This window comes from Tyto alba, unplaced genomic scaffold, assembly GCF_018691265.1.
Source record: "Tyto alba isolate M040663 unplaced genomic scaffold, T.alba_DEE_v4.0 Super-Scaffold_40, whole genome shotgun sequence".
NCBI lineage: Eukaryota > Metazoa > Chordata > Aves > Strigiformes > Tytonidae > Tyto > Tyto alba.
The window spans coordinates 37930766-38002854 of record NW_024881316.1 but is presented as its reverse complement, the minus strand read 5'-3'; the positions used below and the strand labels follow the sequence as shown (position 1 = coordinate 38002854).

General features: G+C 37.1%; 1 protein-coding gene across 5 annotated transcripts; it reads left to right on the top strand.

Annotated features, from left to right (window-relative positions):
• The first annotated feature begins 12267 nt into the window (after window positions 1-12267).
• On the top strand, window positions 12268-70200 carry CYRIA (CYFIP related Rac1 interactor A). 5 transcript variants are annotated; one of them, XM_033004532.2, is made up of 14 exons: window positions 12268-12412; window positions 29647-29697; window positions 31491-31559; window positions 34381-34471; window positions 49608-49687; window positions 58957-59078; window positions 60017-60122; window positions 61172-61308; window positions 61396-61473; window positions 61743-61859; window positions 61955-62034; window positions 63892-64018; window positions 66673-66743; window positions 68010-70200. In XM_033004532.2, the coding sequence occupies exons 5-14, from the start codon at window positions 49618-49620 to the stop codon at window positions 68071-68073; spliced, it is 972 nt and encodes a 323-aa protein (XP_032860423.1). In that variant the 5' UTR covers window positions 12268-12412; window positions 29647-29697; window positions 31491-31559; window positions 34381-34471; window positions 49608-49617; the 3' UTR covers window positions 68074-70200. The 5 variants fall into 5 exon arrangements, with proteins under 5 accessions (XP_032860423.1, XP_032860421.1, XP_032860422.1 ...); XM_033004530.2 differs by lacking the exons at window positions 34381-34471; window positions 49608-49687 and adding an exon at window positions 49876-49955; XM_033004531.2 differs by lacking the exon at window positions 34381-34471.
• Window positions 70201-72089: the final 1889 nt, after the last annotated feature.

Genomic DNA, 72089 nt, shown 5'->3' with positions numbered 1-72089 from the left:
CAAAGTTAATTAAAACTCCATCTGTGCAATGTTTTTCTGTGCAAGGTATATAAAGTCTCCCTTGAGAACAACTGTCTGTAAAGTAATGGGGTTTTGTTGCACTGTAAAATAGTCCTAATATTTCTGTACATACACGAACACAGGTTACTGTATGCATGCAAGTACTTCGCAAGCAGTTTGAGCTATATCAATTTATGCTAACATAAACTGGCTCTTGACAGCTATAGGACTATATAGCTACAGTATTATAAACCTTGTAAGACTTCAAAGATGAATACCCATTATTAGAGGTTTTTCAGTTCTATTATATGCACAAGAAAAGGCTTCAACCTTAAGGAAAGAAAATCAGAATGCTCAGGTTTATTTAAGAAAATGTAATCAATATCACTGTTCATTTTCAGCTCTTACTTTACAAATTCATAGCTCATGTTTTCTATATAAAACTCCTCTTGGTATGTTTGTGACTTTTCAAAAACGTTGCAATCTAGAAGTTCAGTGCCAGCTAACTTTGCCTTCTATCATTTTTTTCAATGACAGCAACGTGCGCACATGTGTTTCCTGCTTGAGGTGAGGTTCATATTTACAGGATATGGAAAGTTAGCATGACAAAAGTAATGACTGTGGAGAAGGAAATTCACTTTCGTTAACAGGCATCCTATTTACTCTACTGTCACCTCTCATGATATGCTGCATCCCATTTCAGACACCAAAGTTCTCTCAGTGAAAACTTCCTGCACAGAAGATGGAAACTTTGACAAAAAACAACAATAACAAAAAAATATGGCTGAGTTTACCCTGGAAAAAATATATCAGTTAGATCCTTTCCTCAGATACATGCATCCACCTCCCATTAAGTCCACTGGTCATATATGAAATTGATTCCAGAAGATGATATTGAATTATTTGATTTCATAAAAAATTCTTGAAAAAAAAAAAAATTTTTTTTACCCCCTACATTCCACTCACTGAGAGGCCTGTCTGCCTTCAAAACTGTCTTCTAAATCATTTTGAGTGAAGCTTCATTCTTCTGGCAGTAGCTGAGGAAGGACTCCCAGTCAGCAGAAAAACATCTGGAGAGATTGGACAATGATCTTTAGCAGCTAGGATTACTGTGGGATGAAGAAATAAAGGACTAAGTTTTCATTAATAAATCCTCAAAAAATGGACCCAGAGACCCACTCACTGAGTTAGAAATACCACATTCAAGCTGGTGGCTGGGTTTGACATGATGGAGGAATTGCAGGGCTGACTGATACTCTGACTAAATGACTGATACTCTGTCTAAGGTGGGCACCACAAGAACAAGCCATTTAAATGAAATAATTTTCCATTCACTTAACACTACTGCAAGCCCTCTGCACTTAAAAAACAGGCTCCACATGACTGTAACTCAAGGCACTGAAATTAGTATAAAAACAGGAGAAATTCCCATGATTTGTTGTAAAGTTGCTTTTTTTAAAAAAAGGTTTTTTTCAGGGCTTCTATAATGATAATGGAAAAAAAAAAAAAAAAAAAAAGTTTATTTGAGTGTTGCCAGAAGTGGCATGCTTTGCATTTTTGTTTTAAAAATTAAACATTTTGGGTGCAGATTTCACTCAAGATTATAATCACCTGCAACAGTTCTTTTGCAAAGTCTGTAACACTGAAATTTAAAAGGACTGCATTTACCCACATGAGAAATTATATTCTATGAAGCAAGATTTGACCATAAGTCAGTTCATATGAATGACTGAATTGAGAGTCATGGAATAATATTCTCCTCTGCTCTGTGATGCATGAATTTAATTTTGCACAGTGATATGGATCACTGAATATGACCACTTCCAGAGTTATGGGAGAGCTTGATGCTGAGTAGAAATCATAGAGTGCAATTGAATTTAGGTACAAAAAGGCTGAGAATCAGTTTAAAGATCTGAAGTTTTAGCTTTTGAGAAAAAATGTGTGAATGGTTCACTAGTTACTAAAACAGACTCAGTGTTACAACAGCAAGAGCATGTAGACATTACTTGTGTAATAAAAATATGGGTGGCAACAAATTATATTGCTGTGAACAGCAGATGAGGAGACGCCTACTGAAACCTGATGCTGCCTTTGAACTTTAAAATTTTGACTTAATAAGCTCTGCACTGGTGCTGCTTAGCAAAGAGCTGTCACGAAGGGCAGATTTGTTTCACAGCAGAGTTGCTTTATTAAAGATCCTCAGCATTTCTATGAAGTCCTGATTCAGAAACAGAAGGAGGAGTTACACTGAACTTGACTGCTGACCTGACAGTGAGAATGAAGCTATTGTACCCAGGATTGAATATGCATATCTGTGCTTCTTCTCGCTGAGCTTCACACAGCAGTTACCCTCGGAGAGAGGAGCCCTTTAGAGATCTGAAAGTTGCTGACTGCCAGACACTGAAACCCTGAACCAGGCCCTGAAGTCAATAGGTTTCATAGCTGTTAAGGGGTTAAAATACAACTTTTAACCTTCTCCCTTTTTTCTGCATTTGCTGTAGGGTGATCAATGGACTGCGAGCCATGTGCAGCAGCGTGGCTCATGTCGTCATCTTTGTGCTATTCAGCAAACTGCAAACTAGATGTGCTCAATTAATAGTACAGATTGTCAGGGAAACAGAGCTGGAAATGCTTATTTGGTACTGCACAAATTGAACCTGCCTGCTTGAATAGAACACTAACTACCTTACTGACTTTTGCATTAAGCCTCCTCTTTATACTATGGTTTACTTGGTGGGAAGGAGTCAGTACAGTTCAGTACAAAATGTGACACAAACTAATCCTTGAGAAGGAAAAAATAATGGCACTTTATGTGTTGTTCATTGCCTAACTTTCCCTATTACTGCTGAACTTTCAGGATAAAGAATATATCAACTGTAATCATTGGTTGCACAAATAAAACACACAGAAAGGAAATTCATTCCCTCATCTCAAACCTCAACAAAGAGCATAGTTCCTTTCTGCTCTGCATGCAGTACTAGGAAGACCAGCATCCATCTAAGCCACACTTGTTTTTTCAGATTTTAACTGAATCTCAAACTCTGTGATGAAGATAGATCTGCTCATGATTTGCTCTAGTAAAGATAGTAAGAAAAGTTATTTTAGTTGTTTTCTCCTCTGCCATCTTTGAGACATAGAGGCTGTCATACCAGGAAATTTTGTAATGCTTTTTCAATCTTAATCTATGGTTTTCTTCTGTCTTTATTCTGACGGAAGCTGTGGCGCAGTTAGACTTTTTCTTGTTAAGGCTGCACTGAGACACAGCTCTCAGTTCAGTCCTACAGCTCCTTTTAAAAGTGATACCCATAGCGTAAGCAAAGAAATGTAGAAAATACACTGAAAGACTTAAAGCAGAGAATACCCTTCACTCCTGTTACAAGATCTATAAGGAGTCAACAAAAAGCTTTTTATGAGTTTCATTTGTTTTATGCAAAATTAATTGCTCTACAAGTCAGTGCTCAGTTGTTCCTTTTAACAACTGAATGAACATAATTTTTGTCAATGGAGAAATAGCTTTCTGTTGCCACCTATTAATCAGATAGAAAAGACTGTTTGCATATGATGTTGTCAGAGACATACTTTGTTTTGCACCACAGTGACAAAGCTGAAATAATTGTACAAGTAGAACTGCAGGATGTCTAACAAGAACTGTTGCAAGAAGCAATGCCAATGCAACAAGAAACTCTTTCTGACTCCTAGAAACTTCTTGTCACTACTTTTAAGTGAGGAGCTCTTCTCCCTAGAATAAAAGCGCAAGGCAACATCATGATGGAAGCTGGCTTTGTGGGCTCTGCAGTGAATGAATCCCAAAAGACATAACAGGGAGGGGGACAGGGAGAGGTGAGAGGTGTCATTATTGGGTAAAGAGAAGAAAGTGAGATGGAATAAGATATTTATTTCCTATTCATAGCAACAGATGGGAAAAATGAGACATAGATTTACTGTCTATTGTATATTGCTATTAGGGGTGGAACTAACAGCAGCTTTCTAGTGCCCATGACAAGGTTATAAAGAAGACAGGTCCAGGCTCTTCAGAGTGATGTATGGCAGGAGAAGGAGATAGAATGCATGTACATTGGAAAAAAGGGAAGTTCGGACTGGATGGAAGGAAAAGGCTTTTCAACATGACAGTCAGCAGTAGAATAGCTTGTCCAGAGGGGCTGTGTGGTTTCCATTCCTGGGGGGTTTCAAGGCCTTACTGGATAAACACTGGAGTAATATGGTCTGATATCACAGCTGAACCTGCTTTGAGCAAGAGGTTGAACTAGAAACTGCCTGAGGCCCCTTACAACATGAATTATTTTATGATCCTGTGACTGTTCAATTTATTGTGGAAACAGGTCTTTTTTCACTTATATAAATGAACTTTCCATTTATCCTCATAATTGACTCTGCATTAATTACTGTTTGTTATAAACATCTGCTTGACTGCTGACTTTTCATAATTACTGCTGTATTTATCTTTCAGATTAGTAATATTTCATTTACACATAGACTCAATGCTCGTATGAAGAGATACAAGGTTATTTAGAGAACTCAGGAGAATGTGTTTAGATTTCCTAGTTTAGATGCCAAAAAAGGCCCAGATAGTTTACTACTACTAAGTATATGTACCTTTTATTTAAGTAGTTTTAACGTCATCTAGCAAGAGGATGATTCTAGCTGATTAGACAGAACTGATAAGACAGAAAAAGAATAATGTGCTTTTGGTAAGTGAAGAAAGCATTATCTCAATGTTCCTAACACTTCTATTGGTGTGCTGTTTGTATTACTAACTAGGCAAATGGTAGTTTAAGCTTGGAATGCCTAGATTGTAGAGGACTTAAATTCTTTTCATGATGGCACTATCTCAAATGGAGTCTTTAACAGTGCTGTTACACTTAAATTTTCTTTGAACTTTTGACTAAAAGAGAGAAGCACTCATTTTTAAAGAGGTACCCTTCTTGATTTTTCAGATTTTAGGTGAAAAATAAAAAAAAAAAAAAAAAAAAAAGAAATGTGAGGTTTTTTTGTCAGATGACTAAAACATGTAAGACAATTTTAAACTTATTTATTTTCCTTGTTCTCAAATAAAAATGGAAAAGAAAACAGATAATCCAGTCTTCTACTTCCTTGCATGTAGTGTAGGTCCTCTACAATTTGTAAAACATGGGTAAAGAGAAAAAGAACCCTGCAGGAAAAAATAATTAGAAATACACTTCATGATTTTCATATATCCTAACACTTGTTTTGACACAGCAAACAACTTATAAATCTGAGTGACTTTAATAAAATTTATACCATGTACTTTAAGGTTTTTTTCTGTATCAGAAGACCCAAATAATTTCAGAAGAGAGAACCCAGTTTTGAATTCTTAAATTTGCTGGGTGCTAAGCAGATGCACATGCCAGGAGTAACCTGCCCATCTCTCTCCATGTTGTGCTGGAAGTTGTCACATTTACTCGTGTCCTCTTGCAGAGTTGACTGGGTGATCATATTGTAATATGGTTCAGTCAAAACAAGGTGACCCTGCTACTTGAACTGTTCAATCTAACCTGTTTCATTTTGACTATATTAACAAATCATCCTAGCAAATCTTTGGAGACAATAAGCAGAAGCAAGAAGTTGACAAACAGCTGGAAGTGGTAATGTCCTTTACCAATACAGTGGAACTGAAAAGATAACATCCACTCACAACTGAATGCTCCTACAAAGGAGAGCCTGGATCCTGCAAATCCTTTCCAAATAGTCTGTGCAACACAGTGTATTAGATCTTATTTGGTTTGATGTATTCCTTAAATAATTGTGCTACACACATAAAGTAAAGCATGTGCTAAATACAGTATTTAAAGCTGCAAACTTAAGATTTCAAGAACTGGGAAATATCAGAATCAAGATTTTAATATATCTTTCCTGTAGTCCAGTTGGGCACCTACCCTGCTTTCTGGATGAGTCATAGACTATGTGTGTTGGTTTATAAACATCAGGCATTCATGCATATGGAGTCTGCAAAAGTATCTTAATGTATATGTATTGGGATCCACACTGAAATTGTATGGGAACTTCAAACCCTGGCTTTTCTTATTATGAAAGCTAAGAATCTAATTTAGCAATGCAACCATTACTTTAACAAACTTGTGTAATTTCCTCTAACAACTGCTCATCAGTTCATACATCATCAAAGTGGACCTTCTAACTCTCTAACAAAGTTTTCAGTCAGACTTAAGTTCACTGACTGTCATGTAGCAATTGGGCAAAATCAGATGGCTGAAATTTCCATTTTCATCAGCTATAACCTCCTCTCCTTTCACAGAGCCTGTTATACTTAAGGAAGGCTCTCCTGGTTAGCTCATGAAGCACATTCTGAGTATTGTGTTGGTAAGTATCATGTGTGAAGGTAGATTGAAAAAGGGGCCCTAGGCCACCTGAAAACTTCAGTGGCTCAGGAGTTGCTTCAGAAACTGTTCAACCACTCTTGCTATGTACATTTAACTCTGATACAAGGGTAGGAAAAGTGACTGAAGACCATTTCATTTGTCCAAGTTGATTTTATTCGGGGTATAACTGAGTCCTACTGGTCAGCAATAGAAGATTACTGTCTCAGAGCAGAACAACAATAGCTATCACGTTCACTGAGGGCTAGCTGGTAGGGTTCCAGCTCAGTCTACCAGCTATGCTGCTATAGAAAACTTCAATTATTGATGCTTTAGAAGAAACTACATAGGCCTGTCTGTTAGAGTATTCAGGTTCAGCGATTTTGTTCCAGGCCGAAAGCTTTTGAAGAACACAAGTTAAAAAAATGAATGAATTCTTTTGATAGGCATTCTGCGCTTATGAGGGTATCATATGCAGTATCTTTCTATAAACAGAGCTTTGTCCCAGCTGAACTCCTTAGATCTTCTCAAAACAAACAAAAAAGGTTTTGATAATAATAGGATATACTGAAGATACACAGGTTTCTGTAAACCTTCCTTCTATAGCAAATGCAAACAAATCTTTCACACATACCCACCTAAACCAAAAGACAGCTTTCTGAAAGATGTTCTTTCAATGACATTCGCACACAGTATGATAGAAACCCCATATATATCACTTAAACATAGTGTTTGCTGTAGATACTGTGTTAGCTTATCAAGTTATCAAGTCAGCATGCAGTCCATGTTTGGAGCCTCTGCTCTTCCTCTTCCCTCCATAAATTCAATGTGAGTTAATAAAGCAGAAGCAGAGCTGTGGTGTGGGATAATCATTACTTCACAGGACATGGTTTGGTTTGCTCCATTTTGGAGTAAAAGTATGTGATCATGTCAGATAAACATTTTAGCTGGGTAAATATGTTGAAGGAAATGTTTAATAGATTATTATTAAAAAAAAAAAAAAAAGACTCACATAAATTCCTTGTCATCTATCTATAGCTCTGAACGATGGAAGTTATCCATTTTGAATTCTCATGATTCTTGCAGTATTGGTTACTTCATTTGCATAAAATGAATAGAATAAATTGTTACGAATCCAAAAATATACGGTTGCCAGGATACATCTTGCTAGATGCAAATGAAAATGGGTTTGTGCCGACCAGCTTAAAATAGTTTGGTACTTAGGCATTTTCTTATTAACATTAATAGTGATAAATGAAACATAACATATCCAGTGAACTATTGAAATTATTACTATTTGTTTTGCAATAGGACTATTATTTCAAGCAAATCTGAACTAATATTTGTACAACGTAATTCCATTAAAATATCTTGCAGTTTCATTGTAGAAGCAGCATACATAATGAATAAATATTTAATTTTTGCTTCTTGATAAACTTTTGGATTCAAAATGTATATTTTCTATTAATTGTTTTTATGATTTTCAGTGCTACAGCATTAACAATAAACATCTATCAGTGTATAGGAGCACTATTATTAAGCTTTGTCCATGTAAATGTGGATAAGGTAGTTACAGTTGACAACCACACCCAAAGAAAGTCTTAGAGTCTAACCATATTCCTACAAAATTACATATCCAAAGTCCCATTATTTAATGTATATTATTCTGACTTGCTAAAAAACTACAAAAATATAATTTATTTTTTATTTTAAGCAATATGTAAATCTAGACTATTTTTAAGCTGTATGCATACGTATTGATATCTTTAAAAGCCTATACCAGAAGCTTAATCATATAACTCCTGAGTAAAGATGTTTAATTTGTGTAAATTTGACAATGTAAATTATTCTGCATTGAATGCCTAATGAAGATAATTAAGGTATAAAATAAATACATTTTTATTGTGTGCCATTCAAGGTGTGTACCTGTATTTATTTTAAGGGGATTATATTTCCTATATATTGACTTCCAAACAGGTAGATAAACACAGGTCACATTTCCAGCTGTATTCAGTTGAGACTCCTGTATTTTTGATGAGTGGAGTTGCTGTTCCAATCTGCCATGGCTGGTCTCTTGTCAGCAAGGGGCTGGCTGCCCATGCTTCTTCCAACATCGTGGATCAGCTGATACAAGAAATAAACTGACGGTTTACTGCAATAAAGGTTCAATGTATGCTGAGAAGGAAAGCTCTTCAAGCTGAAGGTATCTACAAAAATTGATATGCAGAAGTTTTCTCTGCCCCCCCTTACTAACGGTTGGTTCTTTGAGAGGAGAGAAAAATACTGACAAAACACCAGCAGCACAATTTTCTCATAAGTAAACAATTTCAGACACAATTCAGAGCTGTAAAATGATATATTAACTCCCTCCTCTCCTCTTCTGGCTTGTTATGTCTCAAAAGTTACTGGCTTTACTCCTAATTTTCAGTGGCATAACTGAGAAGAAAATTATGTCCCTAAATTCTGAAATAGCACTGAGGTTCTTCTTCACAAATGATGAACAGCTACAATTCAAAATAATATCAGTGGTACCATGAATTATGTAAGTGATGACAGGATCGTATTGAATATTCATATAATTTACCTCGTAGAATATATTAGCATTATCCTTTTTTTCCATGTTATCCACAAAAATAAAGTACTTCCAGACTGAGGAGATGATTAAGGGGCTGCTTTAATGGCCACTGATATTGTAGACACTTTCCTTTGAATCTGGTAATCTCTGAACTGAGCTCTAAACCTTTATTTTCCTGAGAATTCTCTTTGCAGTAACCTTCTTCACTTCAGTCTGCACAGAGATAAAATGAGCATCAAGATGTTCTTTTATTCCACAAATCAACTCCTACATGTAATACTTGAGAAAACTGCTGGATAAATACATTAGTTCTGCTGAGCCAGCTAAACATCAAAAGCTGAAAACTCATGTTCCCATCTGTTCTGAGACCACTGGGTGCATCCAGATGAATGTTAGTGCAATTCTGCATAAAGCCATGAGTTTCAAGACTTGCAAGGCACCTTACTTTACAAAAGATTAGACAACACTGTTCCAGGTAGATAAAATTCAAGTATTTGTCAACTCTGTAGATGACTTCATGAATCATTCCTATTAAAAAGAAAATCTCCATGTCACCATCCAAATTACAGCAGATGTTATAAGGCCAGCATCTAAAAAAATTGGGAGATTGCTGCTATGTTGCTATGTTCCAGCTGAGGCATGGCAACTGGTTGTATATACACTGTCATAACTGTAAAATAAAATGTGTTAAATTCCCCTGAGATTTGAGAATGAAAATTGATTTGGATGGGATCCAGTGTGAGATTCAAACTCCTAAATTTTAGATGTCTGTATGCAGGTATCTAAGTTTCCACTGCAGTGAAGGCAGATTCACTTGTCTAGCAATGGGCATTCTGAGCTACCTGAGCCACCTCTATGGGTCACAGGACCTACAGGGGATCTGATACTTCTGAAGAGCAGTAGAAAACAAGGAATGATACACAAGGGCACCTTAAAAAGCCCTGAATATTTCCGCTTATCCCACCCATGGATCAGGACCTGGATGAACAGAGCCTGGGTAGCTTTGAGCTGTGATAACACAGCCTCATAGTGGCTGGTCCATTGTGCTGCTTCTTGTGATGTGTGAGACAATCATATGAAAGCACCAGACCTGGACCCTACTACTGATTGTAACGGGAGATCAGACATCTAATTAACGTCTAAGAACATGCAGGTGTCTGTATACCTAAATTTAGAGGCACAATTCACCTGTGTAAATAAATGCAAGCACATCCTTTCATCTAAGAAAGTTTAGGGTGTTTGAGGTACTGGGATGGGGCTGGTAGGGATGAGACAGAACTTAATGGGAATCCTGCACCTCTTCAAAGCAAAACTGGGCACAGTGTGAGATCCCTCACGGAATCCAAGTGATATAAGATGACATTACTGAGGAATCTGAACCCTACCAATGTGCCTCAAACTGTATTTTTCTCACTCTGGCACTAGGATAACAATTTTGCACAGACAGTTACTGTGGCTTGGCGCAAACAGCCAGTTAAACAATTATTTGCTGGTCTCTAACGTCATTGTCCAAAGCTGAGAATCTGAAATCTATCACTCGTCTGTCATTCCCCCTACAGGCTGTTCAACTTCAGTCTTATGGCAGTACATGACATTAAAGCTGTGTAGATAGATGTTCTACAGTTCATTTCATCAATATATAATGGTCCCTTTGTTTTGGCAGGATTTAAAAGTTGGACTTTTCTAACTTCTAAATACTATCCATATCCAGAATCAAAATATTCTTCTGGCTTCATCGCTGCTGCATTCAATGCAGACAACCTGGGAACATGCATAACCTGCACTAACAGAGTCAGAATATTTCCAAATGATGGGTGACAGCTGCCTTTTCTTTTGTAAAAGCATCCAGTTAAAGACACGTCCATTACACAGCAGACAGAAGGCATGCCCCAGAAAAATAAGTAAAAGGGGAGATTAAGCTGCTAGCTGGGAATCTGAGGTTCGGTTCTCTTTCCTGCTTCAAGTTTTCTATGTGACTGTTCTTCCCACTTGAAAGTGAAGCAATGCTATTTATTTCTTTTAAAAGGTACTTTGAGACTTGTGGGTAAAAAATGCAAGCCAGCAGCTTAGTGTTCTACTAAGCTGGGTGCTGTAAGGGTAGCTATATTAAATATGTGCCACAGCAACAGACACCAAGCCTTTTAATAGACTAAGTATGTCACTCGAATGATTTTGTAACTAGAAAATTTGGAATTTTCAGATCAAAGAAGAGCAAGTCAAGGACATGTGGATACGTCCTGGGTAAAGGCAAGAAGTTAAAGCATTTTAGGTGATGCTGCTCTGGGACGCTTGCTCAGAGGGAGTGACAGGCCAGAGGGTCAAGTCAGCAGCAGACTCTACTTGCTCGCAGCTCTAGCAAACTGCTCGGCTTCACAGCGCTTCAAAACTTGTCTTATTCATGAGAATCACACCTCTTGTTGGTTTGCACAGGCCCTTTCTTCCAGGCTCTGCCTGAGGCAGAATGCAGCTGTGAATTCTCAGGTTCACTGGCACAGTGCTGTCATGGCTTTGTGGTCAGCATCATGGCTTCTCACATTTAAAGAGCTCAGCAAGCAAAACCCTGGTAGGAAAAAATAATCAGATATTTTTATGCTGGACTTCCAACATTGTAACTTGTAGGCTTTTTTTTTTTTTTTTTTCTCTTTCTTTCTTCCTGTAAATGACTCATAGACTGGCTTTTGGGGAAGGGGGAAACGAAGCTCCCTATAGCTACTCTTGCAACTTTAACCTTATTTAACCCTCAAAACAGCAAGAGGAAGTTGCAGAGTATTTTCACGAGCTGTGAATGGGCTCAGATCTGGTTTTGACGTCTTGAGGAAGTGCTGTCTTCTGCACAGCCAGAAACGCGATTAAAAAAAAAAAAAAAAAAAAAAAAAAAAAGTATTTGCAGTCTCGACGAACACAGCCTCGTCCGTCACCCCCACCAAAAAAAAAAAAAAAAAAAAGAGCTGGGCGGCGAGGGGGACGTGATCTCGGCGAATCGGGGTGGATTTGGGTCAGCGCCGCTGTCCCCGGGCGGGGGCACAGCACGTTTCCCGGCCCTTATTTCCGAGCAGACACCCCAGACCCCCCCGCCCGCCGGGCCGGGGAGCCGGAGGGTCCCCGCGGAGATTCTCCCCACCGCCTCGTCTCCCCGCTCCCCTCGTTCAGTGCCGCCCCGCTCCCCCCGCCCCCGCCCCGGTCCCCCCCTCGGCCCCCCCGCCCCGGTCCCCCCCTCGGCCCCCCCGCCCCGGTCCCCCCCTCGGCCCCCCCGCCCCGGTCCCCTCCCAACGCGCAGCCCGCGGCGGCGGGAGGAGGGTCTGAGGCGGGTCTGAGGCGGCCGCGCCCGCCCGCCCGGGGCCGGCCGCCGGCGGGAGCCGCACGCAGCCGCGGCGGGGCGGGCCTGGGAGCGTCGCGCTGGGCCGCGCCGCGCAGCGCAGCGCAGCGCCGGCGGCTGTTCCGGAGGAGCGGGGGATGGACGAGGGTCCCTGCAGCGGCGGCTCAGGTAAAAGCGGTGGGGCGGGGAGGCACGGCGGGGCCGGGTGCCGCCGCCGCCCGCCCCGGGGGCTGAGCCGACTCTACCGCTGGTTCCCGCAGCTCGTTCCGGCAGCGGGGCGGGGACGGGGCTCTGCAGCCCCCGGGGCTTTCTCCACCCGCGGGGCTCCCCGCGCCCGTTGTGCCCGCTCCCCGGCCCAGGGTCACCCCTCCCCGGGCGGCGCGGCTGCCCCGGCCCCCTCACATCGCCGCGGCGGGGAGGGGGGAACGCGGCCAACTGTTGCCTGGGGAAGCGCCGGCCCCAGAGCGTTGCCGGCTGCCGCAGCGGCGGGGCGGGGAGCGCTGGGAGCTCTCGCTTCGCCTCGGCTACCGGCGGCGTCTGGGGGGGGCGTCGGTCGCGGTGCGGGCCCCCGCGGAGGTTCCCCGGTTGGCCTCGCCCCAGGCGGGGGGGAGAGGCTTCCCCCGGGCGCAGGCCCCTCCGGGGGGGGACAATCCCCGCTTGTCCGTGGCCGGCCGGGGAAGGCCGGGGCCGGCGCGGCCGCAGGGGAGAGCGGCGCCGTGCGGGGACCCGCCTCTGCCCGCGCCCGGGCCCCGAGGAGCCCCCCTGAACTCTTAAGGCTGGCCGAGGGTATCGCCTCAAAACCCCGTCGCGGTGCCTTGCTGCAGTAAGAACGTCGGTGCTGGGGGGGGGGGGGGGGGGATTAAATTGACAATTTGGATTATACCGAAAACTTCAAATTCCAGCTGCTGGTGGTGGTTGGGTGCAGGGTTCTGTAAACGCGGTGGTTCCAGAGGGGTGTACCTGGGCGTGAGATGGAAACAAGGTCTGTCAGGCTGTGTTCACCTCCGTGTTTGAATCTCTGTTCGGGCTGAGACGCGTTACAGTGAACAGATACCACGCTTGCACATATTCTTCCTATTATTATTTTTCCCCTAATTTAATTTCAAGACCGTTTAGCTTTAATTTTATTTATCTGGGGTTTGTTAAGATCTTGCTAATACATGATGCCACTGTGTATAAGCGAACGCTCCATAATTCGCTGGCAGCACGGCAAGACTCTTTAACTTCACAGGCTTTCAGCAGTGGTACTAACTCGCCAAGGGTGGTGATGTGTGGTGGTTTCCAGCCTGTTCTTGGTAGTCTTTGACTGCCATGCAGCCCGTCTTCGTGCTCTCTGGTTTTGTTTAGTAGCTCCTAAAAGCAGTTTAATATGCCTATGGGGAAGGAGTAAGTTAAGGGGGACAGGGATGTTTTTGCTTTGCTCCTCCTGTTCTCACCATCTGCAAGGTCAGAAAAAAGGGCAAATGACTTTGGCTGTGAACTCTTAGGTGGGGACATCTGGAATGAAATGCTGTCGTGACATGAGGTTGCCTTGTGGGCAGAGAATTTCATGTGCTCAGCACTGCTCAGCAAAAATACCCCAACTCATATTACACAGGGAAGAACCAAACATACTTCCCTTTTCTCTGTTATGCTAACTTTTGTATTTTCATAAATTGTAAGGAAGACTTATATATCAGCAATGTACTTGTTTATTTTTTTAAGGAATAAACTTTGTAATTTCTTGTGTTTGAGTCTCCTTTTTACTTTCCCATAATACCCCTATATGCCACCTCACCAGGCCCGAATTAAAAATAAACGATAAAGCCCTACTACTCATGAATTCGGCTTTCCTAGGGTAGACCTGAAAAAAATGTTTTAATAAAATGAAATTACAGATTATGGGAATAGCACAAAGGGTTTGACATAAATTCATAAAAAGCATCAAGTAGCAACTAAAAAGAAAATTATTCAAGTTCAGTTTGAACTGCTATAGTATAGTCTATCTGGTCTTTAAGGTTTCACTTAAATGCAAAGTATGGCAAGTATAAGTGAAGTTGTCTGGGTTCTTTATATGGTTTCTTAATGACTGCCCAGTATTTTATTGTGTCTTGCTCTATACTTTTTCACTACTCTCCTGTGCTGTTTTTGCAGTGATGCTTTGTTTTTTCCCATGAACTTCTGTTCTTTATTAAAACCAGAAAATAAGCAAACAGCAAGTGATTAAAAAAACAATGTATGCCAGTAATTAGAATAAAAAATAGATGGTTAATTCACCAAGGAAAAATGGTGATCATCTTGGATACTACTGCATAGTTTCTGTCAGCAGATGTCATTTTGCAATAATAGTGAGTCTATTAGTGAATTTTACAGTGCTGGGAAGGTAATTCATTGTTAGTGTGTTTAGATTGTCTTCATGACATCATTTTTCGACACTGTTTTGTCAGGCTGAAATATCTTGTCCTCAGCAGTATGGTAGTCTCACAAAGACATTGAGGATTTGTATGTTCAGTATGTTGCAAATTTCCATGTTACGTGTTACACAAAATGAAGAGCTTAAAATGTGTGTCAAAAATTCTAGATGTTATTTAGGTGAATAACAATTCCCATAATTTAACAGGGGAAATATTTTACTGGTGTACAGATACTAAATAAGACCTCATTAATCAATCATATTTATACATATTTCCAAATACCCTTTTAATTAGATTTTTTAGATAAACTATAAAAGAGTTTTGTAGAATCACTGGCATTCTTTAGCACTAGGTGCATATTGCATGCAGTAGCATGTGAACTTGATCATTCAGTTCACATTTTATACAAAACAGAGAAATATTCTTCTGTATCCAAAAACTATGCAATCCAGACATCGCTTGATCTCCTGTTAAATCCCTGGAGACAAACTAAGTATGTCAGTGTGACCTTGTAACATCAGTGGACAGGGGAATATGCATACTAATACTGTATGTTGATTTGAAGGAGCCAAAGCCTTTCAGTGTTTCCTCTGTGCTGAATTCAGTATGTATTTGGATCTGTTTCAGTATTATCAATCATTCTTTTAGCAGTGCTTTCTACTCATGTTGTCTAGGAATGCAAAACAGTAACATTAAATCAGAGAAAACAGTTTGAGAGGCATGAATTAAAATATTTAATACATGGGGCAGCTTGAGAGTTGCAAAAAACACAGTCATAAATTTGAATATTGTTGTTTAAATTAAAATTTGAATAGAAGCTGCTATGCACTCATGTGTGAATGATAACGAGAGCAATGTGAATGATGTGAGATGTACAGGTCCTAATTCTTATGAAGTACTGAATTTGCCATTCTTTTACTTTCACAGAATTCCAATTCACACTTCCAATTAAAATGAAAAATGCGTCGTCTTTTCTATCTTTATGCTGCTTGATACAAGTTCTTGATTTAAACTGGTAGCAGTGGTTGCTTCTACAGGAAAAATAACAGTAATAGCTATAGGACAAATACCTTTTAGGACACATATGACGCAGTGCTGCACTGACACAGAGGTGCTTGAAATATTTTTATTTATTATTGTGGATTTTAAATGTTTAGAAATAATCTTATGGTTGGTATCTTCATGTTGACATTAAGTTAAATATCAGTCAGTCTTACCTTAGTTGAGGGATGGTTACTTTTGCATACTAACCGATGAAATATTCTTGTCTAATTTATGAACTTGTCAAGAGACTACAGAACCAGTGCTCTATGGGACCTCTTTGTGTGTTTTATCCTTTTTTTTTTTTTTCCTGCCCATGATAATACTTCTGTAGGGGTGTTCATATTGATGATGGACAGGTTGACTTTTAGCATCATGGTTTGGATGATCAGCAGTGCAAAAGGTGAAGCTAATGCTTAAGTCTGATGCTTATTTTTGAGTAAATCTATGTAAGGAATTTGTGAAGTTTGCAAAATGTGAAAAGTTCTTTTTGAAGGTGCCATAGCAGTGCAACTTGTGGTGCTGTGTGTGCCTATCACAAGTGCTAGTCTGGTTTGGTTAAAGTCTTAATAAATGTGGTTCATGAATGTGTGTTCCTCAGACCTGTTGAAGAGCAATGATATGTCATGGGAGTTGTCATGTCTGGAATATGGCATGGAGCATAGTGGCTTCTGGAGTCTGGTCCCCTGCTTGTCTGTGGTGAGCTCTGGATGACTGAGTCATATCTGGGCACTGGAGTTTGCACAATTTAATAACACTGTGGAGGTGGTTCGGTGTTTTTAAGGGGATGTGTAGGCTTACACTGACATTTTAGATAAAAGCCATCATTCTGTACTCTCCTATAGCTCTCTGATACACATAGGTTTAACTTAAAATCTAAGTAGTTGTCAGAAGCTTTTTTGATATATAATTTATGGGATTGGGGTTAGGGGGAGGGAGGGAAATCCTTCTCCCTGTTGTATTGCAGCCTGAATTCATAAATTATTTGAATAGCCTATTTTACAATTAGATGCCTCAAAGCTAAGGTCGATGTTCTTAAAACTCATGTCTGAAAGCACACTGTTGTCTGTATTTTTTACTGTGAAGAAAATCAGATGCACTGAGCTTCATTTCTCCATCCATCCAGAGCTGTTACCACTGTGACTGTTCTGGAGAGTGGCATCTCTCTCCTGTCTAACTGCCTTTGGCATCCTGAGTTGGGAATGTTCCCGCAGGATTTGAAAAGCTCATTTTGCTAAGAAATAAGTAAATGTAAGCTATTTACTCAAACACGAGGAAGAAGCGTTTGCAGTGATGTTTATATCTCCCTCTTCTTATATTTGATGGTGCATTAGTTACATCCCTTACTCATGAAATGTGAAGCCTGATTCTCAGTTCCCTTTTCAGCTTGCTCACATCTCCCTCTTCTCAGCAGAGTGCAACAAGCAGCATGCCATAAGCTGTCCTTTATTTCACCTGCAACTGTGTTACTTTGAAAAACATAATTAGGCCAGAGGGAGAGTGACTCCTGCCCTGTGATTAAGGCATTCAGGTGAGGGAAATCTGGTTTCTATGGGTGTTTAATTCTTTCGTCCAGTAAATATTTTTCCATTTCATAGCTTCAGCGGGAGTAGTCTAGGACAGACTATAGTCTTTGGGTTAGGGCACAACGCCGGCATGCAGAGCTGTGGTTGTGAGCCAGCCTCTCAACCTGGAAAGAGCCTACCACCCACTTTTACTTCCTTTGTGGTTGCTTTCCTGATGCTTTTAAATTGCTCAGTGGTGCTTGGAGACATGCTCCTACTTTCTCATCCAAAACTTCAAAATTACATGACTCCTTTCCTCATCAGCCTGTGAAAGGGATGACTTTGTGTCTTGCTTCTGGGGAGGTCTGAGGGTTTTACAACCTTTTTTAATAACATAGGTACCACTTGAGCTTCCAGGATAGGTGACATTTAAGGTACAGCCTTCACAACTATGTTTCCTATTAGGTTAGATGGCTTCCTGCTTACTATCCCAGTTATCTTAATTGCCATTATATAACCAAATTTATTGTAGCCATGCTCAAAATTCTCTTGTGAGTCCATTTTGTGCTTCTGGTCTCATATGGACAGGTAAATCTAAGAAAAGTGTAGATTTTGGGGGGATGAAGGCCAGATTTTGGCAAGACTGAGGTTCCCTTCAGGAAAAAGTCTTTGTTTTGGGATTAGAACACAATTTGAACCTAGTCTGATTCAGTTGTCCAGCATAGGCATCTTGTCCTTACTGAGATGCTTTAAGATATCCACTGCATCTATGCTTGGCTAGCAGATGCAAGACAGCCAGAAAACACAAGTCCTAATTGAACTAGTACCTGCTAGGAAGGTGGAATATTTTAAGACTGCTTGGTACTATTTGCCTCTGCAACTGAATTGAGCCCAGTAGTGTCCCAAGACTATTGTTGCTTAGGCTGAATGTCGTTAGACTGAGAAGTGGGAGGAAGGCGTTGTTTTCTTGCTTTTCAAAGTCATTTCAAAGAAAACCTTCTTTCTGTTTTCTTTACTGTGAGTCTATTTGGTACCTAGCCCAATCATTATAATTTTCATTTTGTAGCTGCCCCAGATCAAGTCTGGAAGGTTAGCTTGAGTTAATGGCTTTCTGGGAAGATAGAGAGAAAGTTCATCTTCTGATATTTCTCATGCATATTAATAGTGGTGTGGAGCTGTGGGGCAAAAATTCATTACTGTTGGTTGTTAGCTGGTATGGAAATGCTGCATAATGGTGCCATTTACAGAGCTGAATTGGTTTTGGAGAAGAAGGAAAATTCTCTCTGGTAACTGATCCATATGATCCTATCTCCAGTAAATTGATTCCAGAATTGTGTTTAAATAGCCTCCGTGAGCGATGTGCAGTGGTATTTATTTGGTACAGATGATTTGCTGGTCCTGATTTTTTGGAGGGGGGTTTGTTTAATGCTGTGGAAATTGGGGGAGGGAGGCAACAGTGAGGGGAAAATTTTATAATATTCCTTAGAGTTGTTCAAACCTGTTTAGATTTTGGAAGGCTAGATTGTTAAATTTGTTGTGTTTTATTTCTAGAAACAGCCTAATTTTGTCTGTTATACTTTCTCCCACCCACATATACACAGTCTGACTCCTTGTACTGTATTGCTTTGTAATTGCACAGTGTTTTGCTTCAAGGATCATCTGTAGACTGTTGTTGACTCCTTCAGATAAAGATTTCATGATCGACGTTGGCATCTTTAGAAGCTTCTGGAAATAAGTCTGTCATCATCTCCCTAATAATTGATGGCGGCAGTGGAAATGGGAGCTGATTTTCTGTGACCATTTTTCCTATGTTTTTATTATTAAAGCAGGAATGCCTTGTAAGACTGGGGCACCTCCCTCACCCTCTCCCAAGGCTGTGCTGCAGCAATGCTCTGTAATACCAATTACTGCGGGGACAGTTTGCTGTTCCAAATGAGATCATGATGGGGATGCTGGAAAATGAGTCTCTCTCAAAATGTGTTTCATGCTCTGAATACTTGAGAGATTTTGTTAGAGTGTGATACTTGGGTCTAGGGGGTTTATGTTTTTAATTAGAGAAGGTGTTAAAAAATCTGCATACTATTTTGCATCAACATCTCTTGTATTCTAGAGGAAAGCACAAAATATTTCCTGATCTTGAAGTATTCTGGGAATATGTTGCCTGTAAAACTGATTCATATTTCTGCAACTGGATAATCTTACTACTTTTACTTTATTTTTTCCCCCAAAGACAGGGAGAGTGCACACAGAGTCTTTAGATGTATAGATAATCTGCTTGTCTGTTTTTATATTGCGAGACAAAAAATGATTTGGGTCTGACTACTTACGCCTTTGTTTTATTGAGATTTTGATTTATTATGGCATAGACAATATCATGTTGTCCTTTACTGAACTAAAAGTAAATCTGCCAAAAAAAATCCCCTTTTGTTCTGCTGCTGAGGAACACTGTGGGCTGCCAAATCCTGGCAGTCTGAGTCACCACAATTGTAATAAAGTGTTTGTACTTTTGCGGTTGCTGTTATTCAGTGTCTTCTAATTTATTCATAAGGCAAAGGGACATCTACAGGTTAAAATACTACTTTTTAAAGAAATATTCCATGTTTATACTGAAATTACATTTGTCAAAAGAGAAATAAATACACACTGGTAACACTTCAAAGCTTCCAAGGAGCAAATGGTAATCTTTAACAATAAGGAATACATATATGCATATATTTAACAAACTTCATTTTCTGTGTAAGAGCAATGTTAGACTTCAGAAAATGATAGGATTATTTTAAACTCCTTACTGAACTCTGCTGTTTTGTTCATCTGATCTGACCTGATAATGATCTGATAAGCAGGGAAACTGTTTCCTTCCTTAAGGAAAAAAAAAAAAAAAAAGGAATAGTTTTAAGGACAGAGACTCAGACCCTGGAAATGCTTATCTGTATTTTAACTCTGATGCATGGTCTGTGACCCAGCAAGCATAACTCATGTAATTGAATTCAAGATCACTCCCAAACAAAGCAGTCAGATATTAAGTTGTGATATTCAAGTAAAATGGAATGACTGCACATAAACAGCTGAGGGAAAGCAAAGTGGTTCTGAATCAAGAATGGGTACTGGAAAGGCTGACAAATAGGTTCCTTGACTCCGCAGCAGATGTGTGTGGTGTCCTGCACCTGGCTGTGGGTACCCTGTGGTGGTCTGGCTGATGCATCCCATCGCCTGGGCTGGGGCAGGAGATGGGACTTCCTACAGATTCTTGATCCCATCACCTGTGCATGAAGAGGAGATAGGTTTCCTTATAATTTCTCAATTCTTTAGCTGTTTATAGGTAGGAATCCTCATGATTTAGGCTTTTAACTCTAATATTGGTTATTAAGGCAGAAACAATGATTTCTTTCTTTCTATTGATAAAAGAACAATAATGCTTTTATTCCTTTCTTGCTTGATACATAAGAAATTCTGTATGTCATTTACCTTTCCCTAGTGCTGAGATAATGAAATTTCCACAGTTCTCAAAAAAAGTCAACTTCAGTAAGTCAGAACATTAGTATCTTTCCCTGACTCTGTCTGGTAGAGCTGCTGAAGAAAAGGAAGGTGGACTGAGCAGCGTTTGGGTGGTGGGCACTGGGGTGGTGTGGGACACATATGGAAATTCATGTGGCAGAACGTACTATAATTTTAACAGATGCTTTGAATCATACCATGACTACAGCTGTTTCACGTGCTACTGACAGGACATTCACACAAAGAAAGGAGGTGGTAGATAAGCAAATGCAAATATATTACATGCCCTCTATCTTGTAGGTTTTAATACATACATTCTCTAATGACGAGTTCAGCGTGAAACACTTGGTGACATGTAATTATATATACATAACGTAAATAGCAGTTGATTCATGCTATCCCTCTCGGGGAATATATTCTTAATACACTGAGGTAGGGATGAGTGAATAGTAGTACAGCTCTGAGCTTCTTAATTCATGTGGCAATTCAGTCTCGCTCGGGGTGCTGACTTCCTTTCTCCTTTTTTTTTGCCCATAAAAGGAGAAAAGCGTTACCATATGACTCGCTTTAGAGAGAATCACAAGATGAGGATGGGGGGTGGGGGGAGTTATTCAGGTAACTTTTTCTTGTACACGATATAAGACATTCTGCTTTCTGTGTTTAAGGTGGTATTACTAGCAGAGTATGTGATAGTATCTCATTCAACTTACATTGAAGTAAACCATTAAATTCTTCTAATAACTTTTTTTTTTCTTTTTTCCTGTATGGATGAGAGATTTGGACAGGATCTTGGATATAAATGAGTTTGGAAAGAAGATGAAAATCCTATTCTCAGGGATTAGGCTGTCCTCCAAACCTGCAGACACTTTCCTGCTGGTGGTTAAAGAATCACTGCGTGTGGTATTCTCCCATCTTGTGCCAGTGACTGTAGATAGGTATGCCTAAGTTTATTGCTTAATTTTGCACTGTTAAAAAGTTTAATCTCTAGTTTTCCAGAAAAAAAAGATTGTTCAGGTGATTCTCTGAGGACTTGACAAGAAATCAAATCTGGACATTGCAGTGCCTTTCTGTGACTGGAGAAGCCCTTGAAGCCCACTTGCCTCTGCAGTCTTTCAGTGTACAGTCAGTTGCCTGACTTCGACATATTCTGACAAAAAGCATAGCCCTCCCACTGATGAAGGTCATTTTCTCTATAGAACAAAGGCATTAACAGCTGTAAGTAAGTTCCACCCAGCTTCTGTTGTGGGCTACGAGGTGGTCTTTGATGGGCTCCTGATTCAGCATCAGAGTGTGCAGCCAGCACCAGGATGGTCTCGAACTGGGCAGCTTCAACCCTGCTGCCTGCTGATGTCCTGCATGTTCATTCAAAGCCATCTCTGTGTCAGTGATTCACAGTATTGATCACAGTATTGATCAGGTTGGGTTTAGTCAACCTTGTACGTTCCCTTTATTTACGGGTGCTGTGAAACAGTTTGACATGGGGGCATGTAAATCAGCTGCCTCTTCTTGCTCAGTCCAACACAAGGTAGTTTAGAAATTACAGCAGAATGGATTTACCTGTGGAAACCAGACTCTTTTCTTTGACAACTGTGGAAAGTGGAGATCTTTGACACAAACATTTACTTTCATATGAAATAAAGCATTTTGTCCAGGAATCCAAAGGGAGCTGGAGAAAAATAAGATCTTAGTAATGAGCAGTCATTTCCTGGCATCATCCTTTTCTAGTGTCACTGTAGGTATCCTGGGAACAGAGCAAAAAGACCATACTAATTCTGGATCTAAAGTAACTTTTTCTTTTAAGCTGGTTTATTATTTTTTTTCCACATCAGAACTAGGATGTAGGCCAAGATCTGTGAGAAACAGATGTCTGTCTCATACCAGCAGTGCTATCATCACTGGGATTTAATACATTTGTTACTTCACTTATGTGGGAGGGTTTCTTGTTGTGTTGTAGGTTTTTGGTTGTTTTTCTCGGAAGATCTGATAGTGTGTTTTCTGGTTAATTGGAGTGATGGTCTTTAGTCGAGTGTTGATGTCACTGTTGGGGTAGATGTGTCATCTTTTCATCTTTTTGAAAGACAAGTTGTACCTGTGGTTCAAGGCACTACAATTAGAGTAAATCAGGGTGTGCAAGCTCATCATCTGGGACCATTAGGTTGGAGAAGATGGTTATTAAGTGGACTCATGAGACCAGATTGGCAGCCAGTACTCCAGCAGTTATAAATGGTTCGTCAAGGTTTTACAGAATAATATGTAGTTTTGTAAATACTGAGATGGGTTAACTGTGACTGGATGCCAGGTGCCCAACAAAGCTGCTGTATCACTCCACCTTCTCAACTGGGAAGGGTGGAGAAAACATAATGAAAGGCTTGTGCATCAAGACAAGGACAGAGAGATCACTAAGCAATTAACATCATGGGCAACACAGACTCGACTTGGGGAACTTAATTTAATTTTTTGCCAATCAAATCAGAGTAGGATAATGAGAAAAGGAACAAATCTTCAAATACCTTCCCTCCACCCCTCCCTTCTTCCCAGGCTCAACTTTGCTCCTGATTTTTTCTACCTCCTCCCCAGCAGTAGCACAGGGGGATGAGGAATGGGGGCTTGTGGTCAGTTCATCACCCGTTGTCTCTGTCACTCCTTCTTCCTCAGCAGGAGGACTCCTCTCACTCTTCCCCTGCTCCAGCATGGGGTCCCTCCCACAAAAGACATTATTCCACAAACTCCTCCAACACGAGTCCTTCCCACAGGCTGCAGGTCTTCACAAACTGCTCCAGTGTGGGTCCCTCCCACGGGGTCACAAATCCTGCCAGCAAACCTGCTTCAGCACGGGCTCCTCTCTCCATGAGGCCACAGGCCCTGCCAGGAGCCTGCTCCAGCACAGGCTTCCCATGGGGTCACAGCCTCCTTTGGGCATCTTCCTGCTTCTGCTTGGAGTCCTCCATGGGCTGCAGGTGGGTGTCTGCTCCACCATGGACCTCCATGGGCTGCAGGGGCGCAGCCTGCCTCACCATGGTCTTCATCGTGGGCTGCAGGGGAATCTCTGCTCTGGTGCCTGGAGCACCTCCTCCCCCTCCTGCTTCCCTGACCTTGGTGTCCACAGAGTTGTTGCTCTCACATATTTTCATTCCTCTCTCCGGCTGCTGTTGCACAGCAGGTTTTTTTCCCCTTCTTAAATATGTTATTCCAGAGGCACTACCACCATCACTGATGGGCTCAGCCTTGGCCAGCGGTGGGTCTGTCCTGGTGCCAGCTGCATCGGCTCTGTTGGACATGGGGGAAGCTTCTGGCAGCTTCTCACAGAAACCACCTCTGTAGCCCCCCTGCCACTACCGAAACCTACTCATGCAAACCCAGTACAGAATACGGTTACGTTTGTAAGACTACTTCAAGGTAAGCAGAGTTGGGAATGGAGAAGCATGTAGGGAGATGATCTATAGGTAAGGAGTTGTGAAAGGGGTGTATGTTTTTGGACTGTCAGTGTAATTTTTCAGTACACTCTGACACTGCATAATCACTTATATCTATACAAAATTTTGAACAGACATTCTTGGTAAGTGTAATATTTACATTGAAATTTGCACCATGGTAGTTGTGTTTTCCTTTGGAAAATTTTTATATGCCTCTGTTGTTTTTACAAAGACTCCTTGCTTATGTTCGTGTTTTGTTTTGTTTTTTGTTTTTTTTTTTTTTTTGTGCAAAATAAAGGTAAATCTTTTTGATTCAAGTGGGCATGAAAATTTTTAAACTAAGTAAGTTGTGATATCTGACTTAGAAGAAAGAAACGAATTTGTGAAGACATATGTAAGTTTGTGAATTATTGAAAAGAGCACGTATTTGTTTCTGAAATGCTAATAATGTAAAGTTAATTATTTCCTTGCCCACCACTCTGATGTGGGTAAAATTTGGAGAAGTAGAGTCTCAGCTGTTGTGCATTGGGGTGCTGTCAGTAGAGCTATGCCCACTCTATACCCACTGACATGGCCAATGTTCTACTGGCAGCTGTCCACGCATGCTGAAATTAAGAAGTCAGATGCTCATCTTCAGTCTGTCTGAACACATTAAAAAACCCCAAAACCTAAGGAGTGCAAACTTGAACATGTGCCGCATGCAAGACGTGCAGAAACACAAGTCCTCAACTGTTAGACGTTTATTTGGTTCCGTTCTCTTGGCTTGAAAGCAACAACCACCTAGGTGAGGATGTGATATTAAAGACAGAAATTATAATGCCTGGAAGAGATGACCTGTTAATTCTGCAATGCATTGGCTACTTATGGAAATAACTTCTAAAAGTGATGTTCTCCAGAAGCAACTGGCTACTATAATCATGATGCATGTTCATAGTAGGAACTAAATAAGGAATGGATATGGCATGCAACTGTACTGTTACATTTTTAGTACTGTTCATGACACAGTTTTGTCCTGTGCCAGCTAACAGTCTCCCAGATAATGCCCAAGCATAGTTCTGGGGTTAGGAGAGATGGATCTTTTCCAAAAGGCTGTTTGGATCTGGCTAGGCTGTTTTAGAGAGATAGGATTTTAGTTGTACAGCCATGATCTGTACCATGCTTGCTGGTTCCAAGCCCAAATCGTGGCTATGTGCCCTGGTCTGTTTTATTTTCTGACATATGTGGCCACAGATTCTGCTTTCCAGGAAGCTGGGATTCAGCAGCTTCTTTGGGAAGGCAATGGCAGGATTGTCTTTGTGTGTTTAGAAAGGTAGGAGAAAGAATTCTATCAAATCTGTGAGAAGCTGTGTCTGTGAAGCTGGAAAAATAATCCGGAGCAATTTAAAATCATAGAACAATTGAGTTTCATATTCTTTTTATAAGAAAAGCCCCAGAAAATGCACAGGTGTAATTATCCATTTTGAAAGTACTAGTTTTAAAAAATAAAATAATTATGAAGGATTATGGCTTGGCATTTTAAATCAGAATGAATAAATTAAATGCAAGCAGGTGGCATCTACAGTGTCCTCAACCAGAGGATGTATATCCTGGCAGTACTGTAAAATTTATCCCTGTCCTAAGCTTAACTAAAGGAGCAATAGCAACCTGCTAGCACTGACCTGAGTTGGCATGATCTTTAGGTTTTCCCTGGGGAATCACTTTCTCAAGCAGATGTTGCATCCGTCTTCTAATTGTCTGATTGCTTCCTTTATATTTAGAAAAACTGTAGGGTGGGGGAGTTTTTTTTTTGTGGTTTTGTTTTGTTATTTATTTTTTTATTTTTTTTTTGTTAAGCAATGTTAAAGCTATTAGCATCCTAATAACAGAATCTGGTCCAACAGACAACTTGCAGGTTGACTCTACTCTATGGAGCACTTCCATCTGTCTCACTGCCTCTCTTCTATAGATGAGGAATAGCTGTTGGGATGGCGTAGGCTGCCTGGTGAACTGGACACATATCCCTCCACCTGGAAGTGGTCCAGTGATCAGAAACAGGTCCCTGTCTCTGTGTGGACAGTGAACTGGCCAAGCACCATTCCTGGGCTGGGAGTTCCTGATGCTGTTTGTGGTTTGAGGGTTGCATTGGGAGAGAATTGAAGCTGGGGTCAGGATACTCTAAGGATGAACTGCCCTGAATTACCTGTGTTACCACTGACATTTCTCACATCTTTCTGCATAATATTTAAATAGTACGAACTTGGTAGTAAAGGCTTTAATGAGCCTGTGCTTTTTCATTACGTACATTGACAAGTGTGTTCTGCTACTGCTCCTTTTTTACTTTTTATATCTTAAATCAAAATACAGATTTGTCACTTCATTTTGGAACATGTACTTTTTACTTTTTGAGCAAAGGACTTCTAAAGCATGAAATAATATTGTGGTTGCATAATTAGGATTCAGAGTCTGGCCTCTGACACACACTTCATCTTATTTAACTCTTCCATTTCACCTTTGAACTACAGCATTATATAGTTGATTCTGTAATGCAACTTCACTTAACTCTTTATTTGAAGTCATATTAATTTAGCTTCTTTGCTATTTATGCTTTGTTGAATACTGATCATACAGCCTTAATTATTTCTTACACAGCAGGAAACTTTCAAAGTAGCAGCTGTGTTTTGCCTTAAGTCAAATTGGTTGTGGACTACAGCTGCTCAAATCCCTGGGTGGATAATAAGCTTTGCTCTCAGCAGGTCCCTGGGACTACTATGCTGAGGGTACCAAATTGACTTCTGTCTTTCATTGTATAAATGAATTTTAACTAGAGATAAATTGACTTACTGGATGTTACCAAAATTCTTCTCTTCTGCATTAATATGTAATGGTTTGCCTCTTCGTTGACGTCTTTCCCTTAGAGCAGCGTTAAGGTTTTTGCTAAGGTTTCCAGAGTGTCTGTTTATTTCTGTCCATTTTTATCATGCTGGTATTTAAGAAATGATCACTTTCCTTTCTTCCTGACTTATGAATTCTCCTGAGGAGAAGAGCAGTTGCTCATAAACATGTTTCTTCACCCCGTGTTTAGGTCAGTGTGTTGTAAGCAGTATCTTGATATTTAGTTATTGTATAAACATGTTGAAGTGTTGTCCCTATTCATTCCCCCTGGCTTTCCTATGAAAGACTGATATCACTCTTAAACTGTTTATCTCCACTTTTAAAGGAATATTCCTTTTTAAAGACCCAAAACTGGAAATTTGAAGCTCCTTCAGTCAGAGTAGTTCATCCTCTTTCTCACCCATGGCACTTGCTTTCCCACTCAATTGCATTTCTCTCAGTCCAAATGTCTTACCTCGATGAACTTGCATTGCAGCCTGTTCCATGCAGTTACTGCTTGCGGAACAAGAAGTGCTTCCTGGCATCTGTTCACAGTCTTTTTTTAATGCCCATTTCATACCCATTCATTGTAGTAACTCTATGAATTGGACTGATGTTTTTGCATCCTATTTCAGATTGGTTTAGTTTGATTTTGTTTTAGACTGAAAGAAACTGGGATACCTGGGATAAATTTAAAAAAAATATTGAAAAGCAGACTTCTAGAATGTAATGTGTATTTTGTTAAAAATTTAATTCAATGCTAGCTACTACATAAGTTGTGCTTAGGATAGCTATTCTGTGTAATTTGCAAACTTTTTGTAATTTCATGACTCAGCTAAACAGGAGATACTCCTTGATAGCTGCTGTTTTTTTGTTTCCAAAATTTAGCTTTTCTATATAAAACTGTATTTCTCCAAATAAGCCAGGTTATGTAACACAACAAACTGCTCTAACGTAAAAAGTATGGAAATTATTAATATAATTGAAGAAAATTCTAATTTAGTTTTGATCCATGTTATATCTCAAGATTTCTAATTAGCTCGGTATGTTTATGTGCTCTGATGAACATACATTTTTTTAAAACAATCCAATTGTCTTGTTTTGCAATATACAAATTCTAAACATTATAACAAATATATTTTATCTTCTTTCATCTACTTCACAACTTTTATGCTACTTTTTATTACAATTTTTTATTTTTATTCCATAGAGTTTTAGCTTGGATTTTTTCTGTTCCCCTTGAAATCAGTTTAAAGGTTTCCGGCAACTTTTTGCCATAATTACACTTGTAAGTCTTTTTCTGTAATTAATGAATTTTCCTTAAAAATACATCTGTTCAAATGCTTCTGTAGAATTTGGTGAGATAAGTCCTGTGCATTTGAAGGGAATGAACTAGTTTTTCGCTCTCAAATTAGGATATTTTTAGTAATATTTTCATTTAATACTTACAGAAAGAAGAGGAAATTTTGTACCTTTTTTGCCTTATTAAAGTCTTTTTACTTCTGTTTCCTTTTTTGTGATAATGGGTTGTGAATTCGATTAAACTGTGTTGCCTGTGGCTTCAGTGACTAAAAACTCATCTTTTCACACTGATTAACTCCTTCAGGAGTGGATCAAATAAGCAGATCAGGTCATAGCTCAAATACATACAGTTCTGCAGGTATGTGCTTTGGTATGAGATACTGAATTGTTTAATTAATGTATTTAAGGTATTTATCTAACAAATACTTTCCTCTCCTTTCTCAAACTGACATAGGATTTTTTTGTATTGTGACATTCCTCCAAAGCCACTTGATGTTACGTCAGCATAGTCTGTGCTAGACTTGCCCTTTCAAAGCTAAATTCCACCTTTTTTATTTGTTGATCATCTGAATTTCACAGTCCAATTTCTTTACCTGCAGTGTTTGTTTCTGTTCTTTCCAGTCTCTTCTTCCTACTGCAATCCTTTCCCATCATTTTAATCCATTCCGTTCTACCACTTTCTCTTATTCCTGGTATTAAATCTGAATTGGTTTCTGTTTACCATGAATCTCACTGTGTTGTTGCTTAACCACTCTTTCCAGTTAACCTTAATTACATGAAACTTGGAAAATAACTAAAAACTTAGTAGCTTGGGAGTTAACATGGGGTAATGTGGGATACCCTCTTTGAAACTTTCTGACAGATGCTCATTTAATTAGTCATGGCATTCTTGAGTCCTTCAGGCTTGTCATTTTTGTTGCTGTTGGGTCAAGAGGGAAGGGGTCATGTTTTTATGTATCTTCAACCAGTAAATGCTGTAGCAAATGATGGTACCAGAGCTGGAGGGTCAGAAGTTCTGTCTTACTGCATCACTGCTCTGTAAGAAATGGTGGTTTCCTGGGTTCTGTGAAGTGCTTCCAGCCCCTCCCCTGTCCTGAGGTGTTCCTGCTTTGCCTGCTCCCATCTAAGCTGCTTAACTCTCAGGAGTTAACTAAACATCTTAAACATGATAACGGTACTCCTCTACGCTGATGCACCATGCTATGTGATTTATTGATGTTTTGCTCTGGGCATAATGCACAGTATAAGATACATTGCAGCAGTACTCATTGCTATAAATAAAAAAATAAATAAAAAAAAATACTATGTTTTGAAGACATTTAAGTAACTTTCCTGATTTTTACTTAGTAATTAAAACAGATTCATTAATAACAATTCTTTTAAACAAATTTTTAAATCCACAGATTGCAGCCTCTATCTAATTTGTGTGAAGGCGCTGGATCATCTTCAACAAGGTAAGAGTCAACTATGGTACTTTGTCTTGCACAGAACAGCTGTCTAGCAGATTTCAATGTCATAAATGATAAATGAATATTCATTTTCCCTTGAACAGCATCCTGTTATGTAGTTTTTCTGTTTCACCTAACTGATGCTTTCAAAATGCTATCTGGGCATAATAGTCTCACCTTGAGGTTTTTATTTGTTTGCTTTCCTTGCTATAGAACAACAACTGAGAATTCTTCTTCCTATGTACTTTTTTCATTTACTACACTGTTTTGAATCATTTAATTGTTATTGTTCTGGTTTGTGTAAACCCTTGGGACAGAGTTGGCTTAGGCAGAGAAAGGGATTTGTTCTCATCCTTTTTGAAGTCCTAATTCTGTGGGTTTATTGTTTTTTTTAGGCCTTCTACTGCCTTTTTTTATTTTCCAAATCTTGACGAGGTTCCCATCAAAATATCTGAAATACATGTTCTAAACGCCCTCTGTTGCTACAGAACTGGAGAGAATTTGCAGCCAGCAGCAAAATAAAGCAGTGCTGAAAATAGACTTTTTTTCCCCTAGAGAAAGGGAGTTCCCTGACTTGACCAGCTACTAATTGGTACAAAGGTTTGTTTACACAGAGGAGCTATTCCTAATTAGTTCCCTATGTGGGTGCTCTACTTGGCAAATTAGTGTTACATTCTGATTTAATTTAATCTGCTTTTATAATAAATTGCTATAATTTGCAGTAAGGAATGTATTTTTAGAAGGAATAAACAATCTACACTGCATGACCTCCAAGTTTCAAAAGATAATACCTCTTTAGGCAGAGATCAAGCAGCCTTACTATTTTGAAATTAAATGAGTAAAAATCCATTGTTAGATTAGAACCATTTTTTAGTCACATCTTCATTAATATAGCTGCAGAAACGCAACCATGTGGTTTTCGAAACCAAAACTTAATTCATCTGCTTTATGGACCTGTTGACTTGACCTCCGTTTTTCCATAGTCATGAGGATAATGAACCATAATATTTAGGAAGAGTGTTTGTAGAGTTATATTTGCATTGTTGAGGTTATGGTTGAAATGGAAGTTTGCTTCCATGCCTTCTGTAGCAGATTTCTTTTTCTTGAGTTCACCTTTGGTCTGGGAGCAAACTTCCATCTCTAAGTTATTTTATTTAGAGAGTTGAAAAAATAACATAAGAATAGTTTCATCCATAGATCCTTATGAAGGACCTGGTCCCCTTGCTTTTCTCTCAACCTCCCCCCTCTAACACTTGCAGAATCAAATGATCACTGTTAGGCATTTTAATTATATTCTTTATTTCAGTAGTTTCAAAAGATTGGAAAATTAGTTTCTGAACTTAGAGCCTCTTTATCCAGACTTCTTTCAATGTAAATATTGTTTTAAATAAATACAGCCTTTATAATACATCATTAAATGTTTTGGAAATGTATTTGCATTTTAATTGGTTCATTATTATTTCTTTTAATTCTTAGTATAATGTATACCAGTGAACATTATTTTCCTTTGGCTATACCAGTCTTGGCATCAGCTCAGTATAAAATCCAAAATAAATTGAATCTGTTCTACAGAGTTACATGGGATAAAATTTAGTGTAAGTACATGATCATTGCAACCCAGTAGCATTTTTTCCTGATATTCCTTCAAAAAATGTTGGCTGTTATAAATTTCACTTTGAAAAGAATAATTTCTGTTTTCCATGGATATTTCCTTTTTATGCTAGAAAGTTTAATCTGAAAATTGAAAGAAGGAAAAGCAGGCTGATCCCAAGTGTAATCTTGAATGTTTTTCATGACAGACGGCCATTGACTGTTTAGCTTCACCTCTTTGGATTTTTGAATGTGAATTGGAACCACTGTATTTCTAGGTAAGATATAACTATGTGTTTGTGTTAAGTAACCCTTTTCTTTTATACATGAATTGTGAGAATGCTAAAGGGTGCAATATACTGGACTTTGTACAAGGTGTTCATGTCTTTGTTGAATGAGTCCAATGTTATTTGAGATTTTAAGTAATAACAGTTCAGTTGTACTAAATCTTTACATTCCCTGAGAGAAGCCACACCAGCAAGTCTTCATGGTCTGTCTATGTATGAGAAGTAGTTTTATGATCGGGTAAAATAAAATCATCTACATCGTTGTTTGACTCTCTTGTAGCCATTCAAAGTAGTGGTTCAGTTCTGTCTGCTTCTTCTCTTGCATCAACACCTGCTCTCACCTAGGATGTGCTGGTTTAGGGAATTTGGTGCTGAAAATCTATGAGATTGCAAAGACTTCATGGAGGATTAATTTTCTGTCAGTTTAGACCTCTGCATCAGCACACTGTGGATGCAAACAAGAACTGGTGTCGACACAAGGAAATCATTTGCCAGTACTTGCAGCAACAAATTGTTTTATTCCTGCTTCTCTCTGCTCCAATAAAAGGTTTCATACGTGAGGAAGGCTATGAAGGGGTTGTGAACAGCTGCAGACTTCAGTATCTGAGGAAGAAGCAGAGGATGATGGAGAAGAGCTAGAAGGTTTTGATCTGTAGATGTAATTACAAGAGAATATGTCACTGAAGATTACCACCTTCTCCTTAGTGAAATACTAGAAGTCATGTCAATTTGGCTACTTATGTTTACTGCTTAGATGATATGGAAGAGAAGGGAGATGTCAGTGTCACACTTCACATGTGGCCAAGTTGTGGTCAGCTATGTGCCAGGGCTCCAGAGCTACAAGTCGGAGGTGCCAGTTCTGGTGGTTCTGACCCAAATTCACTGCTGTTTGCCAGCCCGTTCTGGACTGCTGGGAAACATGAAGCGGACATGACATTTGAGGTGGGCAGTTGCAGCATGTAACAATTAAAATCTGAAAAGGAATAATATCTTACTTTATTTTGGGAAGTAAGTCTGTGTGAGATGGTAGCTTTCACTTGGTGATTTCTCAAAGAGATGGAAACCACTGAGTATGGAAAGGACTCCTTAAGCTAACCCTATGGTAACAGTGAGTTCTGACATTAATTCAGCTGCCATGAGAGGCATCCAAGCAGTGATGCTATGGGCAAATGACCACAAAAACTTCAAACTGTTGCAGGTAAAAAGAAGCCCAACATAGCAGCAGCCTGACTGGCTTTCTATCAAAGCAGATTTTCAGTACCCAAGTGAAGGCAGGGATCTCAGTGGCAGTCTACCAAAGTGAAGGTGGTTGCTAATCATGTGGAGGTTTGTTCGGAAGCAATAAAGCTGTTTGTAGAGGAGTTTTGAAAGTGCAGAAATCCATTAATTTCAGACCACAAAGGATTCTGGTGAATGTGGAACTGGTGTAGTTGAAAGACAGAAATATTCCAGTTTCTTTTCACTCGGATGGGTGAACAAACCCAGGTCCAAGGGAGAAGGTTGGATGTGAGGCGTGGAAGGAAAGATTTATTAAGATTAAAGGTTATAATCATAGCTTTGACAGTTTCTGCAGTGTAGGAAATTATTCTTCTCTACCTTGTAAACTAATGATGTGAGACTTGTAAGGGCTGTATACTTAACCAGTGAAACTGCTTTGTGTATTCTATTTTTACACTTAATTTTCTCCTTTAAAAGGCCTTCCAGCCTTCTATTTTGTTACAGGCATATGGAATTTAGAATAGAAATTATGTACATGACAGACGTATTACATTTTATCAGGATAGCATTTCAACTAAAATTTAAGGCCTGTTCTAATTTTTAAATGAAGGACAATCTTTCTAATCTGGAGAGGATCTCAGAAATGAGTGCTCTGCATGGGTTTATCCACCCTAGTAGTGGGCACTGAGATTAGCTGAAGGGAGATCTTAGAGACAGGGCAAATAGAGCGAAAAGGACTAATAATAGGAAAAATGGTAGGAATGGAGAGAAACACTCTTAACATGTCAGAAGAAACAGGAAATTATAAGAAGCAAGGAATGTGAAATGAGGAAACAGATTTGTTAAATTATGGATTCTTTTAAATTTAGTCCATACAAAGTTAGTATTACTACAGTCTAGTTCATGGCTTTTATTAATTCCATTAGCAGGAAATAATCAACTGGTAGGAAAACTTTTTAGTAATTTTTTTTACCTGATAAGTTTTTGAAATCCTAACTGTTTGCTATTAGAGACCTTTTACAGATATTAAGGCAAGTTATTTTTTTCAAAATGAAGCCTTTAAATATGCCTTTAATGACCTTAAAGATTGACTCTTTCAGAAGGCTATGACAAAATATGGACTACAGAAGCATCTAAACAATTTTTTTCCTAAAGAAAAGGTTCTGAAAACTAAATTTTAATATGGAAGTGACAAGCTAATAATAATTTCTATATACTAATGCAGCAGAATCAATTATTTGTGCTTACAGTTGTGAGCTGTTTGAACTGTGCTGAAAGGCTTACATGATAAGGTTTTTCATTTCTCCTAGTGCAAAGAGAAGGACTGAATCTTGTTAGCTGTTTTTTAAAATTACCAGCATCCCTTACAACTGTTTTGAAAAATATGACATGAAATATTGTTTTAATTCTCCAGAATTTGAATTTTCTTATCAGATTAAATATTTGTATAACTGTTCGCAGAAATGGTTTTGTGTGTATATATGCATGTGTATATTGATCTATTAATGTTGGTTTTTACATGACCTTATAGGGCACAAGAATGTGGGGTGGAAAGAGTAAACTAGTTTTCATGTTCAATTTCCTGTTTTCTAAGAGTACATGGGAAAGTTTCATTATTAAATAATGCAACAGTAAACTTAAGTGGAAAGATGGAACTACGATGACATTATTCACGTCTTTGGATGGTAAGTATGTTCTTAAAATAATAACTGGTTGACAAAGTTAGGCATAATTTTCTACCAAAACTAGCATGAGCTGTTAAGATGAAGTTTAGCAATGCAGGAAGAGCAACATCAAGCATTTAACCTAATGTTAAATTGCCTAGAGTACATTTGGGCAGCTTCACTAACTGCATGAGGCATCTGGATTGATGCTTAGGTGACAGAATTAATATCTAAAGCTGAATCTCTGGAGTGAGTTTGTACTTCATATGCAAATGTGTCCTTAGGAATCCTTAGGCCATGATAACTTCTACTAACTTCTCAGCTAACTTGATAAAATGAGGAGCAGTGTGGTTGTAGAACTTTAGAATGCATTTTAGAAATTTTTTAGAAAATAATTCAAAGTTCAGAAACAAGATGATAATGTTTCACATCTGTTACTGGGCAGTTTTTGAGAGATTGTTCTTTATGCTCGCAGAATATCTTGTACAGGCATGTTCTGTACCATCATGTGGAGTACCATGTAATGAAGTTTTCAACATAAATTACAAGTTAATTCATTGCCAGGTGTTTTACAGATATAATGCATAAACATATTTCAGGGAGAAATGTGAAAAAAAGGTACTGTGGTAACTGTAGTTGGTTGCCTTGTGTTGTTGACCAGATGTGTTTTCCAAAGAAGTAGGCACTCTCTTAATCTGGAATTCAGTTTTTGGCCTGATTTTGGTCTGTAGAGGTAGAATTTGAGTCAGTGAGAGCCTAAAATTACAACACTTTTCCTGAATTTTGAATCCGCAGAGGAGCATGGTTTCCTGGCAGGTGTTAACGATGAGATGTTTGCTAATTACAGCAGTGAAACTTCATGAAGTTCTTGAAAATTAAGGGTAGAATTTTTCAAGTGTAGCAAAAGTCACAGACTCTATTGACTTCACCTGAAAAAAAGGATCTAATTTTTCACCAGTAGCAAAAAATAAGGCTTTGTGTTATCTTTTTTTTTTTTAATAAAAAACTCTTTGAAAGAGATTTTTCTTTCATGAAAAAAAAATTGCAAACTTTTTTTTTTATTTTGCAATGCTCACCTTCGTTAACACAACTTGCTGACTTCCTTCCTCAGCTGCAGTTCTTCCTACACTCAGAGGTCAGAAAAGAGCAAGATCAACAAGCCACACATCTGGCTGTCTCTCTTTCCAACTGGAACAAAGAAACAATTTTTTTAATGGCTTTTTGAGTTAATTGTAAACAATTTGGTTTTGGAGTCGCTGACATGCAGCAAATGTTTCTTGTAGGCGGATGTAGGGAAAAAGGACTATGTCCTAATGCAATTCCTCTGTGGACAGAAAGGGGAAAAAAATCACTTAAAAAAAAATAGGAATGTCTTGATCCTTGTATCATTGAAGTATGCTCAGAATTTTGAGTTCATTGCACAAGCTTAAAATATATGCTTTGATGAGGCAGAGAGACAGAAGTAGTTGCTTATTTAATTTTCCTATACTTTGTATACAGTAATAATTTTTTTTTCCCCTTTATTTTCAGTAGCTGTTTATGTATGAACAAATTGACAGTGATAAAAGACTGGCGACAAACTATAGAAATAGGGGGGAGAAAAAACTATGTTAAAATGAGAGTTCTGTTTTAATACTTTTTTATTCTATTTACACTGTTCCTAAATGCATTTTGCCAGTAAACATTTCTTCAAAAACTATATTTACAGTCATTAATCCTTAAATAACATTTTGAAAACTAATCCTTAAATAATTAGTGAAACATAATACTTTTCTTACTTTCCCAATTGTAATTTTTTAAACACCCCCTAGCATCAGGTAGCATCAATTTTTATGTAATCTGTTAGGTTTACTTTTTTTTAAAGTGTTTAAAGTAAACATCTGGTGTGACTTTTGGTACTTTCACACTTCACAACAGGAAATACTGGAATTGTTGGTACACAGCACTTCTGAAATCCCAGATACTTTTAAAAAACTTTATTATACATTTATGTGCCTAATTTGAGCTCACATTATTCTGATATTTTGGTTGCTTTGTTTAATATGTCTGTCATGATAGTTTTATTTCTAACCTGACCATCCTGCTAAATATTTAGAAATGTCCTGATGTGAAAAGTAAATTGGTAATGTTGGTTTATTAATACATTTGACTATTTAGAACAATGCTTAAATTTATGACAAACTTCAATAAAATGAATCATCCAAAGAAAATACTTTATATCAATTTGTTTGTAGGAGGTAAAATGCACTGTACTATTTTTTGTCAAATGTAGGTGTTTGAGTTGATAATGCCACTTAGTGGATAACAGCATTAACTGCAGCCTTTTTTCAAAACCAATTCAGTTGGCAGACAGCTATCTTGACTTACATTGGAGTTTTCCTCCTGGCTAGAATATGCTGATCATAGCAAATTTTCAAATAAGTTTTTATTATCAACCCTGTTTTAGGAAGTTTAAGGTGGCCAATTCAGTTTTTGGATAAAGTGTATTAAAATGTAGGAATCATTTATTACAGAATTTTAAACTTACAGGAAAAATAAGAATCTTTTTGTGTTTACTTTGGTTGGAAAGATAAAACAACAATCTTGGTTTTCTTGCACTTCTTCTTTAGGTTAATGAAATTTAATTGTCAGTATGGTGATAATTTTGGTGTTTTAGGCAATGCTTTGTTATAGTCCTTATGGTTGGAAGATTGGTGGCTGGGCAAACTCTGAACTAGAACAAGCCAGTTCTTCAAAAATTGAATTTAAGAGGATCTGATTGAAAGTAGTGCCTTTCCATGGGTGACAGTGTGGAGAGCATACGCAAAAGGGTAGTAGAGGACTGGGCTGAGTCCTGCCTTAGTTGGGCTTTTGTAGACTTTAGATAATTCTGCTTTGAAAGATCAGAAAGGTGAGATAGGTACCAAATCTCTATTCTACCACTGTCATTTACAATTACTACTTCTTGAATATATTCTTTCCATAAAGACTCTTCTTTGCTAAGTAGTTTGGATGGCAGTATTAATAAATTGTTGTATTTGATATAAAATTTAAATATAAAAATCCAAACTTTTTATCTGAGACTAATGTATATATACATATTTAGAGAGTTTATATTGTATATTTTTTTCTAATATCAGTGTATTAAATCCATTCTATCAAAAGAATACTATCCTCTTCAATTAAATGTTTTGGGAGATTTTTATGGAAAAAGTTTTTTCAGTGTTGAAACATAAATTGATTTAGGTCTTTCCATTCATTTTCAGTCTTTCAAACTGTTATCTTTGAACTTTTTTTCCCCTAAGTAAATTTCCATTACTTCCCATCAACCCTGATAATCCTCCATCACTGAGCATTTTTTTTACTTAATCTCTTAGGCTTTTCCGAAGTTTTCAGTTATGCTGGTTTTATTACTAAGTCAGCTGAATAAATTGCAGCTCAAATAATGATCAGCTCAGAGGAGAAGGAAGAAAACATAATTCAATTTCCGGATATGTTTCAGTGCTGTGTTATAGGCTGGTTGTATTAATGATGAAGACTGAAAGATTTTTGTTGGCTTAAGTAACAGTGTTTTTCAGAAAATCTCTATCTTCGATTTGTTTATTGTGAAATTGGGAATACCTGAGGGGGTTTTCTGCCTCGTCCCATCCTTCAGAGAACTCGCATGATCTAAGTCATGAGCCCAGAGGAACCCTAATTTTACCACTCCATTAGTGCTGAGATCACACAGGCATTCTTCCTCCTCATGCCTCTGTACACTGTGGTGTTGTACAAATGCTCGTGTGTCTGGATAGCTGGAGTAGATGGCTTTGAGTCAGCAAACAGCTTTGGTTAAGTAAATTATTTTAATCTTTTGTTACAGTTTTAATCTTGATGTATCTATTTTTTTACTGTATCAAGCAACTCATTCTCAGTTCTCCACTAAACATTCTCATTAGCAACTGTGTACATGTGTATATGTACATATGTTATGTACATTTGTGTGTCATGTAGTTTTTACACAGTTTTTTTTTCAGCAAGGTTCTACAAATATATTTAGATTAACTATTTAAATAGTTATTTGTAATTTGAAACTTTATTTGTAAAGGCAACATTCACAGATTCCTAAGTTGTATTTTTTACATGTGACATGTCACCTCTAAGTGTGAATTAAGAGTTAGTTGAAAATGAAACAAGGTTCTTATATCGTTTTTATGCAAAAATAAAACTTACTAAATTTTGCTCTAAACCTAAATATAGTGTCTTTTCATTAGTTTCTAGATCTGAAAGGCATGAGTTGCCTTTCAAACAGGAACGTTCAACAAAGGCAATAAGAAAATCTTGGATGCAACTACCTCCCTCCATTTTTGATTGCTGATAACTGGCATTTTAAAATTAGCATATCTCATCCTCTGTATCTGGTTTTTAGTCAGAGACTACAAAAGAAAATCCAGATTTCTTCTTTCTCAACTTTCAGTCTGCTTCTTAACTTCAAAAGAAATAATGCTAATTGAAACTTCCTGAATAAGTGTAACTAAAAATGGCATTAATGTTCACATGGAGAAAACAGGACTGCTGCCAGGGGCTGATGTAGCATGTGTTAGATGCTGGGCTGGAATGCCCTGCTAAGAACGCTCACCAGCCTCAGGGGTTCACTCTCTGCTAAGCCTGGTCATCCATATGCTCTTTAATGTTTGAGTAGAAATTACAGTTTTCATAATTTCATATGCAGTCACAGTTACTTTAGTTTAAAATTCTGAGTTTCAGTGGGAGGAAAGGGAAAGAAATATATATATATTTATTTTAATATCAGTACTTGTTATACAATACGGTTATTCAAATATTATATAGATTAGTTTGGCTTTAGTTTGAAAAGTAAGAGTAGATGAGGAAGTCATCCACTGATACGGGAGCTGCAGTCCCTGCAGAAAGTCAGTCTGATGTCTGCACCTCCTGCAGAAGTAAGTTAGCACTGATGACTGCATGCACGGATGAGCTGACGATTACATCTAGTCACAGCCTTTTACTCAGGCATAAGGGCAGTGAGCATCTCGGCTGCCTTGACCAGTTTTTGCTTGGAGCATGACTTTTCCTCTGCTTTACACCAGAACCTTTTATGCCTTTACGCTCTTTGTGGCCCAGCGCTGTGCGGGGCTGAGCGGCGCGGCCCACCCTGCCCACGCTGAGCACGCGTGTCTGTGGGCTGCTCTGCCAGTTCTACCCATCTCCCTCCCAGGAGACCCACCCAGCAGCACTGTAGGGTTGTCAGAACAACTGTACAATGTCCGCTTTTGTGCATATGTTTAATTTTGCTCACATGGTTGAACAGTGCTCTGTTTTCTTTGTATAATGGGCCTGTATAGGTTTGTGCATCTTGTCCTGGGGAAGGCAGCAAACCGTGTCATAAATGGGCTTGTGATTAATTGCCATCCAAATTTCTCAACTAAATAAAAATAGATTTTATAGAAAAGTAGGAGTAGCATAGAAAGTCACTACTGTATAGCAATTTTATTGTCTTAATAAGTTATTGTGCAAATTTCATTGCTAAATTAGGAATAGCTTCCAGTAGTGAATTGAATTAATTACTGTGGAGCCTGTCATGGTCAGTATGTTATTTTAAGTTTCATTTGCACTTACAAGAAATCTAATTTTTAATTAAAAGGATGGTTTTAATTCAGGACCATCCACAGTACTCCTTCCTTATCTGTCATCTCAGGCAAATAGCAGACTTAATAAACACTGCAACATTTTTGGTATTTTAGGAGTTCACGTTGGGGCACAAAAGCTTGTTTGGCATTCTGTGTAAGTAAAACACTTTATTTGAAAATAGATTTACAAGGGAAGCTTCTTAAAGTATTAGGCACAATGCAGAATTAAGAATCTCTTCATGTTTACATCATTAAGAGGGCCAGTGTGCTTGCCTGTTAACTAAATGCAATTTTCAAGGCAAGCTATTTTGCAGAAAAATGCCATGGACCAAATTTGCCCTTCTATGTTTTAATGACTTGAGTGTCTAATGTAAAAGGTGTCAATAAAATCATATCAGAAGATCTTAAAAAATGACACAAAGCTAATTAGGAAAAAAGGAGGATTTTTACTAGCATTTATACTTTTCTGGAACTCCTTCATAATTACAGATTAGACTAGTGTTTTGGACAAAATCTGTTCTTGTTCAATATTCAGCCCCTTGGTCCTTTAACTTGACAATAAGAACAGTCTTTGAAAAATTCTGGAGTTTAGCAACTTTCTTACCTGCTTTATGTTTTGGTTTTTTTTTAATAGTCCAATATAATTATTAATATTATTTTTTTCCTGTCTTTCTGTTTACCAATCCATCTGCATTTCTGGGATTGATTTGTTTTTTTTTCTGAAGTGGAGTATTTTAACTTTGTATTTACTGAATTTCTGGATAGTTTCTCCTGTTTATCAGAGTGATTTTGAATTATGATCCTGTTTTCCAGAATATTTCAATTCCCTTATAGCTTAGTGCATGTTTTTAAAGGGTGTTTTCTTCTGTGTCAGTCACTAATTAAATGTATTGAACAAAACCAGATCTACGCAACAGATGCCAGATACTGTTTAAAACTACCATCCTTTTTTGCCAGTAAACCACTGACAAATACCTTTTCAGATTTTCAGTGTTGCACCAAATTTATGGTACTAAATAGCATTTTCTCTTTTCTCATCTCCAGTCATTTGACAAAGCTCCCTCCTTTGTATATTTCTTTACTTCTTTCAATTCTTCCGTATGCTTATACAGGCATACTGATTTCTAAGTCTCCATTTTGTCTGGTTTGTCCGTTGGAATAACCTGTTTTGTATTTTCTTAACTGTTGAATTTTCTGCACTCCCTTACCCCTTAAATCAGTTTTCCAAGAGACCTATTCTTTCAAATACCTCAGATTACTGAAACTGCTCTTCTGAAATGATGATCTTTAGTTTGCTGTTTTCCTCATGTTTAGTAACCTCTGCTGTTTTTAAGTAATCTCTCCTGTATTTTCATCCATCTATTCAGTTAATTCCCCCAGTAAGTATTAAACAAGTCTAAAATAGCTATTTATCTGGATACTAGAAACTCCTCTGTGTTATAGAGAGGGCATTTATCACTCCAGGAGCTTGTACAGATACATGGTTAATGTACCCTCCTGAAGCTTCTTGCCCAATTCTGTTACTCATATGCTTCTAGAGCTCAGCAAAACCTTCTTGGCATTGGGTCGTCTCTCAGATTGCTGTCTTGTTATGATACCTGTTATTTTCTCCATTACCCTCACCCAGAGACACATAGGACGTTTTTCTTTTACCTTTTTCTGAAATTCGTCAGCAAATTTTCTTATTTTGTGTAATGAAATATTAAATGATACCACTATCACACAAATGGAAGTATTTTAAACTAATAGCAATTAATTGCTAGAGAGATCCACTTTTCATATTTAATTCCTCGGATCTTGAGCTATTGATACACAGTTAGCCACGGCTATCTTAATTCCAGTAATGTCAATGTTTCTTTGATCAGAATTAATTGTCTGCTTAGTATTTTAAGATACTGACTTCCCTCTTCCAGATAAGAATACTTTTAAGGATTGCTTCAGATCCATATCTGATAGATTATTACCCTCCGAAGAAATACAAATTTAGCTGGCAAAATGCGTTATGTCCTACATAGTGACACATTCAGAGCACATTACTAGCAAATGTGCAGTAAGAAATCCAGTCACTGTAGGATTTATGTCTGGCTTGACTGAGATTAGATGTGCTGTTTTGGCATTTATGTATTAAAAAGAGTAGTAAAATAGATAAAGAACGAAGTTAACATGCAAAGACTTATACCCATTATCAACTGTCACAAGAAATGCTTTGAGAATAAAATCACTTTGAAGAAAGTCTTTACCATAGTTGCATGAAGAACTGGAATACAAGAATTTTCATCTTGCTTTTTTCAGGCGCTTGCACTGGATTTTCAATGAGCATAGTACAAAGTATTCTGTATGGCATAATCAGAAGAATGAATAATTGGCAGTCATCAACAGGGAGAAAGGAGCAGCAACATTTTTTTCTGTTTCTTATGTTTTGATCTGTTTCTGATTCTATATCTAAGAATGTATAAGATCAATAATAGACTTTTCACATATTATATCCAAAAATGTTGAAAGCAGATAACTTTTTCAAGTGCCCAAATCTTTAGATTTCCAAAACTGAGTGTGTTCTAAGGTGGTTTATTTCCTTCTTCATTATGATTTTGGTGAGAGAAGACAAGGACAAGGAAATTCTAAGCAGAAGAAGGCAATGTGGCTGCTCTTCTCTCACAAGAGTTTGGAAGCACCTGAAGGAAAATGAAGTCGTTTTGTTTTGAAGGAAGACACACTTGAACTAGCAAAACCTGTTCTGTTTCTGTGAAAGGCATCTCTCTCCTCTCTCAGTTTGGTAAATGTTAGTATCCTGAGTTGCTTACCCCACAGTGACAGGTGATAGAGGCCCCATTTATTGTGTACAGGGAAACTGTTTTCCTGTTTTGTGTGTGAGCATCTGTGCGTGTGATGCCATATTCAAACTAGGCTACTGTAGTTACTATACACTCAGGGAGAAGGATCAAAGTGCAACAGTGTTTTCTTAATTTCAAATGTAATTTTATTGCAGTTACTTAATTGGCTTCCATTCTACATTTTTTTGTTGGGGCTTGGGTTTTGTTTTTTGTTGTTTGTTTTTTATTTTTTTATTATGACCTGTGAATCAGAATCCAGATATTTTGGTTGCTTGGTTTCCATCCTTTCATGATGGCTCTTCTGACATTATGCACTTTGAAAATATACAGGAGTTCTGTTCAAAGTATGTTCAGGTGTGAGGGCTGGCATATAGAAAAATCCCCCCGCCTTGAGTAAGATACAAGTTCATCTGAGGTAATTCTTTTTTTTTTTTTTCCTCCCTTTTGATTTTAGTGAAACCATGAGCCAACCTCTTTAATCCCTGGGGCTACGGGTACTAATATTGTTGGCCAGCTCTTTTAACATTTTATAATTACCAAAAAATCTATTTGTCATTACAAACCATTTAACTCCCTTTGGCTTGCCTCATCTTTTTTTATGGTTTTAATTGTGTCCTGCAATTTACATATCAGTTAAGAGCAGAAGCTCTTGGCTCAAAGTGTTCCTTATCTAGGAATTATTATGAAATTACTGTTCAAAGCAGGAATGATTCTTTTATCTTGGGTTACTTTCACCTTGAGCAACTTTCTTTTCTTATTCTACCTTCCACTCTTTTACATCTGTTTTTTGAGTTTGGGTTTTATTGAGGGAGGGTTTTGTCTGTTTATGCATCACCAGTGTAAGGAATGTGTGGCAGTTTTTGCTTCACTTGTGTGCAGGTTGCTTCTTGGTGCATATTGTTATGTATGTTACTTATGTTGTGGAAATCTTACAAATATAGTATTTGGAAGACAACATTGGGGATCATTTGATTATTTTTTTTTTTTTTTCTGGAAAATATCTATAGCTTGCACTCTGAAGATAACTTGGCTGTGTTTTTCCTTTGCTAGAAAATATTGTAGGTACTTCACTATGAAATGTCTTTGGGGGTTTTTTTGCAATTAGCATCTCATACACAAATTAAGACTTTTTATGTGTTTGTTTTTTTTTGTTTTTTTTTTTTCTTAATTTAACAATGCAGTCTTACACTTATTTCTAAAATAAATTCCATAGAGGAATAATACCCCTTTTCAAAACTAACATCTATCTGCACAACTGAGACTATTAAACATAAGTTGTTACATTTCTCTTCATCAATGCAACTACAGTTTTTATAAAATTTAAACATTTACCAATAAAACAACTGAAGATAATGATACTACCATATCCATGAAAACTTTCTTGGCTATAAGAAAATTGGAGAAATGACTGAAAAAAACCCCTACTGTGGAGTTTGATGGGGATATATATATAAGGTGCTATATAGAAGCAGGACTAACAAATTGCCCAAATGCAGGAAGGAAAGCAATGGGTAAAACAGCATATGCAAATAACATTTGAGGGATGTGTAAAGCACAGTTTTCTGCAAGGCGGAATTCATTCATGATATTTGGAGCACTGTACCTAGAATTGAGTGACCCACTGGCATTTGGACCCCTTGGAGAGATTTCCGAGAAAGGCGGTGAGATTGGTCAGGCGTAATAAAACGTAACCTATTATGATTAAGCTTAAAGAGCTTTTTGAAGAGCTTTAAAAATAGTTTAGGCAAACATCTGTGCAGAATGACAGAGCTGCTGCCATTCCTGGTTTGGGATCTAAATAACCCCACTGCGAACTCCAATGATTTTATCGCATTGCAGTGAGCATAAATCAAAATGCTTCCTTGATGAGTCCTGACGCTATCACTGCACTTTTCACAGGATTAACGTTCCCAGTTTCTTACCTATGATAGAGCCCATTCTGTTGCCTGAGCCTTGCAGAACTCCATTCAGGTGCTGATGTCGAAGGGGAGAAGTGGGGGACGTGTGTGTGTGGCACCACGTGCAAGTGCTCCAGTCTCTGCTTGTGCTTTCACTCCAAGCGCTGCAGTATTCCAGTTTTCTTGGATCTAGTCTTACACAAATACTTCAAGAGATTAGGTGGTTTTAATACGTTTATAACATAGAAAAAAAAAAAAAAAAAAACACAAAAATATGGGTAGTAGAGTTGGCAAATGCAATTAAAAGTGATCTTATATCTCTTCCTCCCTCTGCCAAAAAAAAAAAAAAACAAAACAGTGATAAAAAGTTTCTTTCAGGAGACAGAGTAGATTATCACTGTTAAGAAACTTCTGAATTTCTTAATCTTGGTTCATTTTTATTTTATTCCTTAATAGAATAAAACTGGTTTCTGTGTTGCGCTTCTGCTGTTTCCTTACAAGCACCTCAGTAAGCTTTACAGGTGGATATCACAGTGATTTGGAATCATGCTTTTGATCTGAGATCTTGAGTGCAGATGTTGGTGTTTTTTTGAAACCACAGTTAATTATTCATGCAGTAAGGTCAGTTCCACTGCTTTAATGACTTAAGCTTGCTTGGTACAGTACAGTTCCCTCAGACTGTGGACTGGACGCCTGACTACCTGTGCAGATGTGCCATTAGAATTTATCTTTCCTAATCGTTCATTGCCACTCCTGAACGTGGGAGCCTCCGTTTCTCCTGAAACTCCCAACGGAGCTGCTCATGAGAACACTCCCAGCCCCACTTGGTTAGAATGATCTAAATGAGTTTAAGCAGTAGGTATTTGCTGATCCAGCTCATTTTGATAAAAGCCTTTTAGTCTATGTTTATGTAAGCAAGCAGATGGGAAATAGTATCTGGCAAAGGAACACTGATGAGCAGCAAAGGATTGAGCTGGTGACTGTGTCCCTTTTCACTAACTCAAGGTTTAAATGCTTTGTCTGTCCATTACACCTTCAGTGTGGCTACAGTACTGCCGATGGTTTTGAGCTGGTACTGATCAAATTAGTCTTGTAAAGGAAGAAGAAATAAATGAGTACTTCTCTAGCAATTTATATGGTACTGTCGCTGTCATCTAAAAATAATACAAAATTCCACACTTCAAAATGATGTAATTGCTTAAAACTGTGTAAACAAAGATTTTAAAGAAGAGTTAAATAACATGATACTTAGCTTTGGGCATGCACTATTTAGTTGATAATACCTAGTTTATGAACATTTACTAAATTTTCAAATCTGGATTTAAGCATACAATAAATACATATTTCAGTATATTTTCAGTATATAAAATCCATGGCTGATTTGCATTTTGATATGTTTTTGGGGGATAGTATTTTATTTATTACAATTCAGAAATAAACTGGTTGGTTTAGTTGTGGAGAAGGAACTTTTTTTCCTATCCCAGATAATGCTTCTAGAATGTCAAAACTAAAATAATGAAATTTTAGGAACAAAGTGATGTGTTACAAAACCAGCCTATGTTATTTTGTTCAAAGCTCAACATTTTTAAATATACTACTGGATAATGGTATATAAAATGGAAAATGCTAAATGTACCTTCTTGTTCATTACTGGTTTTATCGTTTATTTATGTCTGTGTGCCGCTAATTAAATGTCGAACATCAAAAATTGAATAATGAGCTTTAAACTGTCAACAGTATCTTAGAAAGCAATTTCTATATGCTTATATAATATCTTAGGATAAGCTTTAATGGTTTGGAAAACAGTAGAGAACAAGAAAATGCAAACATCATTGTCACGTCAACACATCATTTTTAAAGCATATTGTTAAAAGTTGGAATTTTAAGGGATTTGGACACTAAAGCGAAGCTGCTATCATTTAGGAGTGCTGCAACAGCAATATTTTTATATATGCATTAAGTCTTATTTCAACATTTAAACTGATTTTACAGTAAGTAAAATAAAATGCTTTCCAGTTTAATGAAATGGAATTTTGTACTCTTGAGTAAAATCTTTCTGATTTGCTTCTGTGCATCAGCTGTTTATTTTCATTTCTGTTGCAACCACAGTATATATACTGACATATTCAGAATTTATATCATTACTTACTTTGAAATCTCATTAAAAATTATCCTGGAAATGACTTGCAGTACCTGAAGATTGGAATACATTATTATAGTTTTCAGGAAAAGACAGTTTGGAAGATCTAAGTACTGGGAAGCAGCAAGATACACAAAAGAAAATTCAGTTTGTGGCAAGGAATTATGTGTATTAGCACTTCCATTAAAGTGAAGGTTGGTCTTTTAATACAGAGTTAAAAACTTAATGTTGAATGATGAGCTAAAGTGAAAGTTTATCAGAACTAGATCTTGCTTTTAGTTTTGTTTTTTAGGAAACCATAAAAAAAATGTTTCAAATCACAAAGTAGTACAGCATATGTAAAGCTGCCTGAACCCTATCTTCTAGATGCTGATGTTCAATATCACTATTTTTTGGGTTGATGTACACTGAAAATAAATGGTGTCAAACCAGCAGTGCCTTTGAGATCATTGAGAAATGCAGGCTGAGCATGAAAACAGGTATGAAGTTTGCGCAGGGTTCTTCTTTCATACTTGTGACCTACATAGCTGTATCAGTTTCTACACAGGGATTGAAGCAGAGGGGAATAAAATGAAAAACAAGCTAAGAAATGTAGTAAAAGTTCAGGAAAAATACTCAGAAATCTCCAGAGCTATGGTGTGCTGTAAGAGGGATCAGAAACCAGAGCTTGGGCACATGACCACAAGCTACTCAGTGCAAACAAGGGAGCGTATCCTCAGGTTCTTGGCAAAAAGGCTTCCTCGCTGTTCAAAGTGTGCTGTCAGCTAAACCAGGCTCTGGATGCAGTGCTAACTTTGGCAGTAGAAGAAATGGTTGGACATTCTCAGAAGATTGAAGGCAATGAGGTAAGATATGGCTTAAAATGAGTTGAAAGTGAAGAATCCAAAATGAGTCGGTAATTTAGATTGTGATAGTATTTCGTAATAATATAAATTGTTTCTTTCAAGGTTATGAAAAGGAAAGTAAGAGTATGCATATTATCTTGTTCCTCTTATTGATGCTGATAAAATGTATTACACCAGTGTGATGAAAATGTTATTGAAGATAGAAGTTTTAATGCTGTATAAAATCTGTTTTGCTCTGTTTGCATGTTTTTCCCTTCTGTAGGCTAATCAGAAAATCAGACACAGTTCATACAGTGCAAATCTTGTTCTGAGAGTAAAACTGTATTTTTTTTTTTCCTGCATATAAGTGGATTTAACTTTATGAATAATGGAGAATGTTTCTTCATGTTGCAATATTGTAGACGCAAGATGTTGCTAACTGTAAAGGGCTTGACAGTCTGCTCACTGGATTTGTTCTGGAGAGAAAATTTTGAAAAAGTATTTAATACAAAACAAAGCCATTTGTCTAACAAAAACCTGGTTTATATGAAGCTGCATGCTCTCAACTGATTATTGATTAAATTTATATCATTTGGTGGAATGACTATGGCTGCTTTGAAGTCTCTGATCCTATCATTACCTTCCTAGGTTTTCCTTCTATAGAAATATATCCCTTATCTGCATATAGAAAGTAGGATTGATGATACTTTTTCTCTGTAATTCTCAGGGGAGAATTTGACAAAAACTTTGTTTCCTACATGGAGTGTCAGCCATGCACATACTTAGAATATTTTTTTTTTGGTGGTCCAATTTTTTAAGAGGGGAAAGAGTTAATCTGAAAAATAGACGAATATCAGATGTGAACACCAACAGCCGTGGTTTAGAGTAGTGAGATTATGTATCTTTGAGGCAAAAATCAGTTACAATCCGAATTTTAAATCTAAGATCACATTTTTCTACATCCCTTGAGGCAGACCTCTTTATCCTTATATGTGCTTTTCATGGTTTACTTTTTCTTTCTTCTAAGGAAAAGTTTAAGTTTGCCCAAGAAAGCTATACTTTTGCGTAGTTTTAGAATAATGTATCTTCTTAAAGATTTTACCAGTAAAAAACTTCTTCAAACCTCCTTCCTTCTTGTCTTCCATAGAGACTTGCTTTTTTGAGAATTGGTCACATTTCCTTTTGGGAGTTTTTCATAAATTGAAATGCAAAAGCTTCCAAGATGATAAATGATAGGAATTATAGATAAAAAGAGTTTGAACCACTGCTGCTTTTTTTTTTTCTTTTTTTTTTCCTCCAGAAATGCATACATACATTTTTAAAAGTTAAAGAGAGCAAGCTTTTTAGCTTTTACTTATGATATATTTTTATAGTAATATTTTATAAAACCTTACTGATTAGAAACAATTTGATCTATTTTTTTCCTTAAATTGAGTTATTTTCATGAAACAACATGGTTTTATGATAAAGAATCCAAACTAAGGATTAGGACCTCATTTTTTACTCTGGAATAGCATACAGTGATCTCGAGTCCAGCAATTCAGAGGATTTACAAATACAGATATAGATCGGAGGCTTTTTCTCTTGTTAAGTATATTCATAAACATCTGTTTGTACTCTGTGATGTTACAGTGATGTTTAAATTCTGGCTTAGTGAATAGAATTACTTCTATATTTATCCGGAGTCTTATTCTCTCTATCCCCATGCCTGAATATCACAAAATTGACCATCAAAATGTTTCTCATGGTCCAGAACTTGCCAAAATGTTTAATATATGATGCAGACTGTGTCAAGCCCTTAGTTGTAGTATTCTAAGTTTACGTATATAACTGTTTACGATTTTGTTGCATTTACTAGGTTTGCTGGGATGGGTAATCTTCTTAAGGTCCTTACCAGGGAAATTGAAAACTATCCACATTTTTTCCTGGATTTTGAAAGTAAGTTCAAACAATTACAAGACAATGAGAGAATCTTCTCCCTGACTTAACAGCGATCTGAGGAAAAACTTTTAAAATCTAATTGCTTGCAGTGTGTATTTTCCAGCACAACCAATCTGTCCAAGTCCTTGTGTCTAAAATCATTTGTTCACTTAGGACTCCTTTTTTCTTCCTTTTCTATTTTTCAGGAACCAAATGGGAAATCTTTTAAAAGTTCTCACTTGCACAGAGCTTGATCAGGGGCCAAATTTTTTCCTTGACTTTGAAAGTGAGCAAAGCTTCTTGCCTGGCTTGCCTTCTTTGCTTATTATTTCCTAATAAACTGCATGTGCTTACGCATCATAAAGCAATTCAAAAGGGATTTGCAAACAAATCAAATTACACTTCAACTGAATATTGCTTTTTGATATTTATAAAACTATACAAAATTACTTCATTCTGAGCAGAGAAGGGAGCAGAAAGATAGATATGCAAGTAAAACCTTACTTTGAATTAGTTTCAAAACATTTATGAGTCCTTATTAAATTTGCATGTGAATGAACTTGATCTCAGTTCTCTTTAACAAATCAGGGTTTTAAAAAAAAATTCTTCAAGTTGCTTCCTTGAATGGAAATATATATTGGAAATAAAAAGCTGAAAAAAAAAAATAAGCAGTGGAGGTGTCACTATTTTTGCCTGGTTCAGTGATGATTTAACTCTGATTATTACAGTTTCTAAAGAAGTAGTGAAGTGGTCAAAGTGTACGTGCTTGATTGCATCTCTCTTAATTGCATGATTATCAGTTTGCAAAACAGTGTTTCACATTCTAATTTCCTTGTCACATCTGTATCTGATTCAAAGCTATTTCACTTCTGCTGGTTGCAGTTTCCCCTGCATGTACTTTTAGACATTGTCTTGAAAACTGGTCATCAGATCCTTAAATATGGGTTTAATTTTACTTCACTACTTACATGAAATGCTTTTTATTTAAAATGCTAACAGTGTGTGATGTTTGGTCTCTTAATACCTTTATTCTAAAAAAGAAAAACAACAAAGAAGTTTTGCTAGAAGCCAGTGTTTTTAAATAAACCATGGTTGAAAACAAAGTTAAAAGAGAGAATTTCAGGTGATTACATGCACGTTTGTTCACCTTGAAATAGTTTTCTTGAATCACTTATTCCTGAAAAAAAGTTACTGGCATGATAGGAGACTGCGTGTGTACACACTCTGAAGCACTGGTTCAAAAAGTCATTTAAACATGTACTTAAAATCTCATGAAACTGTTCAAACATGCTTTCTTGGATGAGAACTAGAGTGTATGACTAATTTTGCACATATCTTAATCTTATCATCTAGATCCTATTTATCTTATTAGGAAGAATCAGTTTTAAATGATGGAAATACGTTAATTGATTAGTTTGGGTTTAGGAGAAGGTACTGTGACCCATGTATCCTTTTTATCTTCTATCTATAAAATTTGAGAATTTTATTGTAAACCCAGGATGTCAAACCTTTATCCAAACCATGACATAATTTTTTTTCTGTCAAACTTTTGAAGGTTTAAGTAGCGTTCTGTGGCTTTGCCAAGCTATTGCAAAGGTTTTTAGCTGCTCTGAGCTTCCAGTTTTAATCAGCCCCATCATGTCCTGAATGGTAGGAAAGTATCTCCTGTCCCAAGCTGCAGACATGGCAGAAAACAGGGAGCCTGGCAGTGGGAGGCCTTGGTGGAGCAGAGTGGTGATGAGAGGGGAAAATACCAGTTCAGTTGCCTTGGCAGCAAAGGTTCTTTTTTTTCCAAAAGTGCATTGCCGAGAACTGAACGGGGTCAAGCACCCTCTCCCACAGGATGTGACCAGTGGTTAGTGCAAGCACATGGGCATGCTAGTCAGGCACATCTACCTGGAGAGCAACAAAACTACCATCTCCAAATTTCAGTGAGTTTGATGCTTCTGAGCAAAAGGTTAAAATGTTTTACTTGCAGAATAAAGTCCTGGAGGTTTTTATGGCATGAAATCTGTGTTATGTCAAAGGGATGTGACCGAAGATGCCTGTAGTTGCATGCGCTGGTCTCCTTTAATTAGCCATCACACAGTGTAAGAGGACACTCTGAGTGGACATAGATAAGAGCCTGCTTGCATGCTCGCTGACGGGTGACTTTCTGTGGCCTGAGTTTTCAGTTCAATTTCATGGATGAAAGTGGTCACTGCAGTTGGCCATTCAGAGAATGAGGAGTATGTTGAGTTGATGCGTTTACTGTATTTCATTATTTGCATTAACATACTGCTTGCTAGTTTTTGTGCACTTTTTCATTAGCTGTAAGCTGAAATTTCAAAGTAAATCTGTCAGCGCTACTTCAGAAATGTTTACAGAATTTTTTGATATTCCTGTCCTGGTATTGTTTTTGCTGTTCTTCATTTGGTATGTATTGTACCTGAAAGGAGGGTGTGTGACATACTTCTTCTTTCTATGTGTACAATGTGCCACACAAATATTGCTTAATAAAAACAGCAACAGCCTTTTTTCGCATATGCAGGAGTAGAACAGATACAATCTGTCTCCATGCCTCAAAAATCAGAGGCTTTATGGGCTGATCTTGTTCAAAAATAATACAAGTGTGTAATAAAGAGAGTGGGAAAACAATATTGAGGTGTTAACTTCATTTGCCAGTCGATTTAATCTGTACTGCTCCAAAGGGGTCACCCCATGGGTGGTGTTTTTCCGCAGTCTCATGTCCTTATGCTAGAATTGATATGTACAAACATGGGATTGCACCCCTTGTGAATGATGGCTGTGGGGAAGAATGAACTTGCTAAGAACTAGCTGTTCAAAGAAAACCCACCAAACTACCACCTTACCTCTCTCCCCTGCCTACCGAGTACTTTTCCAGCCAGGTCAGGGTGTTGTGGATGATGGCATAGTTGAAAGACCCTCAGCGTTGGCACCTGAATGGGAACAGAAATGCAGGAGAAGTTGGCAAGCAGTTGTACAGATTTAGATATCTTATGTCAGTCATGAAGCCACACAGTAAGGTCAGCATAACAGGTTTTTATTTTATTGTTTTCCCTTATTATCCTTAATTAATGCACATTTTATAGGCAATGTGTTGTAAGGATGGATTGTTCTCTGCAACAAAAATTAATTTATTTTCTTGTGAATTGTTCTCCAGGGCAGAATTCTGTTTCATGAAAAATTTGAGGAGGACAATCATGTAGTATATATTTTGAAAAATTCCATTACAGGTTTTTGTTTGTTTGTTTTGGATTACATTTAATTACAGATTGTTTTTCATCAGTTGCATGCTCACTTTTCCCTAACATATTTTTCACCAACCTGATTTTTTTCATATTTAGCCTTAGTCCCTCTGATGCATCTCTTCGATGCAATTCTTGAGGTCTGGAAAAATGGGCAGGTAGAAACAGGAACACTTAGAAAAATTAAGTTTTCTCACCTAATTTAAAGTTGTGGTTTTTTCACCTTCTGCCTTAAGCTATATTTGAAATTGGGAAAGAATTACGAAAGAAGAAATAAGTTTCAAAATATCACCGTCCAGTTGGTTTGTTGTTTTTATTTTTTTTTTTTTTTTTTTTTTAATAGAAATTTTAACTTTTTCCCTAGAGAAGTTTAGTTTACAAAAAAAAATTGTTCAAAAACATCTCTTTTCCCCCCCTTTCTTGCAGCTGTCCATATCACCAGTTGCAATTCTTAGGACACCTTTTAGTGGCATTATTCTTTGTTCCAAACTGGGAACCAAGTTTTGTAACTCGATGGTCATACTTGAAAAACCTTGAATCCAGCATTAATTTAAGTTAATGTTGTATAGCAAAAGCAGTTTTGTATGCTCCCTGGTAATCATCTTATAGTTAGACAGTTACTCTGGATCTGCGCAAGGAAAAGCAATTTGAAGATGCAGTCAGTCCAGCCTTGAAAGCAAAGAGCGACAAATGGGAACTGTGGTAACTTCAGGGAGTGATATGGAGAATAGTGTTCTCCTATGCAGGTGAAAAAGCCTTTGTGGTGAAATGCAAACTATATGAATTCAGCCAAATTAGTTTTTTAAGGTCTACTGAAAGGTTTAAGTAAAGAAAAAACAATCTCTTCATTCCCTGAAGGTGAACTGTATTGTGGTTTTACACTTGTATCTTTGTGTGGGTATTCTTCATCAAACTGCCACATATTGGCTTTGATTATATACCCCTTACTCTTCCTTAATTCCTTCTTAGCTCTCAACTGGAAAATAATATTAGTAAGAGTGAGTGCATGGCAAGTGTGTGGATTTCGGGATTTCATGAACCTATAGGGCAAATTCTCTTGAAATTGATTTTTTCAGCTCAAGAACTGTTTTGTTCTTTAGATGTTGACCTTGTTTAAATTAGTCACAGGTAAATGAATTCTGGATATTTGAGGCTCTTCCCATAGCAGCTTATGAGTGCTCTTTTTTTCAGAAAATTGTTGAGTTCTTGCTGCCTAGAGAGGGCCTTTTTCAGTCAAAATAAACAAATAACTCTACATGAATTCTTCTAAATAATTTGAAGGTTGAGGTAACAACAATTTGTTTTGAACCTAAAAGACTAAAGCTTATAAATCATTGGGAGGATGTGTCCTTAAGTGACCCCTTCAGTCCCATCCTCTCCTCAGATACAAATACCTTTTATAACACTAAATTCTCTAGCCTTAACCGGGTTCCTTTTTTTTTTTTCCTAAATATTAGCTTGGTAGGCTCGTTACCTGATCTTAATTTAATTCCCCTCATCCCCCCCAAGAATCAAGGACACTTATTTTCTAGGATTGCTCCCCCCAACCCCAGAAAGATTCATGAAATTTTCAGTTATCATTGTTCATGTATGATTAAAAGCGTCTGTTATTGGAACATGTCTGGCAGCAGAGCAACTGCCCACTCTTTGTGTAACAGGATTTTAATTAGTATCCTTGCTCCACAGGCAGCAAGGCTGGAGATGTAATCTGTATCCAGCCTATGGGAGGTTAAACTCTTGCCCCCAGTGCTGCAGGGAGTGCCCTAAGCAAGAAGCTATGGCTCAGTCGGAGAGAGGCTCGTCCATCCTGTGTCTGCCACGGAACTGAAGCCTGGCGCTGATATCCCTGGAACAGCACTGTGCCTGTAGCAAGTAGTAACAATTTAGGGAACTTCACTTTGATAGCTAGTTTAGAAAGGATGAAATTCAAAAACTGTGTGTTGACTGGATTAGGGTACTGTTTCTACCTAATACTGTTCTTTTTAATGTATGGCCTGTAGCAGGTTCTGGTGCCCTCTAAAATGCATTATTTACTGTAGTTGTAATGCCTTTTGTATTTTCCTATGACAAAAACTAGCTTTTAATCTAATTTTGTCCCAGATCGGAATGGGAAAAATCATTGTCATGGTGGCAAACCTGAAATAGGACTTTAGCATTACACAGTAAAATACATGTACTGCTCTCTAACTTTTTCCACCAGCCACAAAAGCAGAGCCTGTAAGACATCTTGATTAAGTTGATATTCTTTTGCTAGGCTGTTACGGCCAGGAGGATATGATGTTTTTTTGACAAGTATGATTCCACATTCATTGAAATGCAAGCACTAACCAGCTTCAGTGGGAAACATTTTAACCTGCAATCAGTTTGACTGAGGGCAGAATAAAGTTCTGTGCTTTTGGTCTGTATTTCAGATACAGAAAGGGGGTCTGGATTGGAAACACTTCTTTTAGTATTATCTTCCTAAAGTTATATCTTCCTAAAAACTATTTATTGAGATATTGCTGTATTTTATTTTATATTGGTAAAGGCTTCATAGCTTTTTTTTTTTTTATATATATATATTTAATCTTGTTCTATGAATACTAATGTCTTACCTACAAAGCAGCTTCTATGCACCCTTTCTAATGTACCCTTGGGGCAGATATCTTGTGCTGTTAGGGGCTTTTTTTGAAAAAAAAAAACAATGGGTATTTGTCTAAGAATGATGATTCCACCTTCACACCCCACCATGCACCTGAAATATAATGCATCCACAAATGGATTGCAGTGGATTCAGCTTTCTCCCCTTTTTTTAATGAACTCTGAAACCACATCCAAAACATGGAATAGACCAAATATGAAGATGAAAGAGAACATTTGTTCATGGAATGGATGCATTATCATATCCTGGTTATTTCTGATGGAGCCAGTGGAATTATGTTTCTCTCCAGAGCTAAAATTCTTGCTTTCTAAATGAAAATTTTCTGGTAGCATCTGAATATGGAAGAGTCAAGCCTGGTGTGACTCTAATTAATTTGTTATAGAATTCATTTAGTTGTCAGGTTTAGGGCTCACATTAGAAACATTTGGGCAAAGGGAGGTGAACAGGTTTCCTATTTTGTCTTACTGAAGACAGTGTACTCTGAATGCTAATCACGAGTACTCTAAAAATTCAGACTTGAAATGCAGTAAGTTTGGTGATTAAGGCAACTTACTCCTGAGAAGGCTTGCATTCAATGTGGAGTAGTCAGTGGCAATGGTTTTATTTATAAATGGGCTCAAATTGCTTAGGAGCATGCTGGTTCTCTGGTGGTACGGGGATAAGAGGTGAGCACTGCCAAGCAGTGATTCCATACTGTGATTCAGAAGTGGCAATTTTTTACTCAGAACAGAGAAACACACTTTGGTATTGTTGGAATAGAAAACCAATTTTAAAATCCAAAATCTGTCATGAAGAAGTCTGTGTTCCTTTTCATTGTTGTTGCTATTATTATTACTGTTGTTGACAGCCAGATGAAATCTTTTTCAAAGTGATCAATTACAGGTGCTTTAGCTGACCATTTTTTGCAAGATCTTCATGTAAAATCCCTTTTGAAACATGACCATGTTTTTTTCAGAACATCTGTTTGCATAACATATTTCATAAGTAAGATGCATGTTTTTTTTTTAAAAAAGCTGAATCATCCTCCCTTTATTTTTAAGCTAAACACTTTCAGCATAAATATAAAATGCTTCTGCAAATGCAAGCTAAGCCTGTTGCTCTGTAGCCTTTGCAGCCTTCTTCCTCTCCCTTACGTTTCTTTCCCTCTTCCACCCACCTACCTTCTTCCCACTCCTCCTTCAGCAGGTGCTGGGATACTACAGAAAGCTCAATGAGTTTCAAATGTTCAATCTTCCCCCAACTTCCAATGGATGAATTGGGAAAAATTTAAAAAATACTAATGATAAAGGCTGTTACTAAAGGCCATTTTTAGTTCCCAAAGTGCTGAGCAGACTATAGTGTTTACATTTCTATTAGGGGCTAGTATTTTTTAAAGCAAATTGTAAAAGGTAACAGAAATATCTTATTTACCAACCCATGTTTCAAGTGACCTGAACATGCAAATTTTACACTCATGAACTGTACTAATAAATAACTTACTCTGTTTTGTGTCTTAATATTCACTGAAAATGTTATTTTACTTAACTTTTATTTAACTGTTAAAATACAGATATTGATTTATAGGTGACTCCTACCTTCCCCCTACCCTGTTATTCTATGATATGTAACTGTTTAGCAAGATTACCACTTTCTTGGTTAAACTCAAAAGCGTTTACTGTTTTGTTTCTTTATTAGAAGGTGACAGACCCCTTTACGCTGTATACCTGAGATTTCTTGCAGCTTGGGGAAAGAACCAGTCAGTAACACTGTAAAATTAATGTGACTAATAGGTCCATTCAACAGCCATGTCCCAGATAGGATTCTCCTGTTTGGGATAGTTTTTCCCTTTAGTGATACTTTCCCTCGCTTTTTGAAGGATAGTGGAATTTTTTAGTTTCATGAATTATTTTGGATTTAAAACCCAGTTGAGCAATGCCAGCTTATTTTTACTTGTTCTGTCTTTTAAATAAGATTAGGGAAAATTTCCAAAATAAAAGGAAAATCAAATCAATATTGTTTCATGTGCCCAGTCTCATGGAACTCATGGTGACATGAATATAGGAAAGATTTTAAGTATTAGTTGCTTCAGAGTTAGACATGTGAATCTCAGCCATTTGTGTCTCATATATGCAAGGTCCATAGATAACTTGACGCATTTAAACAAATTATCCTAACCTGAAACATCATGGAGAGAATGTCTGCTTTTTCCATACTCTCCAAGGTGAACCAGTTCATCCATTTCTAATGGGAGGTGGGTAAATGAATCCCGTACTGATATATGGGTGGAGAGTCAGAAGACTCAACAGAAAAAGTATTTTTAATATTTCTTGTCTGTTAATGTAGAGCTGTGTACAGTATCTCTTCCTAGTTGGTGAGGTTTGAACTGAAGGTATTCATTGCTTTTAGTTCAAGCAAGTAGTCCTTAAGACCTAGGATTCACCTTCAAAGTACTTTTTTCTTCCATAAAAATGAAAATACTATCTTTACAAGCTAATACAAATTTAAGAAGAAAACAAACAAAAGTTGTGGTTCTGCAGAAATCTGCTGGGACAATGTGATTGTTTCTACAAATACTGACTACGATCCTATATATGGGTCATCCAGTCTTTAGTCAGTGCCAGTCATTTTTGTTTTAAAGCAAGAGGAAGCAGAAGATCTCTACCTTGTCTAACATGACAATGTTTTAGGGATAACATCACTCACTCCCTGGTGTCACACTGCTGTGAAAATCTCTTTGGATGGGATTTGAATGGGAAAATTGATCTACTTCCAAATGTCATTTCTCTGAACAATAAAGGTCCACAGGTCGCTCCCACCCTGAAAACTGATCATTGACAGAGCTGGATTTATTTTAGTAACAGGAATGATCTCAGACATACAAAAGAAAAATGTTTATTTTTAACAGTATTGTATCTGTGTTTTACAAAAGGAAAGATAAATTACCCTGGTTAAGGAAGCCTGGAGCAAAGTCAAAGTGGTGTAATCTCCCACTGCTCCATCCACTGAAAGGCCTGATTTTATCCCCAAGCTGCAAGAAAAGTGAACAATTCTTTGTAATCAAGCTGTGGAGCTCCTGAAAGAAAGAGACATTTTTACTAAAGGACTGATGCATTACCCTATTTTTTAATAACATTGCTTTATGATACTGCTTCGCCTTAAAATGCTGTGTTTTGAGAAGAGGCATTATGAGCCAGAGCATACAAAAATTGTGCTATTTTTCTTTCCTTGCTATAGAAAGCAGAAACTTGGATTTTAGCAAAATGGCAGTGCAGTATAGTTGTATATTTTAAAAAAACACATCAGAATGGAGTTACACTTAGTCAAGCTGGATATAATGTTGTTAAGTAGAATTGAGTAATCTTGCCATTTGTACTGCAGCTACCTTCTGACTTTATGCATTTCGCTTTTCTGTTTCTTAGATGCACAGCCCACAGATGGAGAAAGGGAGGTATGGAATCAGATCAGTGCAGTTTTACAGGACTCGGAAAGCATGCTTGCAGACCTTCAGGCTTACAAAGGAGCTGGACAAGAAATTAGAGATGTATGTTTGTTAAAGTCAATGACAGTTATTTGGAAACAAAGTCAAGCAAAACTCAGTGTTTTCCTTGCTTCTATTCTATATCCAAACACATTCTATGAAGCTGTATAAAAGTCTTCATTAAAATTGTATTTAGAAATTACATCACGGATGATGTGTAACGTTGATAAAGCCCTAATGTGAAATCATTAAATGATGGCTATTGGAACTTCTTTCGGGTTTGCTGTTAGTAATTAGTAATTATTTTTCACTTTAAGAAACACCATTTCATATAGCTCATTTCATATATCTCGTGGTAGAAGTCAAAGTTGAGGACATGGAAGAAATAATACTCAGATTTCAGAAGTACGCTGTAAAAAAAGGTGAAAATAGTTGTTCTTTGGTGTAAGTGAAACAGTGAGCCACAGTAAATTATAACCTTACATCCAATTTACAGGCATCTTATTCTATGAAACTGGTCCCAAAGTACAATTCTGTAGTGTAACTTAAAATTTTTCTCAGCTGATCGAACCTTTTCTTGCATCAGCTTCACAGTTACTGTTAGCATGAACTGTTTGTTACTTAAGAACCTGAATATGTTGAAGATTTCAAAAGTGTTAAAACCTTTAAAAAAAAAAGGCTGTATCTACAACGAAAGGTCTTATCTGATGCTTCTACAGTAGCTTTGTTCCTCAAAGAATATGTTAAAACTTATTTCTGTATGTTAGTGTTGCATTGTAATGAAGAATTTTAAATCAGTATATTACAGAGGGAGAAGGAAGGTGGAAAACATGGTATTTTTTGGACTTCATAATTTCATATTCCTGTGCCATGTAATTTCTTGTAATTGTTTTGTGCTTTATGATACTTACTTTCTAAAATAACACAATATAAAAATTCTAAACCACCTTTTGCTTGTTATTCAAATATTGCAGTTCTTTACAGTAATAATTTCATTTCAGGCAATACAAAATCCCAATGATATCCATTTGCAAGAGAAAGCATGGAATTCAGTATGTCCTCTGGTTGTAAGGCTGAAGCGCTTTTATGAGTTTTCACTCAGATTAGGTGAGCCCTGTTTTAGTATGGTTGTTTATTAGGCTACTTTATATATAAAGAGATAGGAAGTTTCTTTCTTCGCAGACTTTGTAAGGGTTATTATTCTTTCTGTTTGATATCAACAACTTTAATGATGATTATATTTACCAAGGCATATTTTTAATCCTAATTTCAGAATTGTCATAATTTTTTAGTTTGTCACTTAAAATCTGTATTATCTAAATAGAGTACAAGCAAAGAACGTGATAAATCTGTAAAAAGTTTTTCTCTGATGCCTGCCACTCTTCTGCACTTCACTGGTCCATATTGTACTAATGCAATTTATTTTTTGTAATTTGGATCCTTCAGAGTTTCAAAAGGAATGTAAACCAATAATATTTTGAGACTTTTTAAAAACAGGGATAACGGGAAGAAGAGTATCAATAAACTCTCTCACAGGGTGAAAAAACGAAGTTGAGCATGTTTTACACTGACTTTGTCATCCCTACAAACCCCCAAAAAGATGTAATTACTCCTTGAATTAGGACTCTGGAAGACAACCAGTGTGCGAAAATGTGTGTATGAAGTAGGAGAACTCCCAATGCAAGGGAATTCTTCTACAACATCCTGCTTACCAAGTCTTTCACTTCTTGAGTAATGCTAGTAATTATAGCTGCAGGAGTTGAATTACATTGCTATCAGTGCCCAAGAGTACCCTGTTAGTAACAGAGATGCTAGAATAATCTCTACACTAAGCTGTTGGCTAATATCTGAATGCAAGAAAATTGCTTTCTCTAGAATTTTCAATGGGTAACCCAGATAAAGGGTGATAAAAGGGGAAGAGAGCTCAGTGATACAAAGTGAAGAGAAAATGGCAGAGAGCCTGAAGAGGCAGGTGTCTGTGACTAATGTTTCTCACCTTAGAAAAGTACGAAAAATAATTTCTATTAGGGCTCTGCATTTTTGGAGCGTTCCTTCCCTTCAAAGTATATTTAGATACTTACTTAAAACTTTGTAATGCTTAAAACTTTACTTAATACTTTGACTGAATAGAACTTGTGCTTCTAATTTTTACTCAGAGAAAGCCCTGCAGAGCTTACTGGAGTCCTTGACGTGCCCACCTTATACTCCAACTCAGCACCTGGAACGAGAACAGGCTCTAGCGAAAGAGTTTGCAGAAATCTTACATTTTACTCTTCGTTTCGATGAACTTAAGGTTAATAAAGTCTTTTAACACATGCTGATTTTTTTGTCCATGTAGTTTAAACCGAAATTGATTATTTACTATTTGTCTTCCTCAAAGATGAGAAACCCAGCAATTCAGAATGACTTCAGTTATTATAGGCGGACAATAAGTCGCAACAGAATAAACAACATGCATGTAAGTAAATAAAATCTGATCTGTTCACGCTGAGGTATTTATCAATATGCATTTATACCATTTGTGGTAATGTTTTTTCTTTTGATTTGCTAGCTGTCACGTTCTGTCCTTCACACTGAGAGTTAATCAGCAGTCTGGATGAAGTGATTAGAGTGGATCTATTCATGCAACAGTCTGCTTGTTGGCATGAGCATGTACTGTATCTTTTTCTTGCTGCTGGCAAGATTTTAAAGAATTTTACTGACTATTTTTTCTTATGTTTTCATCAGCTAGACATTGAGAATGAAGTGAACAATGAAATGGCGAATAGGATGTCCCTGTTTTATGCAGAAGCCACACCAATGCTGAAAACACTCAGTAATGCAACTACACATTTTGTATCAGAAGTAGGTAATGGGAGAGAAAAGGTCTAACACAGACATTCTTGATTTTAATTTTACAAGATGGTTTACTGAACATTGTCTGTTTTTAACCCTTCTAGAACAAAACGTTACCAATTGAAAATACAACAGACTGTCTAAGTACTATGGCTAGTGTATGTAAAGTCATGTTGGAAACACCGTAAGTTTTACCTTAAATCTTGTTTTTCTTATATGAGAGAATTTATATTGTATTTTAAGTAGCCACCTGTGGGAAACACAGGTTTTTTCAAAATTAATGCCTGTATGTTTGCCTTAAGTTGTTATCACTTTTATATACAAAACATGACCTGGTATTAGAAAGCCTTGCCTCCTATTTTAACTACCTATTTTTCATGATTCGGTATTGAGTTTTGTTAGGGAGAGCTTACATGGTCAGCCTGTATTTCAACAAAGGTTAAAATACAAGTGTAATCTTATGCACTTACAGGCTTCAGTGTCTGTGTCTTGTCTAACCAGGCCCACAGGCCAACTCCTGTCTCTTGATTGCCCATGCTGCTCAGTTATTAGCACATTCAGGGGCAAAATTTTGGCTCTTCCAAGTAGTTCTTTCACAAATAATACACAGGGGTTATTTTGAGGATCATTTGAGTAGATCTTTTTTGGATGAAGCCATCTTATTCTGGATATGAGAAAGTTCAGCCGTATGGAAACTGTACAATTGTATTCCTATCTGCTAGCATAGATACAGCCAGTGTACTTGCTAATATCTAGCTGTGCATTTAGTTGAGTATTTTTTAGGTTAGAGGTCTCTGAGTGGAAAACACATAAAAGATAGAGTCAGGGTAGCCTTCCTGTCTTTGAATCACTTATTCATGATGTCTTGTAAAGGGTAGAACTCCAAAGGTTACTGTGTGTGTTTGTGAAAATTCTGGAGAAGTGTACATAGGAGGTGGGACTCATCTCACAATCTGGGACATCGTAGAAGTAGTAATTGAAAAGTAACCTTATGTGTCAGCTCATTTTTTGGCAGAAGTGGCGAAACAGAAAGTTGTGAGTCATCTACCAGATGATTATCTGATACTAAGTTCTAATTGTGAGATAATCAAGCATTTTCACAACAAACTGTCTGCAACCTTTAAATCTGTTCATATTATGATGCTGTGTAAGAATAAAAGTTGAAGTTATTGTAAACTGAGAGGTAGTATAGTACAGATTTTGATATTTTAAATAATATGTTTAAGTGAAAGGATCAAGTTTTATATTGAAAGTCAGTGAATGGCAGTAGACCAATCTATGTATTATTTACTCAAAATAATGTTTGCTATAAAAATTGTGATAATTTCTGGGGTTTAGGATTTGTTTTTATCTGCTGTAGTTCATTTTTCATTTCCTGATGATGGTTTCAGGGATTAAAGCTGATAGAGAGACTGTCTTAACTGTGTCATGCATATTCTTATTTTGGAATTGAAAAGTCAAGGAAAAACGCCTTGGAATTAGTTCAGTCCAGTCCTATCTACTAGGCGCCCACATTTCAGATTCTCAGTGAACCTGGGTTGTTGAAATTGCCTATGGATTTAGGAGGGAGAGAGAGCAATGACTATGATCCACGTTGGGGAGGCCCTAAATTTACTAGCTGCTGAAATTAGATCCCACTTAAATGTTAACTATATCAAAGTAGGAATTTTAAAAATATAGTACTTTTTCCTTTGGGGTCCTGATATGATGTCTTTCTAAGATTGAGCAGAAGTACAACCAGTCTCCATCATACTTCATCAACTGTAGAAGTCTTCTGTGAAGCCATCATCATAGATGTTTTGCTGAAGTGAGGATTTGAACTGTGAAGGAGTACTAGAAGGGGTTCACGTATCTCGATTTGCTCTCTAACAATTCTTCTAAATTAACAAGGACTTATGCAATTCAAAGATCTTTAAAATGTTACTAAGATTCATCTTCAACCTTAAAATACAGTTTTAGTTCAGATTTCACGCATTTATAGTCTACTTTGCAAAATAGCCTAGTAAAGTCAAGACTTTATTTCTTTTGTTCTGTTTTCCAGAGAGTACAGGAGTAGATTCACCAGTGAAGAGACCCTTATGTTCTGCATGCGAGTAATGGTGGGAGTTATTATTCTGTATGATCACGTTCATCCTGTGGGAGCTTTCTCAAAGACATCAAAGATTGATGTAAGAGTGACTTTAATACTCTGTAGGTTTGAGAATACTAGTCTGCAGCTTATTTTCAGCACAAGCTTATGTCTTCACATAAATTATTTTAATTACTTTGGAATGGCAAAATTTAGAATTTATCTTCACCTGCATACCTGAATATATCAGCTTGTTTGAAATTAAAATAAGGATCAGTCATCTTTTCTTTGTATTTTCTTCCAGACAAAGTTACTCATTTGCCTTAGTTAACTTTGCTTTCCTGCCAACTGTATGGCTACACTAAAATAATTTCGTATTACATCTACACTGGAATACATTCTGTCGTCGTAATTTTTTATTATTCATGTGATTTATTTATACTAAAATGTTCATCTTTGGCAGTAGTTCTGTTGTAAATAAGCGGATATTCAACATTGTCTCTGCTTTGTCTGAGATGTGAAGTAGCAGAACTGAAATGTTATTGTTGTAATCTTGATGAGTCTTCAATTATAGCTTTGGAATGACCAGTCTCAGTGAAATCAACCTTATTTTTTCAACTGCAATATTGCAAGCACACACAGAAAAGTACTCTTATTTTTGCTACATGTTTTTACAAACCTAAATGTCATGCGCCATGTCTTTCAGCAGAAATAATCCATAATTCATTTAAAAAGATGCTAAGTCTGTCACCTTACAAGAGACCCTACTTCAAAAGAAAATAATATATATATATTATTGCGCTCCATGACACTGAGTCTTCATTGGCATTTTTCATCTGCAGATAACAATATTTTACCACACCTCATCTTTGACTCTGTTTTACGGAGGGAAAGATATGTCACAAAGAAGCGACTTGATTTGCTCAAGGTCATGTAGCAGATAGAGCCAGGGAATTGAATGCAGGCTTCCTGACTGCTAACTCAGTCTCTTGCCCACAGAGGCAACACAAGTAAAATTTTGATAAGTCCAAATATAATGTGTGTACTTTGTTTCTCGCATTTATCCTAAAGCCCTGTAGTCTTACAGGAAAGTTAGCTAGATGTAAATGGGAGACAGGAAATGTATGACTCAGTTTTTAAAAATGACTACATGGTCCCAGTTCTTAATTGACCTGATTAGTTCAGTGATTGTTCTCTAATAAAAAAATCTTCCAATATTTCAGATGATGAGGGTTTTTTCACTGTGAAAAACAATTCTCTTCTTCAAACTAATCACTTCTTGGGAACCATTTCAAGAGAATTTCAGGGACAGTGGAACAAATTACCCTTTCCTTACTCTTTCAAGACTGGAGACTGTATTTCACACAGTTAATTACAGGCTCCTAGCTTAGCCATTCTAACAGCTTCCCTTTTTGACTGTTTTAGGGAATCTGATTCTAACAAAAATGGAAAAGAATGGTTTGAATTTTTCTCCTTTTTGAGTTTGTCTTTTCTGTTCTGATGGGGCATGTAAATCTGTACTGGCTGATGTGAATATAGTCTTGAGTTTCTCTACTTCAGGAAAAGCAGCTGCGTCACTTCAAAACATGTGCTGTTATACTGAAAATTTAATCTGATCAGTTATTTGCAAAGATAGTTTTATCTTCCAGGTAGAAATGAGCCAACTGAGCAGTGATCAGTGGCCATTAGGCTGGTCATTGTGCAGGAGGCTGAACTACATTTTCCAAATAATTTTTATTGGCAAATACATGGACCCTGACCTCAGTTAAGTATTTCATCGTCTATTTCCATAATAAGGCAGAGTTGCTCTTTAGCTGCAAAGAAAATACTGACATGTAGATTTAGCACTGGAATATGACTTGGAAAATTAGAAGGTTCAAATCTTGATGCTGCCATGTCTTTATCTGTCATTTTAAATAAGATGGAATTAATCTAGCCTAATTTCTGGATAGCTATTAGATGTCTTCATAGCAATGGGAAGAAATATGTTCTTCTGGAGCACAGTTCATTACATGTGAAAGTATATTCTGAACAGGTTAGAGGAATTTCATATTTCTCTCTATTGACTAGATAGAGAGTCTGTATAGTGGGTCAAATGGGTTCTACCTCTTATTTCTCTGCTTCATTTCCCATTTTGTAAATTTGGACAGTTTCAGCCTGTTTTTTACAGCCTCCGTGAAGATGTTAATTCAATGTGGTGTTTAAAATCAACATCATGGGCTTCTTATCTCAGATTAAATTTGTAACCACTAGTTATGAAACAAATCATAAATTATCACCAGTTAAGTTTGCAACTGAAAACTGAATACTGAAAATTACTTCCTTGTGTGCAAGCATAATATAAAATGAAATATAAAAAAGTACAAAATAAAAGTCAAAGTTGAAACATCTTTTCTGATAGCTGCTAAGGACATGGAACTCTCTTCCAAAATCTCTTTTTAAGCTTATATCAGCTGTTCTTGATATTTTTTTTAAAGTGGAAGTGGAGAAATCATGTACAAATTAAAATATATACACTTTATATATTATTTACTCACTACAAATGATTATTAAAGTAGATGTTGTTTTCCCAAAAGTTAGATTTTTACCTTAAGATAATTTTTAATAAGTTATAATGCTTTTATTATCTCATATAAAGTGACATTAAGACTCAGTAGGAAAAAAACTCTGCCAGTCTATGGTGAATTTTTTCCTTGTTTTCAACTAGTGCGATTCATATATTATTGTTCAATAGTGGCATGCTTCTGTTCCCAGATGAAGGGATGCATAAAAGTTTTAAAGGAGCAACCACCTGACACAGTGGAAGGACTTCTGAATGCTCTCAGGTATGTGTGAAGTAATTGGTTGATTCAGCCTTAACAAATTCTTCCTTGTTTTTCTCCAAATCTCATTATATTTAAGACTTTTGACCTTAGAAGCTTGATTTATTAAGAAAATTGTCCTTTAGTTTTGCCTTCATTACCTGAGGTTTTCATAAGTTATATTAATTTCTTTCAATTCCATTTCACTTTGATAAGCAATGACTGTTAGTATGGGAAGTTGTAATGTCCTCCTTGAGAGACCCTTAAGGTTTGTTTTATCACCTAAAATTTAGCCATCTAAAAGGTAAACAATACATCAAAGGTAAACAATATATCTAAGCTATTTTTTTATATATATATAAAATAGCCCAGCAACTAGAATATTTTAGAAGCAAAGAGTAGAATTGCTGTTTCTCAACCCCTTGATGCTTCCCTTCTCTCTTTCCCTTTTAAGATTTTTTTTTTTTTTTTTTAATTTTGATGAATGATACAATTTCATGAAAACAGCAACCTTGATCCCAGTCCTGTAGCTAAGTGTTTAAGGTGCTGTCTTGGGGAGCAAGACACAATGGTCTGACACTTCCCTGAAGCTGAGAAGGGAGTCTTAGTACCAAGTTTTTCAGAGCTGTATTGAATTCTCTAGCTGTTGAATGCTTGGATAGAGTGAGAACTGCAGCCATAACAACCTCCATATTCGCTTATCATGTCTTTTGAATTAAAATTGACGTGGAGTTAAATCCTACAGGTATCAGGTATGTTTTGAGTTTATGTGATAATTGATCTCCCTACGAGCATAAGTAGTAGAGAATGTTTGGGCTTAAATGGAAAAAAACTAACTAAAGCCCTTCAGTCCTTCCAGGACATTTAAGAAAGCTGCTTAAAATTAAGTATATAGATTATACCCAAATTCAATCCAGATTCCTAAATCCTTTTAGTGTTACCCTATTTTCTTAGGTCTTTCCGTGATTTTAATTCTTTTGAGGCTTTTAAGTGGAAAAATAATTTTGACCCAAAATTGTGCCATAGGCGGATAGCGAACAGGATTTACACAGGATTTAGCTACAATTTTCCACCTATTAACAGGGAATAATTTATTGCAAGGGGTATTTAGAAGATAAAGAGTGCTGGACTATTGGCAGTTAAATTCCAGTGATCAGTGACTAGAGGAACAAACAAGTTCCTCCTTTGTGTAATTGAACTGCACTGATTTCAAAAACAAGCACTGAAATTTTCAGACTTTTCTGATCCCTGTTCATTTTATAAAATACTGTTTTAACTTGCAATTTCTAGGTTCACTACAAAACACCTGAATGATGAATCAACTTCAAAACAAATTCGAGCTATGCTGCAGTAGTATCCTGAGACAAGTAGATGTTTGTATTGATCACAGAAGATGTGTATGTTTACATAATTTAATACAGTTTGATGTTAATACTTGTGTGTATTTACGTAACCATTTTCTTCACATTGTTAAAATATATGAATCTGATCATAACCTGACTGACTTTATATAGTGCAGCCTAAGTTTTTATGCTAGCCTTTATCTTTTGACTTTTAAAATACTTTTTTACTTAGATACTTCAGCTATGACAGTTTATCTGTGCATTTTAATCCTTGAACACCTTCTCTAACAGAGAAGTAAGTATTGTGAAGACAAAATGGAAATCAAATAAACTGATATGTCAAAGATACCACAGAAAAGTAGCTTTAAGGAAGGAGAAAGTTAATATAAGAGAAAGTAAAATTCATTGGATATGTTTTAAAAACATGTGCACAGTTTTTTAGTCAGTTTTAGGTTCTAATCAAACTTGTGTGAATAGGAAAACACCTGAATGTTCATCACTCTCATAAAATATGTTGTCTTTCCTGTAATAAGTGGAGATCCACATAATTTTAAGGATTGTGTTCTGGCTGACATCCAAAAATATATTGCAAAGAGGTAATTTTACCTTTTTATTAAGTTTAACTTGTACCTTTCCACAAATGAGGAACTTAATATCCTTTTTCAAATACAATATAAATGAATAGAAAATGTGTTTTAAGACCATTGCTACGTTTTGAAATTTCTGTATAATTTTATTAGATTTAGAAAGGAATGGGAAAATACTAATGCCTTGACTTAACTAGAATGGGTTTGTCAGTGTAAATATAATGTGATGAACATTATCTCCTGGACAGTTTTACGCGATAAGTAATTTTTTTTGCTGATATAAACTGGTATAAAGCAGAACAGTTTCCTGTAGCAGCAAACTTCTGTAGTGTCAAATTGGCTTTATCAAACTAGGGGTGATATAAGTAAGTTTTAAGAGCTGAGCTGTTCTTAGGCATTCCATCAAGTTCCTTGATAGTATTATTCATTAGATGATTCAGAGTCAACCCAGAAATATATATCAGCTGACTGCTCTTCATTGGTTTTTGAGATGTGATTGATGCTTCAAGGAGTTGTGTTCCTTGCTGAGTTGTTTGTTCTCACTTTCTGGTAATTTTTCCAGTAAATGGAATAGAAATACTTTGTCAAAAGCAGCAAAGTGCTCATGCTCTGTTAAGTGTGTCTTCTGGGTGGTCTGCAGTTGCTGTACATATTCTTACGGAGGTCACATTCTGAAAATGTATTCTGTGTACTTTGCTTGCATGTATGTGTGAAAACTCCTGTTCTTGTGCACAGATTCAGATTTGTGTTTGCTTGTTCCCGTCTACATAAATCAGAGTTTGTGTGCTCTCACTGGAATTTTCATGCATATCACTTCTAAAAATCTTACCTTAAAACTTTCAAGATGCATTAGGTCTGCTGAAACTCAGCTGCGCTGTGACAAATTGAGTCATTGAACTCAATCCTTAAACAGTATTACTATCGTAAGTTCTTTGGAGTAGGGATTGCCTTAGAGTTTATTTCTGAGCAGAGCAACCACTATGAGGTTTCTCAAGTCTGATCAGAACCCATTGGTGCCAGTGCTATACGTGTCGTGATACTGGACAACACCGCAACTCCAGCGTTCATGTCACACATCTGCAGTCGTAGCAGCAGATCACTATGTTGTTGTTAGGATCAGAGTTAGAAAACACGCTAGTTTTTTTTCTTTCTCTGCAAGCAGTGATCACACTGCTTTTTCACAGTAGTAAGTCCACTGTTTACAAGCTCCATTTTTAATGGGGGGACATTTAAAAATGTATATTAGGGGAAATCTTGCTTTGTTCATAGTCACTTCCAGTTAGGTAAATCTAGGTGGATGACAGGTCATTCTGTTGAGCTTTGGTAACTGAAGTTAATACATGCTTACCTGCGATTATTTGTCAAACAATGAAGTCTTATCTTTAAGTAGCCCAGAGGAAAGCTGTTTGTCACTTGTATAATAAAAATGTAAACCTTAAAGCATTCTGTGAGTTGTTCTGTGCTGTTTGCTGAAATCACTGGATTTCTTTGCCTGCTTTGATGTTTTTGTACAGAAGTTTGTTTGAAATAATAAAAAGTTTGGTACAGTAAGCATTGGGACTGTCTATATTTAGAGACAACATAAACAAGTTGAGAAATATCTCATTTAAAGTTTTGGATCTGAGGTATAGTAGGCTCACCTTTATGTAGCCAGTTTATAGTTTATTTAAAATGTTTCACTTGTATGCCACAACAATATAACCTCATGTCACTTAAAGAGTTCCTGGGTTTTTCTGGCAATTCTTACACTTGTCTGTCATCTTGAGTAGGGGAAATTGTTGATACTGCTTTAGAGAGTAAAGGCTGTGAATCCATTCAATGACTTACATCTTCACATTAGTGACTTACATCTTCACATTAGTCATCCTAGGCTGTGGTCCATCTCAGGTTCCACTTATAATCAATAAGATCACCAGAGGATGTTCCATTTAATCTTAAGGTAAGTGCAAATTAATTGCTCTCCAAAAAAGAGCTGTATAGACTAATAGTCAAAATAATTGATCTCCATTTTGTCGGTTTCTTATTTTGTCTCATCATTATGTAAGGATACATGTTTGTAGTATGATAAATATTTAAGCCTCATAATGACAGCATTTAAGAATATGCATAAATGACTGTGACTAGTTTGGGTCAGAACAGCCCTAAAAAATTCATTGGTTTGTGGTGAAAGGAAACACTATTTTAGGGTGATATGAATTTCAAAGATTAGAATTTGGTCCTGCAAACAAATTAGTGGGTTTGAAAGATAATTTGATGTCTGAGTTTGCTGCTGCTACTAAGTGGTAGTCACAAAGGATAGTTACTAAGATTATATTTACTGGTATGCAGTAGACCACATCTCTCAGATAAATTATCTAACATTTTCCATGTCCACTAAAATTTACAAAGCAACAAAAAGTCTTCTCTGTGTTGCTTTCTGTGTTGTATTTCAGCTAAACTTAAACTGGAACTAAGATGTAAGTAGCATATAAGATGACTTGCATTTGTACATTTTCTCTGAATTAAACAAAGTAGGACATAAATTCTTCATATGAATTGATCTCTATTCCCCCTCCCCCATTTATTTCTTGAAAAGTTTAATGAAATCAATATATTCCTACAAAAATACAGTGCCAGTTAGGTGGATGCACATTTGGGAAATACTGCATCATTTTTTCATGCCACATCTGGTTTTGGCCAAAACCAGTACAGATTCTTGTCTGTCCAATTCTCAGTCTGTCAAGGTCCCTCTGAATGGCAGCACAACCATCTGGTGTATCAAAAACTTCTCCCAGTTTTATATCATCTGCACAGTTCCTGAGGGTGCATTCTGTCCCACCCTCTGGGTCATTAGTGAAGATGTTAAACAGTATCAGCCATGGGGGTAGGCCACTACATGGATTTTGTGTTGCTAATCTCAATCCCTTCAAACCTGGCAGTTCAGCCAGTTCTCAGTATATCTCAGTGTCTGTTTATCTCATCCATATACCATCAGTTGTCTATGAGGATGTTATGGGAGGCAGTGTGAAAAGCCTTGATAAAGTTGAGATAAACAAGTCTTAAGTGACACTGGCCAGCACTCTCGTCATTTGTGGTGCATCCCATCGGGTCCCATAGATTTGTATATGTCCAGTTTGTTTAAATGTTCCCTAACCTGGTCCTTCTCCACCAAGAGTAAGTCTTCCTTGCTCCAGACTTTCTATCTGGTCTCATGGGCATAAGATTCCTGAAGGCAAATCTTATTAAAATCCTACCATTAAAGACTGAAGCAAAGAAGTCACTGAGTTTCCTTGACCTTTTCTGCATTCTTTGTCACCAAGTCCCACACCCCATTTAGCAGCAGGCACACATTTTCCATAGCTTTCCCGTTGCTGCTGATAGACCTGTAGAAGCCCTTTTTGTTGGCCTTCACATCCTTCACCAGATTTAACTTCAGAAGGGCTTTGGCTTTCCTAACCTCA

What these genes read in the sequence shown, in the direction of transcription:
- CYRIA (XM_009972854.3), top strand. An exon ending in CTGGACAAGAAATTAGAGAT is followed by an intron (nt 59,079 to 60,016) that starts GTATGTTTGTTA and finishes ATTTCATTTCAG; the next exon opens with GCAATACAAAATCCCAATGA. An exon ending in ACAGAATAAACAACATGCAT is followed by an intron (nt 61,474 to 61,742) that starts GTAAGTAAATAA and finishes TGTTTTCATCAG; the next exon opens with CTAGACATTGAGAATGAAGT.